The sequence below is a fragment of the Arachis hypogaea genome, chromosome 2 (assembly GCF_003086295.3).
Source record: "Arachis hypogaea cultivar Tifrunner chromosome 2, arahy.Tifrunner.gnm2.J5K5, whole genome shotgun sequence".
Classification (NCBI taxonomy): domain Eukaryota; kingdom Viridiplantae; phylum Streptophyta; class Magnoliopsida; order Fabales; family Fabaceae; genus Arachis; species Arachis hypogaea.
The window spans coordinates 53,589,371-53,650,318 of NC_092037.1; the positions used below are offsets into that span (position 1 = coordinate 53,589,371).

The 60,948-nt window shown below is 38.3% G+C and overlaps 3 protein-coding genes across 3 annotated transcripts; 1 reads left to right on the forward strand and 2 right to left on the reverse strand.

Moving 5' to 3' along the window:
- Positions 1 to 35,257: 35,257 nt before the first annotated feature.
- On the forward strand, positions 35,258 to 38,179 carry LOC112744325 (uncharacterized). The gene is made up of 5 exons (XM_025793913.3): positions 35,258 to 35,689; positions 37,049 to 37,120; positions 37,297 to 37,377; positions 37,580 to 37,660; positions 37,760 to 38,179. Exons 2-5 carry the CDS (start codon positions 37,049 to 37,051, stop codon positions 37,979 to 37,981), a joined length of 456 nt encoding a protein of 151 aa, XP_025649698.1. The 5' UTR covers positions 35,258 to 35,689; the 3' UTR covers positions 37,982 to 38,179.
- Positions 38,180 to 42,961: 4,782 nt separating this feature from the next.
- LOC112725278 (uncharacterized) lies at positions 42,962 to 55,414 on the reverse strand. Its single transcript, XM_025775449.3, has 4 exons — positions 55,233 to 55,414; positions 43,730 to 43,854; positions 43,133 to 43,279; positions 42,962 to 43,012 (listed from the first exon to the last, which is right to left on the reverse strand). The coding sequence occupies exons 1-4, from the start codon at positions 55,243 to 55,245 to the stop codon at positions 42,962 to 42,964; spliced, it is 336 nt and encodes a 111-aa protein (XP_025631234.1). The 5' UTR covers positions 55,246 to 55,414.
- A 3,729-nt stretch (positions 55,415 to 59,143) lies between these two features.
- On the reverse strand, positions 59,144 to 60,725 carry LOC112744331 (uncharacterized). Its single transcript, XM_025793928.3, has 3 exons — positions 59,754 to 60,725; positions 59,601 to 59,682; positions 59,144 to 59,489 (listed from the first exon to the last, which is right to left on the reverse strand). Exon 1 carries the CDS (start codon positions 60,581 to 60,583, stop codon positions 59,786 to 59,788), a length of 798 nt encoding a protein of 265 aa, XP_025649713.1. The 5' UTR covers positions 60,584 to 60,725; the 3' UTR covers positions 59,144 to 59,489; positions 59,601 to 59,682; positions 59,754 to 59,785.
- Between the last annotated feature and the right edge of the window lie 223 nt (positions 60,726 to 60,948).

The following is a 60,948-nucleotide window of genomic DNA, read 5'->3' on the forward strand; positions in this document are numbered from 1 at the left end:
CAAGAGAAAACGGCATTCACATGTCCATCTGGAGTATTTGCATACAGAAGGATGCCATTTGGCTTGTGCAATGCACCTGCAACCTTTCAAAGGTGCATGCTCTCCATCTTCTCTGATATGGTGGAGAAGTTTCTGGAAGTCTTCATGGATGACTTTTCAGTATTTGGAGACTCATTCAGCTCCTGCCTTAACCATTTAGCACTTGTTCTGAAAAGATGCCAAGAGACCAACCTAGTTTTAAACTGGGAAAAATGTCACTTTATGGTGACTGAAGGGATTGTCCTTGGGCACAAAATTTCAAACAAGGGAATAGAGGTGGATCAAGCTAAGGTAGAGGTAATTGAAAAATTACCACCACCTGCCAATGTTAAGGCAATCAGAAGCTTTCTGGGGCATGCAGGATTCTATAGGAGGTTTATAAAGGATTTTTCAAAAATCGCCAAACCTCTGAGCAATCTGCTAGCTGCAGACACGCCATTTGTGTTTGACACAAAGTGTTTGCAGGCGTTTGAGACCCTGAAAGCTAAGCTGGTCACAGCACCAGTTATTTCTGCACCAGACTGGACATTACCCTTTGAACTAATGTGTGATGCTAGTGACCATACCATCGGTGCAGTATTGGGACAGAGGCATAACAAGCTTCTGCATGTCATTTATTATGCTAGCAGTGTTTTAAATGATGCCCAGAAAAATTACACAACCACAGAAAAAGAATTACTTGCAGTGGTTTATGCCATTGACAAGTTTAGATCCTACTTAGTAGGATCAAAAGTGATTGTGTACACTGACCATGCTGCTCTTAAATATCTACTCACAAAGCAGGATTCAAAGCCCAGGCTTATAAGATGGGTGTTGCTTCTGCAAGAGTTTGATATAGAAATAAGAGACAGAAAAGGAACAGAGAATCAAGTAGCTGATCACCTGTCCCGGATAGAACCAATAGCAGGAGCATCCCTCCCTCCTACTGAGATCTCTGAAACCTTTCCGGATGAGCAATTGTTTGCTGTTCAGGAAGCTCTGTGGTTTGCAGACATTGCAAACTATAAGACACAAGGTTCTCCTTTTATAACCATGGAGAGGAAGCATGAAGAGCTTCTCTCAGTTCAGAGTCAAGAAGAGTCCACACAGTCAAACTCTAAGTTTGGTGTTGTGAGGCCACAACCAAACTCTAAGTTTGGTGTTAAGACCCCATATCCAAACTCTAAGTTTGGTGTTGGCAACTATACAACATTGACCTGATCACCTTGTGGCTCCTGAGAGCCACTGTCAAGCTATTGACATTAAAGAAGCGCTTGTTGGGAGGCAACCCAAGTTTATTTATCTAATTTTTATTATATTGTTATTTTGTGTTTTATTAGGTACATGATCATGAGGAGTCACGAAAAAATCAAAAAAATTAAAAACAGAGTCAAAAACAGAAGAAAAAAAAATTTTCACCCTGGAGGATGCACGGGCTGGCGTTCAACGCCAGTAAGGTGCATCTGGCCGGCGTTCAACGCCAGAACAGAGCACCATTCTGGCGCTGAATGCCAGAAACAAGCAACATCCTGGCGCTGAACGCCAGGAATGTGCCCAGAGAGGAAAAAACTGGCGCTGAACGCCAGTAACAAGCATGAAACTGGCGTTCAACGCCAGAAACATGCTTTACATGGGCGTTGAACGCCCAGAACGTGCACCAATGGGCGTTTAAACGCCAGAATGGTGTGCCAAGGCAATTTACATGCCTATTTGGTGCAGGGATGGAATTCCTTGACACCTCAGGACCTGTGGACCCCACAGGATCATCTCAGGATCTGTGGACCTCACAGGATCCCCACCTACCTCGCCCTCTCTCTTTCCATTCATGGTCATTCCTTCTATTTTTCATTCACCACCTACATCTATCCACTCTTCCCCATACACCCTACCTACCTTTACAATTCAACTTCTCTTTCCCACCCAATCCCACCCATATAGCCGAATCCATCTCCCCTCACTCACCTCCATTTTCTTCTTCTTCTTCTTCCTCTCTTCTTTCTTCTCTTGCTCGAGGGCGAGCAATATTTTAAGTTTGGTGTGGTAAAAGCATAGATTTTTTTTTGCTTTTCCATTACCATTAATGGCACCTAAGGCCAGAGAAACCTCAAAGGGAAGACAAAAGCTTCCACCTCTGAGTCTTGGGAGATGGAAAGACTATAAGCCGTCATAGCTCAGTGGTAGAACATGTGGCTGCAAATCAAGAGATCCCTGAGATACCTCAGGGAATAAGTTATCCTCCTCACAAATATTGGAAGCAACTAAGGGTAGAAACACCAAAATTACTAGGAATCATTCAACAGAAGCAAGGAAGAGACATAGAGGAGCTCAAAAAGCACCATTGGACCTTCAAGAAGGCGCCACCCTCACTCAGGTGGATTCATTCCTTGTTCTTTATTTCTTTCTGTTTTCGGTTTTTTTATGTTGTGTTTATCTATGTTTTGTGTCTCTACTTCAAGATCATTAGTATGTAACCATGCCTTAAAGCTATGAATAAAATCCATTAATCCTTCACCTCTCTTAAATGAAAAATGTTTTAATTCAAAAGAACAAGAAGTACATGAATTTCGAATTTATCCTTGAATTTAATTTAATTACATTGATGTGGTGGCAATACTTTTTGTTTTCTGAATGAATGCTTGAACAGTGCATATTTTTGATCTTGTTGTTTATGAGTGTTAAAATTGTTGGCTCTTGAAAGAATGATGAACAAAGAGAAATGTTATTGATGATCTGAAAAATCATGAAATTGATTCTTGAAGCAAGAAAAAGCAGTGAAAAAGGAAGCTTGCGAAAAAAAAAAGTGGCGAAAAAAAAAAATAGAAAGAAAAAGAAGGAGCAGTAGAAAAAGCCAATAGCCCTTAAAACCAAAAGGCAAGGGTAAAAATGATCCAAGGCTTTGAGCATCAATGGATAGGAGGGCCCAAGGAAATAAAATCCAGGCCTAAGCGGCTAAATCAAGCTGTCCCTAACCATGTGCTTGTGTCATGAAGGTCCAAGTGAAAAGCTTAAGACTAAGTGGTTAAAGTCGTGATCCAAGGCAAAAGAGTGTGCTTAAGAGCTCTGGACACCACTAACTGGGGACTCTAGCAAAGCTGAGTCACAATCTGAAAAGGTTCACCCAGTTATGTGTCTGTGGCATTGATGTATCCGGTGGTAATACTGGAAAACAAAGTGCTTAGGGCCACGGCCAAGACTCATAAGTAGCTGTGTTCAAGAATCAACATGCTTAACTAGGAAAGTCAATAACACTATCCGAAATTCTGAGTTCCCAGAGACGCCAATCACTCTGAACTTCAAAGGAAAAAGTGAGATGCCAAAACTATTCAGAAGCAAAAAGCTACAAGTCCCGCTCATCTAATTAAATTAATATTCATTGATATTATGGAATTTATAGTATATTCTCTTCTTTTATCCTATTTGATTTTCAGTTGCTTAGGGACAAGCAACAATTTAAGTTTGGTGTTGTGATGAGCGGATATTTTATACGCTTTTTGGGGGTAATTTCATGTAGATTTTAGCATGTTTTAGTTAGTTTTTAGGAGAATATTATTAGTTTTTAGGCAAAAATCATATTTCTAGACTTTACTATGAGCTTGTGTGTTTTTCTGTGATTTCAGGTATTTTCTGGCTGAAATTGAGGAAGCTGAGCAAAAATCTGAGTTAGGCTGAAAAAGGACTGCTGATGCTGTTGGATCCTGACCTCCCTGCACTCGAAATGGATTTTCTGGAGCTACAGGAGTCCAATTGGCGCGCTCTCAACGGCGTTGGAAAGTAGACATCCAGGGCTTTCCAGCAATATATAATAGCCCATACTTTGCGCGAAGATAGACGACGTAACTTGGCGTTGAACGCCAAGTTCATGCTGCTGTCTGGAGTTAAACGCCAGAAAAAGGTCATGATCCGGAGTTGAACGCCCAAAACACGTCATAACCTGGAGTTTAATGCCAAAAAAGGCCTCTACTCGTGGATAGCTTTAGTCTCAGCCCCAGCACACACCAAGTGGGCCCCAGAAGTGGATTTCTGCGCCAATTATCTTAGTTTATTCATTTTCTGTAAACCTAGGGTACTAGTTTACTATTTAAACAACTTTTAGAGACTTATCTTGTACCTCATGACATTTTCAGATCTGAATTACATACTTTGTGACGGCATGAGTCTCTAAACTCCATTGTTGGGGGTGAGGAGCTCTGCAGCGTCTTGATGAATTAATGCAATTGTTTCTATTTCACTCAAACGTGTGTATGGTCCGATCTAAGATGTTTATTCGCGCTTAATTGTGAAGAAGGTGATGATCCGTGACACTCATCACCTTCCTCAATCCATGAATGTGTGCCTGACAACCACCTCCGTTCTACATCAGATTGAATGAATATATCTTAGATTCCTTAATCAGAATCTTCGCGGTATAAGCCGGATTGATGGCGGCATTCATGAGAATCCGGAAAGTCTAAACCTTGTCTGTGGTATTCCGAGTAGGATTCCGGGATTGAATGACTGTGACGTGCTTCAAACTCCTGAGGGCTGGGCGTTAGTGACAGACGCAAAAGAATCAATGGATTCTATTCCAACCTGATTGAGAACCGACAGATGATTAGCCGTGCTGTGACAGAGCATAGGAACGTTTTCACTGAGAGGATGGGAAGTAGCCACTGACAATGGTGACGCCCTACATGCAGCTTGCCGTAGACGTGCTTTACAAACAATTGAGTTAAATATTACATTGCAGGAATTCCGAGGACAAAGCATCTCCAAAACTCCAACATATTCCCCATTACTGCACAACAAGTAACGCTGTTATTCTCTTTTATTTTTATAATCAAACCTCGTAATTTCATTAAACCCTTATTGGCCTCCTGACTAAGATAAATAAAATAAACATTGATTGCTTCAAACCAATAATCTCCGTGGGATCGACCCTTACTCACGTAAGGTATTACTTGGACGACCCAGTGCACTTGCTGGTTAGTTGTGCGAATCACAAATTCGTGCACCAGTGAGCAAAGGGGGTTCATCCTCCCAAGTCTCATTTCCAAATAACTTGTCATTTAGCTTCATGATTGCTCCAAGGTATTTAGCAACTTGCTCCTCAGTGACATATTCATCCTCTTCAGAGGAAGAATACTCATCAGAGCTCATGAATGGCAGAAGTAAGTCCAATGGAATCTCTATGGTCTCAGTTTGAGCCTCAGATTCCCATGTTTCCTCATTGGGAAACTCATTGGAGGCCAGTGGACGTCCAGTGAGGTCTTCCTCAGTGGCGTTCACTGCCTCTTCTTCCTCCCAGGATTCGGCCAAGTTGATGGCCTTGCACTCTCCTTTTGGATTTTCTTCTGTATTGCTTGGGAGAGTACTAGGAGTGAGTTCAGTAATTTTCTTGCTCAGCTGACCCACTTGTCCTTCCAAATTCCTAATGGAGGATCTAGTTTCAGTCATGAAACTTTGTGTGGTTTTGATCAGATCAGAGACCATGGTTGCTAAGTCAGAGGTATTCTGCTTAGAACTCTCTGTCTGTTGCTGAGAAGATGATGGAAAAGGCTTGCTATTGCTAAACCTGTTTCTTCCACCATTATTATTGTTGAAACCTTGTTGGGGTCTCTGTTGATCCTTCCATGAAAGATTTGGATAATTCCTCCATGAAGGATTATAGGTGTTTCCATAGGATTCTCCCATGTAATTCACCTCTTCTATTGAAGGGTTCTCAGGATCATAAGCTTCTTCCTCAGATGAAGCTTCCTTAGTACTGCTTGGTGCATTTTGCATTCCAGACAGACTTTGAGAAATCATATTGACTTGTTGAGTCAATATTTTGTTCTGAGCCAGTATGGCATTCAGAGTGTCAATCTCAAGAACTCCTTTCTTCTGACTAGTCCCATTGTTCACAGGATTCCTTTCAGAAGTGTACATGAATTGGTTATTTGCAACCATTTCAATCAGTTCTTGAGCTTCAGTAGGCGTCTTCTTTAGATGAAGAGATCCTCCAGAAGAGCTATCCAAGGACATCTTGGACAGTTCAGAGAGACCATCATAGAAAATACCTATGATGCTCCATTCAGAAAGCATGTCTGTGGGACACTTTCTGATTAATTGTTTGTATCTTTCCCAAGCTTCATAGAGGGATTCTCCTTCCTTCTGTCTGAAGGTTTGGACTTCCACTCTAAGCTTACTCAATTTTTGAGGTGGAAAGAACTTTGCCAAGAAGGCATTGACTAGCTTTTCCCAAGAGTCCAGGCTTTCTTTAGGTTGAGAGTCCAACCATGTTCTAGCTCTGTTTCTTACAGCAAAAGGGAATAGCATAAGTCTGTAGACCTCAGGGTCAACCCCATTAGTCTTGACAGTGTCACAGATTTGCAAGAACTCAGCTAAAAACTGATGGGGATCTTCCAATGGAAGTCCATGGAACTTGCAATTCTGTTGCATTAGAGAAACTAATTGAGGCTTAAGCTCAAAGTTGTTTGCTCCAATGGCAGGGATAGAGATGCTTCTCCCATAGAAGTCGGGAGTAGGTGCAGTGAAGTCACCCAGCACCTTCCTTGCATTGTTGGCATTGTTGTTGTTTTCGGCTGCCATTTGTTCTTCCTCCTTGAAGAGTTCGTTCAGGTGCTCTAAAGAGAGTTGTGCTTTGGCTTCTCTTAGCTTTCTCTTCAAGGTCCTTTCAGGTTCAGGATCAGCCTCAACAAGAATGCCTTTGTCTTTGCTCCTGCTCATAAGAAAGAGAAGAGAACAAGAAAATGTGGAATCCTCTATGTCACAGTATAGAGATTCCTTTAGGTGTCAGAGGAAAAGAAGGGTAGAAGACAGAAGTGGAAAATTCGAACTTATCAGAGAGAATGGAGTTCGAATTTTGCATTAAAGGATAGTGTTAGTCCATAAATAGAAGGATGTGAGAAGGAGGGAAGTCATTTTCGAAAATCAAGTGAAAATTTTGAAAACATTTTTGAAAAACATTACTTAATTTTCGAAAATGAAAATGGAAAAGAAATCAAGTGATTTTTGAAAAAGATTTTGAAATTAGAGATCAAAAGGATTTGATTGAAAACTGTTTTGAAAAAGATGTGGTTAAGAAGATATGATTGATTTAAAAAAAGATGTGATTGAGAAGATATGATTTGAAAAACATTTTAAAAAAAAGATTTGATTTGAAAATTAAAAACTTGACTAACAAGAAAAGATATGATTCAAACATTAAACCTTTCTCAACAGAAAAGGCAACATACTTGAAATGTTGAATCAAATCATTAATTGATAGTAAGTATCCTTGAAAAAGGAAAGAAGTTAATTTTGAAAAAGATTTGATTGAAAAATTGATTTGAAAAAGATTTGATTTTGAAAAGATTTTGAAAACTTAGAAAAAATTTGATTTGAAAACAAAATCTTCCCTTCTAGCCATCCTGGCGTTAAACGCCCAGAATGGTATCCATTCTGGCGTTTAACGCCCAAAATGCTACCTTTTTGGGCGTTAAACGCCCAACCAGGTGCCCTGGCTGGCGTTTAAACGCCAGTCTGTCCTTCTTCACTGGGCGTTTTGAACGCCCAGCTTTTTCTGTGCAATTCCTCTGCTGTATGTTCTGAATCTTCAATTCTCTGTATTATTGACTTGAAAAGACACAAATTAAAAATATTTTTGGATTTTTAATAATAAGGACAAACCAAAATGCAACAAGAATCAAATAACAATGCATGCAAGACACCAAACTTAGCAGTTTGCATACCACTGACACTAACAGAATGAAAATGCATATGAGACACACAAAACAATCAAGTCAATAGAATTCAAAGATCAGAACAAGTAAATCATCAAGAACATCTTGAAGATCATTTAGACACATGCATGCAATTGACACCAAACTTATGATGAGACACTAGACTCAAACAAGAAATATTTTTGGATTTTATGATTTTGTAAAATTTTTTTGTGTTTTTCGAAAATTAAGTGGAAAAAGGTATCAAAATTCTTAATGAGAATTCCAGGAATCAGTGCAATGCTAGTCTAAGACTCCGGTCCAGGAATTAGACATGGCTTCACAACCAGCCAAGCTTTCAGAGAAAGCTTCGGTCCAAAACACTAGACATGGCCAGAGGCCAGCCAAGCCTTAGCAGATCACTGCTCCAAAAGCAAGATTGATAAGAAATCAACAAGCTCTTGTGATGATAAGTTGAAACCTCGGTCCAATGAGATTAGACATGGCTTCTCAGCCAGCCAGATTTCAACAAATCATCATGAAACTCTAGAATTCATCTTCAAGAATTTCGAAAAAAATAAATACCTAATCTAAGCAACAAGATGAACCGTCAGTTGTCCAGCCTGAACAATCCCGGGCAATAACACCAAAAACTTGATGTTGCTGCCGGATCTTGGCACTGATGTTACCAAAAGCTTGCTCAAAACTTGAACAATCCCCGGCAACGGCGCCAAAAACTTGGTGCGCGAAATTGTGAACAATACTTTTTCACAACTCTCATAATCCCCGGTAATGGCTCCAAGAACGTGGTAGCTCAATACCATGGCATTACACAACTTTGCACAACTAACCAGCAAGTGCACTGGGTCGTCCAAGTAATAAACCTTACGCGAGTAAGGGTCGATCCCACAGAGATTGTTAATATTGAAGCAAGCTATGGTCATCTTGTAAATCTTAGTCAGGCAAACTCAAATGGTAATGGTGATGAACGAAAATAACATAAAAGATAAAGATAGTGATACTTATGTAATTCATTGGTAGGAACTTCAGATAAGCGCATGAAGATGCCTTCCCTTCCGTCTCTCTGCTTTCCTACTGTCTTCATCCAATCCTTCTTACTCCTTTCCATGGCAAGCTTAAGCAAGGGTTTCACCGTTGTCAGTGGCTACCTCCCATCCTCTCAGTGAAAGCGATTGCATATGCTCTGTCACAGCATAGCGGAATTCATCTGTCGGTTCTCAATCAGGCCGGAATAGAATCCAGTGATTCTTTTGCGTCTGTCACTAACGCCCCGCCCTCAGGAGTTTGAAGCACGTCACAGTCATTCAGTCATTGAATCCTACTCAGAATACCACAGACAAGGTTAGACCTTCCGGATTCTCTTGAATGCCGCCATCAGTTCTCGCCTATACCACGAAGACTCTGATCTCACGGAATGATTGGCTCATTTGTCAGACGAGCACTCGGTTGTCAGGCGATCAACCATGCATCGTGCAATCAGGAATCCAAGAGATATTCACTGGAGCCTTGAACGCTTGTAGAACAAGAATGGTTGTCAGTCACCTTGTTCATGGGTGAGAATGATGATGAGTGTCACGGATCATCACATTCATCAAGTTGAAGAACAAGTGATATCTTGGATAAAGAACAAGCGGAATTGAATGGAAGAACAATAGTAATTGCATTAATACTCGAGGTACAGCAGAGCTCCACACCTTAATCTATGGTGTGTAGAAGCTCCACCGTTGAAAATACATAAGCATAAGGTCTAGGCATGGCCGAATGGCCAGCCTCCCAAAGTGATCAAAAGATCTAAAGAAAAAGGTTCCCAAGATCCAAAGATGATCAAAGGATCTAAAACAATCCAAAGATGAAAATACAATAGTAAAAGGTCCTACTTATAAGAACTAGTAGCCTAAGGTGTACAGAAATGAGTAAATTACATAAAAATCCACTTCCGGGTCCACTTGGTGTGTGCTTGGGCTGAGCAATGAAGCAAATTTCGTGCAGAGACTCCTCTTGGAGTTAAACGCCAGCTTTAGTGCCAGTTTGGGCGTTTAACTCCCATTTGGGTGCCAGTTCCAGCGTTTAACGCTGGGATTTCTTGAGGTGACTTTGAACGCCGGTTTGGGCCATCAAATCTTGGGCAAAGTATGGACTATCATATATTGCTGAAAAGCCCAGGATGTCTACTTTCCAACGCCGTTGAGAGCGCGCCAATTGGGCTTCTGTAGCTCGAGAAAATCCACTTCGAGTGCAGGGAGGTCAGAATCCAACAGCATCTGCAGTCCTTTTTAGTCTCTAAATCAGATTTTTGCTCAGGTCCCTCAATTTCAGCCAGAAAATACCTGAAATCACAGAAAAACACACAAACTCATAGTAAAGTCCAGAAAAGTGAATTTTAACTAAAAACTAATAAAAATATACTAAAAACTAACTGGATCATACTAAAAACATACTAAAAACAATGCCAAAAAGTATACAAATTATCCGCTCATCAAACTCTTGTTGATTTTAATTTTCCTTTAATGAAATTTCATGTTTCTATGTCTTTTTATGTTTACCTTAATTGCTATTGTTGATCTCTTGCTTGTATTAGTTATGGGTTTCATTAATTCTTACATTTTATGATGTTTACGTTTCTTGCACTCTAGGTGTTTGATAGAATGTTTCCTCTAGTTTTTGATTAGTTTTCCTTACTCTTGGCCTAGGCTAAAGGAATTGAGTGACCTTGAGTCATTTGGTCTCAATGAATTGGTGATTTGAGAATTCTTTGGTGATCAATTTGATACTCATTGACACTAACCCACTACTAATCTAATTAGTAGATAGGTTGGGACTTATGGGTTGATGTTGATCAAGCCATTTGACATACTTCAAGCCTAGGAGTAGATATTACATACTTAAGGCTTTTGAAGTAGACTTAATGAGCTTGGTTCCTCATAATTGTCAATATATGGTTTGTAGCTAAGGATGGTGATCTCAATTACCTATGTCTAGCCAAGAGTTCTTTTCTTTTATTTTATTAGTTCTTGTCACTTTACCTTCTTGTCATTTATTTTCCTTGCCAATATAAAACTAACCCCTTAACCCTTTTGTTCTCCATAGCCAATAATTGAGCATTTCATTGCAATTCCTTGTGAGACGATCCGAAGTTTAAATACTTCGGTTAATTCTTATTTGGTGTTTGTTACTTGTGACAACCAAATTTTTGATTGGGAGGATTGTTTGTTGGTTTAGAACTATACTTGCAACGAGGATTCATTTATTGAAAAATTCTATACCATCACAACGAATTCACTCATCTAAATGGCGTCGTTGCCAGGTAGTTGCAATGGTGTTATGTTATTGGCTATGGTGATTATGTGAATATGTTTGCCTTTTATTTGTTTGTTTGTTTTTGTTAGGTTTAGGACTTTGTTGCTTATTTTGTTAGCTTTTGTTTTTCTTTTCCATTATGAATTCTCATTCCTTTGGCTATGAGTTTGGTTCAAACTATGTTGTAGGGAATGAAAACTTCAATGAGGATGTGCATCAAGGGTGGAATAATCAAAGATGGGAGAAGCCTCAAAGGATTGATCAACTTTCTTAGCAACAACAACCTCCGGTTTCTTATAGGTATAATTCCACCCCTAATGCATATCAATCTAATGGATGTGGTGATCCTTATTGTGATTGTCAACAACCACCACCATATGCCTATGAACCACCTCCCCAACATAATTCTAAACCACCTTACTCACAAGCCCCCTACTACCAAACACCTCCATATGACCCTTATCCTTATGCATCATACCAACCACCTTATGAACCATATGAAGAACCACCCTAATTCCACCACAAATACCCTCAAGAACCACCACCTCCATACTATTACCAAGATAAACCACCTCCGATGTATGATAACTTTCAACCATAAGATGAATTTTCCTTTCCATCATAACCCTCCATGGAAGAACACCCAAATTCATTCATCCAAGAGCAATATGATCCTACTTATGTTGGTCAAGCGGAATAAGAGCCAATGGATCGTCTCAAGGAAGCAATGGATCGACTTCAAGCAATCATCCGTCAAAAGGAGCAAGAGGAAGCCCAAAAGAGGCACGAAGCTATCAAGGCTAACCTTGCCAAATTTAAAGCCAACTTGGATGCATGAGATTCATACCGTAGACAAAGCATCTCCATAAATAAATGCAGAGAATCAACCGAAGAGCGGAGCATGGAGTGTGTCGTGCAACAAATGGAAGAGGAAGAGATTGTTAATGAAGAAGAAGTGGTTGAAGAGCTAGGTGAAGTTGAGCAAGAGGTGAATTCCAAGTTTGAGAACACTTCCACACCAAGTGACATTGTTGATGATCTTGTGGAAGTTGTTGAACCTTCTTCCAATAAGCTTGAAATCGGTGTTGAGGAGGATAATGCGCAACCTTCAATACATAGTATGAATGATGAAAGATTGGAAGAGGTTGATCAAGAGGCAAGCTCCACCAATGAAGAATGTGTAGAAGACATTGGTGAGCAAGAAATTGAAATTGAAGAAGCTTGCCAAGAGGTGGAGGTAGTCAATAAAGAGTACGAGGGAGTGAAACTTGCAAGATCATTGGGACCACCCCTTTCTAAGTCACCATCAAACATAACATTCAAGTGGATAAAATTCTTATCTCTAATATTTGCTTTTCCACTTGAATATGGTTTGATTAAAACAGATGGGCAACTTAGATCTTTTTGTGGGGTTAAGAGCAAAGGAGAATTTATTAGTGGGTGGAAATTCCAATCAAGGTTCTTTATGGTTGGAAACTTAAAGTCTAAATGCAATGGTTGGTATAGTTCTCAATCGAAAGGGTCTAGGAAGATGCTTTGGTGCTCACATGAGAATTCGGATCACCTACCACCCAATTGAAATTGTGATGATCAACTTGAAGATGGGTGCAAAAACAAGTTTTGGGATTCGGGTATATACGAGGATCAACTTTAGGAGCCCTTAGCTTGTGAAGGACTCCATCAAGACTTGGTGAAACTTATTGGAAATCTTGGAGCACAATGGAGAACCAAGCATTGGTGGGAGTTCCAAGATGAGTTCAAGCATAAGCCACCATGACAAGGAGCTTCCTAAATGTCCAACTTAAGGACTTAAAATAAAAGTGCTAGGTGGGAGACACACCACCATGGTAAACTCTTTCCATTCTCTTGTAAATATAACCAATAAATGAATTGGGTTGCCATTGTAGGTAGTTTTTCTTATTTTCTATACTCTTATACATTTTGCTTTTATTGATAGGTTGTTTGTTAAATTCATGTTTTGATTAGAATAGTTGTTGTTAAGTTGTATTTTGCTTGAGGTGTAAGTTTTGTTTGTTTTGTATTTGAAAATTTTTCAAAAACTAAAAAGATTTGTTATTAAATTTGATTTTTGATTGTTTTAGAATGCTTGTAGATTAGGAGAGTGCCCTGTTTTTGTTCTAAGCTTTTCAAAAAAAAAAAGAGAAGAGAGGGTGATGCGCACGTGCACATGATGCATACGCGTCGATGCACTGCTGCAGCATCCATGCCAAGGACCCAAGAGTTGTGCCAACTCTGGGCCAACTTTGTGCCTTTGGCCCAGATCTCGACCCACGCAGACGCGTATGTCACGCGTCCGTGCCCCTGCCCACATCTCCATCCACGCGTAGGCGCACCTGGCGCTTCCACGTCCCTCTCTCCTCTGCACACCCACGCGTAAGCGTGCGGTGCACGCGCGCGTCTGTTGCTTGACGCAATTTTTAAACATGCGCGCCCTTCTTTCTTTCTTTACTTCCATTCATTCTTCTATCTTCTTTCTTCCATTACCTTTCTTCTTCTTCTCTTTTCAAAATCCCATTTTTTATTTTCCTTATTTTCATTTTCTTTTATATGTTGCATTTGCATATTATCATTCATTGCATTCTAATTCTGTTTTATATAGCTTGTTCTTGTTTTCCCTTTTTTTCTAAGCTTTTTTTTTTAATAATGGTGTTGAATTCTTTCACTCAATTATTCAGAATTTCTTGGTAAATCTTGGTGTTTCGTGACTTGTTTGGAATTAATTGTAATATTTGCTCTACACACAAGATTAGTGCTTTAGTCCTTCCTAACTCATGATCCCTTGTTTTTGTACATTATTGTCATTGTGTTAGGATAGGGCCAAATACTCTCATGCTTATCCCTAATCTTGTTTGTGTCAATTTCCGTTTGAATTTGATATTCAACATGCTCTTCATGCTTTGACTTTACCTTGCATCAAGTGTAGTGATATGCCTTAGCTTATATTGCTTTCCCACTCACATGCGTAGCTAACATGTAGGGAGAACCTTACTCTTATTTGGCATTAACCCCCGCCTATGTTCTATTACTTTGATATCTTTGTTGTAGGCTTAATTTTCTTTCTTTTTCTTTCCTTTTAGGATGACCACCAAAAAGAAAAGGAAAAGCTTTTAAATGGGGCAACAAACAAGTCACCCGCACAACCTTTTGAAGAAGCTCAACAAGTTGTAGCAACCCGTCCACCTTGCTCTTCTTTGCATGCACCGAGGACGGTGCAAATTTTTAAGTGTGGCGGTCATTCGATCGATCTGCATGGGTAACTGGTGCGCGAAATTGTGAACAATACTTTTCACAACTCTCATAATCCCCGGTCATGAACCCCAAAAACTTGGTGTTCAATACCATGGCATTACACAACTTCGCACAACTAACCAGCAAGTGCACTGGGTCGTCCAAGTAATAAACCTTACGCGAGTAAGGGTCGATCCCACGGAGATTATTAGTATGAAGCAAGCTATGGTCATCTTGTAAATCTTAGTCAGGCAAACTCAAATGGATATGGTGATGAACGCATAAAAACATAAAGATAGAGATAGAGATACTTATGTAATTCATTGGTAGGAACTTCAGATAAGCGCATGAAGATGCCTTCCCTTCCGTCTCTCTGCTTTCCTACTGTCTTCATCCAATCCTTCTTACTCCTTTCCATGGCAAGCTTATGTAGGGTTTCACCGTTGTCAGCGGCTACCTCCCATCCTCTCAGTGAAAATGTTCCTATGCTCTGTCACAGCATGGCTAATCATCTGTCGGTTCTCGGTCAGGCCGGAATAGAATCCAGCGATTCTTTTGCGTCTGTCACTAACACCCCGCCTGCTAGGAGTTTGAAGCACGTCACAGTCATTCAATCATTGAATCCTACTCAGAATACCACAGACAAGGTTAGACCTTCCAGATTCTCTTGAATGCCACCATCAGTTCTAGCCTATACCACGAAGACTCTGATCTCACGGAATGGTTGGCTCGGTTGTCAGGCGAGCACTCGGTTGTCAGGCGATCAACCATGCATCGTGCAATCAGGAATCCAAGAGATATTCACCCAATCGAAGGTAGAACGGAGGTGGTTGTCAGTCACACGTTCATAGGTGAGAATGATGATGAGTGTCACGGATCATCACATTCATCAAGTTGAAGAACAAGTGATATCTTAGAACAAGAACAAGCGGAATTGAATGGAAGAACAATAGTAATTGCATTAATACTCGAGGTACAGCAGAGCTCCACACCTTAATCTATGGTGTGTAGAAACTCCACCGTTGAAAATACATAAGCATAAGGTCTAGGCATGGCCGTGAGGCCAGCCTCCCAATGATCTAAGAACTAGGTGTCCAAAGATGATCTAGAGATCTAGAGTGATCAAAAGATGAAAATACAATAGTAAAAGGTCCTACTTATAGAGAACTAGTAGCCTAGGGTGTACAGAGATGAGTAAATGACATAAAAATCCACTTCCGGGCCCACTTGGTGTGTGCTTGGGCTGAGCAATGAAGCATTTTCGTGTAGATACTCTTCTTGGAGTTAAACGCCAGCTTTAGTGCCAGTTTGGGCGTTTAACTCCCATTTGGGTGCCAGTTCCAGCGTTTAACGCTGGGATTTCTGAGGGTGACTTTGAACGCCGGTTTGGGCCATCAAATCTTGGGCAAAGTATGGACTATCATATATTGCTGGAAAGCCCAGGATGTCTACTTTCCAACGCCGTTGAGAGCGCGCCAATTTTTCTTCCTCAGATGAAGCCTCCTTAGTACTGCTTGGTGCATTTTGCATTCCAGACAGACTTTGAGAAATCATATTGACTTGTTGAGTCAATATTTTGTTCTGAGCCAATATGGCATTCAGAGTGTCAATCTCAAGAACTCCTTTCTTCTGACTAGTCCCATTGTTCACAGGATTTCTTTCAGAAGTGTACATGAATTGGTTATTTGCAACCATTTCAATCAGCTCTTGAGCTTCTGTAGGCGTCTTCTTCAGATGAAGAGATCCTCCAGCAGAGCTATCCAAAGACATCTTGGACAGTTCAGAGAGACCATCATAGAAAATACCTATGATGCTCCATTCAGAAAGCATGTCAGAGGGACACTTTCTGATTAATTGTTTGTATCTTTCCCAAGCTTCATAGAGGGATTCTCCTTCCTTCTGTCTGAAGGTTTGGACTTCCACTCTAAGCTTACTCAATTTTTGAGGTGGAAAGAACTTTGCCAAGAAGGCATTGACTAGCTTTTCCCAAGAGTCCAGGCTTTCTTTAGGTTGAGAGTCCAACCATGTCCTAGCTCTGTCCCTTACAGCAAAAGGGAATAGCATAAGTCTGTAGACCTCAGGGTCAACCCCATTAGTCTTGACAGTGTCACAGATTTGCAAGAATTCAGCTAAAAACTGATGAGGATCTTCCAATGGAAGTCCATGGAACTTGCAATTCTGTTGCATTAGAGAAACTAATTATGGCTTAAGCTCAAAGTTGTTTGCTCTAATGGCAGGGATAGAGATGCTTCTCCCATAGAAGTCGGGAGTAGGTGCAGTAAAGTCACCCAGCACCTTCCTTGCATTGTTGGCATTGTTGTTGTTTTCGGCTGCCATGAGTTCTTCTTCTTTGAAGAATTTGGTCAGATCCTCTAAAGAGAGTTGAGCTTTGGCTTCTCTTAGCTTTCTCTTCAAGGTCTTTTCAGGTTCAGGGTCAGCCTCAACAAGAATGCTTTTGTCTTTGCTCCTGCTCATAAGAAAGAGAAGAAAACAAGAAAATATGGAATCCTCTATGTCACAGTATAGAGATTCCTTGAGGTGTCAGAGGAAAAGGAAAGTAGAAGACAGAAGTAGAAAATTCGAACTTATCAAAGGAGATGGAGTTCGAATTTTGCATTAAGGAATAGTGTTAGTCCATAAATAGAAGGATGTGAGAAGAAGGGAAGCAATTTTCAAAAATTAAGTGAAAGATTTTGAAAACATTTTTGAAAAACACTTATTGATTTTCGAAAATAAGAGTGGGAAAGAAATCAAGTGATTTTTGAAAAAGATTTTGAAATTAGACATCAAAAAGATTTGATTGAAAACTATTTTGAAAAAGATGTGGTTAAGAAGATATGATTAGTTTTAAAAAGATGTGATTGAGAAGATATGATTTGAAAAACATTTTAAAAAGATTTGATTTTGAAAATTAATGACTTGGCTAACAAGAAAAGATATGATTCAAACATTAAACCTTTCTCAACAGAACAGGCAACATTCTTGAAATGTTGAATCAAATCATTAATTGATAGCAAGTATTTTTGAAAATAGAAAGAAATAAATTTTGAAAACATATGATTGAAAATATATGATTTGAAAAAGATTTGATTTTGAAAAACTTGAAAAAAAATTGCATTAAAAACAGAATCTTCCCTCTTGTGCCATCCTGGCGTTAAACGCCCAGAATGGTGCACATTCTGGCGTTTAACGCCCAAAACTATACCCTTTTGGGCGTTAAACGCCCAACCAGGTACCCTGGCTGGCGTTTAAACGCCAGTTTGTCCTTCTTCACTAGGCGTTTTGAACGCCCAGCTTTTTCTGTGCAATTCCTCTGCTGTATGTTCTGAATCTTCAATTCTCTGTATTATTGACTTGAAAAGACACAAATTAAAAATATTTTTGGATTTTTAATAGTGAGGATTAATCAAAATGCAACTAAAATCAAATAATAATGCATGCAAGACACCAAACTTATCAATTTGTATACTACTGACACTAATGAGAATGCATATGAGACACATAAACACTCAAGTCAAGAGGAATTAAAGATCAGAGTGATGAAATCATCAAGAACATCTTGAAGATCACTAAGACACATGAATGAATGCAAGAAAAACAGAAACATGCAATTGACACCAAACTTAAAATGAGACTCTAGACTCAAACAAGAAATATTTTTGGATTTTTTCGAAAATTAAGTGGAAAAAGAGCATAAAGGTATCAAAATTCTTAATGAGAATTCCAGGAATCATGCAATGTTAGTCTAAAGCTTTAGTCTAAAGAAATTAGACATGGCTGAACAAGCTTCAGCAGGACATTGCATTCAAGAGCTAAATTGATGAAAATCAATCAGCTTTGGTGATGATAAGAACATCACCTTGAAACACTAGAATTCATTCTTAAGAACTCTGAAGAAAAAAAAATACCTAATCTAAGCAACAAGATGAACCGTCAGTTGTCCATACTCGAACAATCCCCGGCAACGGCGCCAAAAACTTGGTGCGCGAAATTGTGAACAATACTTTTCACAACTCTCATAATCCCCGGTCATGAACCCCAAAAACTTGGTGTTCAATACCATGGCATTACACAACTTCGCACAACTAACCAGCAAGTGCACTGGGTCGTCCAAGTAATAAACCTTACGCGAGTAAGGGTCGATCCCACGGAGATTGTTAGTATGAAGCAAGCTATGGTCATCTTGTAAATCTTAGTCAGGCAAACTCAAATGGATATGGTGATGAACGCATAAAAACATAAAGATAGAGATAGAGATACTTATGTAATTCATTGGTAGGAACTTCAGATAAGCGCATGAAGATGCCTTCCCTTCCGTCTCTCTGCTTTCCTACTGTCTTCATCCAATCCTTCTTACTCCTTTCCATGGCAAGCTTATGTAGGGTTTCACCGTTGTCAGCGGCTACCTCCCATCCTCTCAGTGAAAATGTTCCTATGCTCTGTCACAGCATGGCTAATCATCTGTCGGTTCTCGGTCAGGCCGGAATAGAATCCAGCGATTCTTTTGCGTCTGTCACTAACGCCCCGCCTGCTAGGAGTTTGAAGCACGTCACAGTCATTCAATCATTGAATCCTACTCAGAATACCACAGACAAGGTTAGACCTTCCGGATTCTCTTGAATGCCGCCATCAGTTCTAGCCTATACCACGAAGACTCTGATCTCACGGAATGGTTGGCTCGGTTGTCAGGCGAGCACTCGGTTGTCAGGCGATCAACCATGCATCGTGCAATCAGGAATCCAAGAGATATTCACCCAATCGAAGGTAGAACGGAGGTGGTTGTCAGTCACACGTTCATAGGTGAGAATGATGATGAGTGTCACGGATCATCACATTCATCAAGTTGAAGAACAAGTGATATCTTAGAACAAGAACAAGCGGAATTGAATGGAAGAACAATAGTAATTGCATTAATACTCGAGGTACAGCAGAGCTCCACACCTTAATCTATGGTGTGTAGAAACTCCACCGTTAAAAATACATAAGCATAAGGTCTAGGCATGGCCGTGAGGCCAGCCTCCCAATGATCTAAGAACTAGGTGTCCAAAGATGATCTAGAGATCTAGAGTGATCAAAAGATGAAAATACAATAGTAAAAGGTCCTACTTATAGAGAACTAGTAGCCTAGGGTGTACAGAGATGAGTAAATGACATAAAAATCCACTTCCGGGCCCACTTGGTGTGTGCTTGGGCTGAGCAATGAAGCATTTTTGTGTAGAGACTCTTCTTGGAGTTAAACGCCAGCTTTAGTGCCAGTTTGGGCGTTTAACTCCCATTTGGGTGCCAGTTCCAGCGTTTAACGCTGGGATTTCTGAGGGTGACTTTGAACGCCGGTTTGGGCCATCAAATCTTGAGCAAAGTATGGACTATCATATATTGCTGGAAAGCCCAGGATGTCTACTTTCCAACGCCATTGAGAGCGCGCCAATTGGGCTTCTGTAGCTCCAGAAAATCCACTTCGAGTGCAGGGAGGTCAGAATCCAACAGCATCTGCAGTCCTTTTTAGTCTCTGAATCAGATTTTTGCTCAGGCCCCTCAATTTCAGCCAGAAAATACCTGAAATCACAGAAAAACACACAAACTCATAGTAAAGTCCAGAAAAGTGAATTTTAACTAACAACTAATAAAAATATACTAAAAACTAACTATATCATACCAAAAACATACTAAAAACAATGCCAAAAAGCGTACAAATTATCCGCTCATCAGTAACAACTTCCTTTTTCAACACCAAATTTTTATTTTCTATGATAGCTAATTGTTGCATTGCATGATAGGTTGCATGTTAGTTAGAAGTTGTACATATTTTACCACTTCTTTTTTTTATATTAGGACTACTTGGTTAGGGTGATGATTTCTTTTCCAAGAAACTATTTTTAGGGCACCCTACCAATTTGGAAATTTTTTTTTTGTGTTGAACTTGCTTGAAGAATGTATTTTAGAACATGGTTTTTGAGCTAAGAATACAAGCATGTGAGTTTTGAGCCCAATTGTATGGTTACATCTTATAACCACATATTTTCTATTCTTGTGTGCATTATTCTCTTTCTATGATTATAATATTTGATTTGTTTGAGTCTATATGTCCATTATTCCATGTATACATGCATTTATATGATTGAGGCCATCATTTCAAAATAACTCACTTACCCAAATAGCCTTACCTTTTTTCTCCTATTGTTAGCCAACTTTGAGCCTATGCTTAACCCATTTGTTCTTAATTTTAGCACATTACAAGCCTTAAGTGAAAAATAATAAATGTCCCTTGTTTGGATCTTTGATTAGCTTAGGCTAATAAGAGTGCTCATCATTCAAGTTTGGGAGAGTTGGGAACATTGGGTTAGAATAAAAGGGTGTGTTTATATTTTCATCAAAATTTTGGGAGTTGGGTACATACTCATGTATTAAATATGTAAAACTATATGCATTGATACGTTTGTATATACCTTAGAAAAAATGATAAAGAAAAAGAAAAAAATATATACATATATAAAGAAAAAGAGAGGGGACAAAAATGCCCCAAAGTAAAGTACAATAAAAATCAATGCATATAGAATGTGAATTAAAGGGAATGCATGAGTATGTGAAAAAGTGAAGAATGGGTAGTTAGGTTAGTACTCAAATTGTATAGGTGGTCATATGTTAGGTGGAAAGTTTAAGTTAATCTAAGATCCAAATTTCAAGCTCATTTGACCATATGCATCCCTACCTTTACCCTAGCCCCATTACAACCTATGAATAAGTCCTCATGATGAATGTATGCATGCATTGAACAATTGTTGATTGTTAGATGAAAGAAAAATCTTAGAAAGCATGAGTAAAAGAGAATTAAGTGATTAACCCTATACACTTGAGCGATTAGAGTGGATACACTTCCGGTGAGGGTTCGATGCTCAATTACTTGTTCCCGGCTTTCATGAGCTTTCTTCTTGCAAGTCTATTTGAACTTCATTTTTACAATTTTGAATTGGTAGGATTTATAAATCATCATACTACTTAGCCCTACATGTGCATATGTGTTCTTGGGGATTGATTGACTTTTAACCAAGTAGGTAGAATCATTTTCCATTTAGTTGCATTCATATAGATAGGTGCATATAGTTTATTTGCATTGAATAAATGTTCATACCCCTTTTCTTGCCCTTCTTTATTCTTAGCATGAGGACATGCTTAGTTTAAGTGTGGGGAGGTTTGACAAACCCCAATTTTGTGGTTTATATTGTGCTTAATTTGGGAGATTTTATTGACTTTTCTCACATTTATTCAATAAAATAGCATGGTTTTGTAATTCTCCCTAGATTTGTGCTTAAGTGTGAAAACATGCTTTTTAGGCTTTAAAATAGCTAAATTTAATTCACTTTGATTCCATTCGATGCCTTGATATGTTTTTTAAGTGATTTCGGGTTTAGAAGGCAAATATTGGATTGAAGGAATGAAGGAAAAGCATGCAAAGTGGGAGAACTCATGAAGAAATGAAGGAACTGCAAAGCTGTCAATCCTGATCTCTTCACACTCAATCGATCATCTTGAGCTACAGATGTCTAAATAAGGCAGTTTCAGTTGCGTTGAAAAGATAACATCTGAGGCTTCAAAATGATATAAAATTTGTTATAGTTTCCTAACGTCTAAGGACGTGTACGCACCATGCACGTGCACGTGTTGCAGGATCAGCGTGGGTCCATTTTGGCAACTCGTTGGGGGTGATTTCTAAAGCATTTTGGGGCTAATCCAACTCATTTCTGATGCTATTGAACCCAAATATTGAAGGGGGGAAGGAACCAAGTAGCGATAGTTTAGTTTTCATCATGATTTAAGGTAGAATTCTAGAGAGAGAAGCTTTCCCTTCTCTCTAGAATTTAGGGTAGTTTAGGTTTAATTCTCTCAAATTCATCTCTCAATTCTTGTTTTGAATTAATTTTCTCTTTGAATTTCTTGTTGTTACACCTTTGTTCTTCTAGTTCTTGTTGTTAATTTCCCTATTTTGCCATTTTTATGGTTATGAACTCTTGTTGATTTTAATTTTCCTTTAATGCAATTTCATGTTTCTATGTCTTTTTATGTTTACCTTAATTGCTATTGTTGATCACTTGCTTGTATTAGTTATGGGTTTCATTAATTCTTGCATTTTGTGATGTTTACTTTTCTTGCACTCTAGGTGTTTGATAGAATATTTCCTCTAGTTTTTGAGTAGTTTTCCTTACTCTTGGCCTAGGCTAAGGGAATTGAGTGACCTTGAGTCATTGGGTCTCAATGAATTGGTGATTTGAAAACTCTTTGGTGATCAATTTGATACTCATTGACACTAACCCACTACTAATCTAATTATTAGATAGGGTGGGACTTATGGGTTGATGTTGATCAAGTCATTTGACGTACTTCAAGCCTAGGAGTAGATATTACGTACTTAAGGGTTTTGGAAGTAGACTTAATGAGCTTGGTTCCTCATAATTGTCAATATATGGTTTGTAGACAAGGATGGTGATCTCAATTACCTATATCTAGCCAAGAGTTCTTTTCCTTTATTTTATTAGTTCTTGTCACTTTACCTTCTTGTCATTTATTTTCCTTGCCAATATAAAACCAAACCCCTTAACCCCTTTGTTCTTCATAGCCAATAATTGAGCATTTCATTGCAATTCCTTGTGAGACGATCCGAAGTTTAAATACTTCGGTTAATTCTTATTTGGGGTTTTTTATTGAGAGGATTGTTTGTTGGTTTAGAACTATACTTGCAATGAGGATTCATTTATTATGAAATTTTATACCATCACAACGAATTCACTCATCGAGTACCGTGTTGTGTGATATGAATTCCTAGGTTAGATGCCCCCATGACTAAGCTTAAATGATATGTTTGGATGGGTTGATGTGTGTAGAGAATGCATAAAGAAAATTGGTGCTGTATTTATGAAATTGATATTGGTGTTGGATAATTATTGTATGTAATTGTGTGCTTATGTGTTGTGTTGAATTGAATGGATATTGGGCCGGAAGCCGTGAAATTTTGGTTCGGAAGCCGGAAAAAAGGTAAGGAAGGTAAGTGATGTTTGTATTGTATGATGATTAATGAGAATATTGAATGTGAATGTTGAGCCATGATGAGTTTTGGTAATAATTATGAATAAAGTTAATACTTGATTGTTGGTTTATGAAATAATGTTGGTCGATTATGAGTTTGATGGAAATAAATTGATAGAATTGGACATTGATATGTTGAGAGAGGGGTGATAAAGGTATGAAAGAATTTTGGTTAGAATTTGGTTTGTTTCGGGTTAAGGAACTTTGGTTTGAATATGAGATTTTGAAGAATGGAGGTTTTTGTGACTTTTGGAAAAAACTTATTTTTAGTGAACTTCGTCAATCCATAACTTGGGCCTTGGATTTTAGAATTGAATGAAATCTATTTCAAATTAAAGATAATATCAAGATCTTTTAAACGGTATAAATTTTGTAGAGGAAGTTATGCTCATCAGAAGTTTGGTGTGTAAAAGTAAAATTCTACAACACTTAGCATTTTTCCCATTCTGCAGAACTCGCGTACACAAGCCTCGCACATGACGCGACCAACCCTTTCGGGTTGGGCATCTCGCCTACGTGAGCAAGATGCAGGCATACACGAGTAAGAAAAACACGCCCACGCGTATGCGTGACCCTATTTTTAGCAAATATGATTTTTTTTTTGTGTTTTTAAACTGAATTTCAAACCTCTAAGCCTCCATTTTCATCCTTTAAGTATTAAATCAAAATGGAATGCCTAGTAATTAAGAAAAAGTTCAGGAAGGGAATAACTTGTGGATGAAGAAAGAAAAAATTATGAGGAATCATGATTAATGATGATTGTATGAGTTGCTGAGGATGATGGTTGAAGTGCTGTATATGCCATGAGTCGAAGGGCTGAGTTTATCAGTGAGTTATGGTTGGTTGTGGATTGTATTATGAGCCAAATGGTTGTATTGATGTTTATTATGACTGAGTATGTATATGTATATGATTAATGATTGAATGATTATGATTAATAGAAAAAGTTTAAACATGCGGCGAGTATGCCAGAGATGCATATATGATTAATGGTTGAATGTGGTAAATGAATCATGATGGAAAATGTCAAATATGAGTATGCTTGTGTTTTCTCTCCTCTTGTAAGGGTGACATGGCACCGATACCCTCTGTTCATACCCTGGGTCAAGCTGTCCGACCCGGGATGCTTAGCGACAAGCTGACCGACCTCTTCAGGTCAGACTATCTGACCTCTTCTCAAAGAGCTCGGCCAAATGCCCGACCTCTTCTCAAAGAGCTCGGCCAACTCGCCAAAGGAGCCCAAAGCAGGCCCAAAACGAAGGAACACAGCCCAATCTAAAGGCAGCTAAAGCCCAGAAAGATAATGGCGGTTCCCTTGAAGATAAGATGACCTCACTTAAAGATAAGGTAAAGATAAGATAAGATAACTAACTTATCTTATCCACAAGAGGCCACATCTCACCATTATAAATACACTGGAGCACCCAGGTATAACTCATACTCTGATTCTACTCAATACCTGTTTAATACCCATGCTAACTTAAGCATCGGAGTCTCTTGCAGGTACCCCCACCCTCCGGTGATGAAGGATCAAACAGTGCAGCCAGTCCAACAAGTCGGACATGACAGCTCCGGCCGTCTCCCACCAGCCGGACACGTTAGCACCAACCAGTACAGAAGATCTCGTCCGAGATCGACCTCCAGTTTTAGGTAACCCTCGGAACACCCTCTAATGGTGACAGGACAAATATACCCTCTAATGGTGACTGCTCATACCCTGGGTCGAGCTATACGATCCAAAATTGCCATAGAGGCCTAAGTTGGCCCCAAATGAAGGAACAAAGCCCACTCTAAAGGTGGCTAGGCCCTAAAAGATTAGGTGATTCCCCTAAAAAGATAAGATAAGATAACTATCTTATCTCAAGGATGGCCACTCAAACACTACTATAAATACACTAGAGCACCCAGGTATAACTCATACTCTGATTCTACACAAAATCCTACCTAAAGCACGTGCTAACTTAAGCATCAGAGTCTCTTGCAGGCACCACCACCCTCCGGTGACGAAGGATCAGTAGCACCGTCAAGTCCAACAAGTTGGACACGACAGCTCCGGCCACCAGATCTAACAAGTTGGACACAATAGCTCCGGCCGCCACCACAGATCTCAACCGAGATCGACCTACAGTTCAGGTAACCCTCAGAACATTGGCGCCGTTGCCGGGGACCTGGAAGTCATTCCATCCTCATGGCGGACAACCTAAAGGAGACAAACAGTCTCCGAACTCAGAAATCCTGGATGCTCTACAAGCTCAGTAGGATCATCTTAAACAGCTCGAAAAAGAGGCCGAACATCATCGGGAGGCCGAGAGAGACCTCCGGAGAGAAACAAGGCGATGTCGAGAACTAGAGGATAAGCTCCTAAAGCTTGAGGTTGATCTCAAAGCTAAAACCATTCGATCCAGTCATGAAGACAGCTCCCACAAAGATCAAGACCCATTCACCAAAGAGATCATGAAAGCTAAAGTCCCAAAGGACTTCAAAGCTCCTGAAATGACCCCATATGACGGTACATGGGATCTAAGCCATCATCTCAGCAATTTCAGAAGTAGAATATATCTCACGGATGTCTCAGATGCAATCCGCTGTAAAGCTTTCCCGACCACCTTAACCAAAATGGCAATAAAGTGGTTCGACAGCTTGCCACCAATGTCAATAGCAAGCTTCGATGACCTCGCCAAGAAGTTCCTAGCCAGATTCTCCATCCAAAAAGACAAAGCCAAACATGCCCCAAGCCTGTTGGGGATTAAGCAAGGAGATCGAGAGAGCTTCGAACTACATGGAAAGATTCAACAAGGCATGTCTAGATATACAAAGTCTACCAACAAAAGCAGCCATCATGGGCTTCATCAGTGGCCTACGAGAAGGACCTTTTAGCCACTCAATATCCAAAAAACACCCAACAACTCTAAACGAGGTTCAAGAAAGGACGGAAAAATATATCAACATGGAGAAGAACTCCCGATTGGGAGCGAAAATCGGATTCTCCTAACCACCTTGGGACAAGGATAAAGAATCCCAGAAAAAAGAAGACCAAACTATTGAGAAACCTAGAAAATACCACAACTACACCCCTCTTCGGGTGTCTCTTGTGGACATCTATAGAGAGATATGTAACACTGAGAAGATCCCACCGCCTCGCTCGATTAAACACAAAAGAGAAGGAAGTTGGACAGAGTATTGAGAATACCACCAAATCTACGGACATTCTACCAACAACTGCTTTGACCTAGAGAATGTCATAGAAAGGTTGGCACGAGAAGGGCGACTAGATCGGTTCTTAGCCAATAAAGTGGATGAGCTGAGAAAGAGAAGAAGGGATGAAGAGGTTGGACGAGTTGAACGTCTACCTCACACCCCCGATCACCAAAGTATTCGACACCATAAGAAAGCATGGGATGCGACTTAACCCCGCAAAGTGCACCTTCGCGGTAGAAGCTGGCAAATTCTTGGGCTTCATGCTCACCCAGAGAAGAATCGAGGTAAACCCAGATAAATGTCAGGCTATACTCAACATGAAAAGTCTGACCTGCGTCAAAGAGGTACAACAGCTCAAACAGAAGACTAGCAGCCCTATCTAGATTTCTACAGATCTGCTATAAGATCTCTCCCCTTCTATGCAACATTAAGGAAAGGGAAAAAGTTCGAATGGACCCTAGAATGTGAACAAGCCTTCCGAATCAAGAAATTTTTGGGACAACCACCCATCCTTACCCGACCACGGAAAGGCAAGGAACTCATATTATATCTCGCCATAGAAAGTCAGATAATAGCCTCAACGCTAGTTAAAGAAGATGAAAGTGGGAAACAACCCATTTACTTCATCAGTAAGGCTCTACAAGGAGCTGAACTAAACTATCAAAAGATAGAAAAGTTCACCTACACCCTCATACTCACTTCTCGACGACTTTGCCCATACTTTCAAGCTCACACTATCAGAGTACGGACTAACCAACCATAAAAGGTATCTTACAGAAAACAGACTTAGTGGGAAGAATCCTACAATGGGCAATCGAGTTATCCAAATTTGACCTCAAATATGAAGCTTGGACAGCTATCAAGTCTCAGAATCTGGCCGACTTCATTGCAGAGTACACCGACACCCCGGCGCCCCTATAGAGTGGAGCCTTTACGTGGATGGCTCCTCGAACAAAACCGGGAGTGGAGCAGGCGTAATACTAGAAAGCGATCAGGGAACCCAAATTGAGCTCTCACTAAAGTTCGAGTTCCCTGCCTCAAATAACCAAGCTGAATACGAAGCTCTACTGGCTGGTTTGAGGCTGGCTAGGGAAGTAAGAGTTTAAAAGCATACCGTCTTCAGTGATTCACAAGTAGTCACCTCACAAATAGAAGGGAGCTACCAAGCTAAAGATCTTACCATGAAAAATACCTAGACAAAATAAGAGAATAGCTCAGATAGTTCGGGGGATATGAGGTCCAACATATACCTAGGGAGCAGAATGCCCGAGCTGATGCACTTTCAAAACTAGCTAGTACCAAACTAGGGGGCAATAATAGAAGCCTCGTCCAAGAAACACTGCAAAGCCCATCAATCTCAGAAGAAAAAAGGTCCTAACCATATCAGGTCAGGATCAAGGATGGATGGCTCCCATAATCAACTACCTCAAGTCTGAAACACTACCCACAGATAAAAAGGAAGCAAAAAGGTTAGTACGTGAAGCACAGTACTACACCATAGTCAACAATGTCTTATATAAGAGAGGGATCTCCACACTCAACCACAGGAGAATCACCCTCCCGACTTGCTTATGGAGTGGAGGCAATGATTCCAATGGAGATAGAAGAAGGATCCCCCAGAATGATCCTCTACAATGAAGAGGCTAACTCCCAAATTCAAAGGGAGGAGCTCGACCTACTTCCAAAAGTCCGAGAAAGAGCTCGAATTAGAGAGGAAGCGCTAAAGCGTCAAATGACCTTAAGGTATAATTAGAAGGTAGTCCAGCGAAGCTTTGCCACCAACAATCTCATCTTAAATTCGAAATGACTTCGGAGCAGGTCGATCAGGAGAAGGAAGCTAGCAGCCAACTGGAAAGGGCCATACCAAGTTGCAGAAGTACTGGGGAAAGGTTACTACAAGGTGTCCAACCTCGAAGGGCGAGAGCTACCAAGGTCATGGCATGCCTGTAACCTAAGAAGGTATTATAGCTAGAAAATAGTAAAAGATCTTAGGTCAAGGTGCACTCTTTTTCCTAGAAAAGGTTTTTTTTAATGAGGCGCCAGGCTGAGATCTAAAAAGCTGTCTGACCTAGAAGGGTAAGCACTAACATATACACATTCTTATCCATATCTTCATTTTTATTATTTGAATAAAATTTTTCAGATTCCCTAAAAAGTTTCCTACCAAGACGCATTAATCTAAGCTCATAAAATGCAAAAATTCATCGTTCGATTACAAAAAGGTTGGTAAGGTGAAAACCAAATTCATCGTCTGATTATGAAGAGGTTGACAAGGTGAAAACCAAATTCGTCATCCGATTACAAAGAGGTCGGCAAGGTGAAAGTGAGAGAAGCGAATTAATGCAAGAAGTTATGAAAGAAATCCATAAAAAGCGACCTGACGCGGTCTGACTAAAAATGGATTATTAAAAATAATTTAAGAAGGTCCGATAGAGAAGTCAGACCAATGAAAGGTCAATAAAAAGGGACCAAGACATCTCGCAAAGGCCACAGAAAGGCCAGGAAGGCTTGGCTGAAAGGTACGAAGTCTTGAAAAAAGACACTACTTAAAAAAGCAAACGCACAAAGCAAAAATGGAGCTAAAAAGTCTTCCAAACAAACTAGAAAGAAAAGGTCCTGGGAACACTACCTAAAAGGTTGTTGGAATATGACTAAAAAGCCCGGACGGTGAAGCCAGATATGTCAACAGCAGCTAAAGGCACAAAGAAACAAACTCGAGAAGAGAACGAGTCAAAAGCCAAAAAGGTTAAAAACAACTTAAGGCTCAAAGGCGCTTAGCTAAAAAGGGAACAACTCCGCTAAAAAAAGGTGCAATCTCAAAATAGGGCTACAAAGAAGTCGTTCAAACTAACTAAAAAGGTTCTACCGAACACTAAAAAGTTGTTGAACGAATCATTAAAAGCTCGGACACCAAGCCGCAAAGGATAATGTTTGCCAAAAGCAAAGGGTTAGCAAGTACCAATTCAAAGCAAGACGAGATCGACCAAAGACAAATGCTTGAGCACGACTTCCTCAAAGGGGTCGAAATCTAAAGACACGATCTCAAGGGAAAGATCAAACTCGAGCAGGGGCACTGTTCATACCCTGGGTCGAGCTATACGATCCGGGTTGACCGAAGACGAAAGTGACCGACCTCTTGTAAAGGTTGGTGATAAACCCCAATTTTGTGGTTTATCTTGTGCTTAATTTGGGGAATTTTACCACCTTTTCCCACATTTACTCAATGAAATAGCATGGTTTTGCAATTCTCCCTTGATTTGTGCTTAAGTGTAAAAACATGATTTTTAGGCCCTTAAATTGGTGATTTTAATTCACTTTAATTCCATTCGATGCCTTGATGTGTTTGTTGAGTGATTTCAGGTTCATAAGGCAAGTATTGAATGGAAGAAATGAGGAGAAAAGTATGCAAAGCGGGAGAACTCACGAAGAAATGAAGGAACTGTAAAGTTGTCAAGCCTGATCTCTTCGCACTCAATCGACCATAACTTGAGCTACAGAGGTCCAAATGAGGCGGTTCCAGTTGCGTTGGAAAGCTAACATCCGGGGCTTCAAAATGATATAAAGTTTACTATAGTTGTCTAACGTCTAGAGATGCGCACGTTCACTCCGCATACGCACCGATGGAGCAGCGTGGGTCCACTTTAAGCAACTCGTTGGGAGCGATTTCTAGCTCATTTTGGGCCCAATCCAACTCATTTCGGATGCTATTGAACCCAAGGATTGAAGAGAGAATGAGCAACTAGCCATAGTTTTAGTTTTCATCATGTTTTAGGGTAGAATTCTAGAGAGAGAAGCTCTCTCCTCTCTCTAGATTTTGGATAGAAATTAGGTTAAAGTTAGGTTGATCTCTCTCAAATTGATCTTTCAATTCTTGTTTTGATTTCAATTCTCTTGATATTTTAGTGATCTATTGTCTTGATCTTCTTAGTTTTACTTGTTAATTTCCCATTTTGCTCTCTTTTATGTTGATGAACCATTGTTAGATCTTGATTTCTTTGAATGCAATCTTATGTTTCCATGTCTCTTTTATGTTTATTTTCATTGCTATTGTTGATTTCTTGCTCATTATGGTTATGGATCTTGTTAATTCTTGCATTTGGTGATGTTTATTTTTCTTGCACTCTAGGTGATGTTTATTTTTCTTGCACTCTAAGCATCGGAGTCTTTTGCAGGTACCACCACCCTCCGGTGACGAAGGATCAGTAGCATCGCCAAGTCCAACAAGTCGGACACGACAGCTCCGGCCACTAGATCCAACAAGTCGGATACGACAGCTCCGACCACCAGATCGAACAAGTTGGACGCAAAAACTCCAGCCGTCACCACAGATCTCGACCGAGATCGACCTACAGTTTCAGGTAACCCTCGAAACAGTGACAGGGCACATATAACCTCTAATGGTGATAGGGCACAGATATCCTCTAATGGTGATAGGGCAGATATACCCTCTAATGGTGACAGGCAATGTTCTAAAAACCAGTTTGAACCGGTAAAATCGTGAACCGGTGAGAATCACGATTCAGTTATATGATAAAATCGGAAAAAATGAAAACCGTTGTTGAACCGCTAAACCGGCCGGTAACCGGTCAGTCGAACCAAACCAGGACCTGGCCAGTTTTTTTACGTTGCACAAAAATGCTCAAAACGCACCATTTAGACATTTAGCATTCAGTAAGTAAGCCCCTACCCTTACCAGTTGCCAACCCTAACTCCAACGGCGCAACATCACACCCTCTCTCGTCCCTCCCATCACCCTCGAGCTAGTCGTTCCTCTCAACACCGGTGAGCTCAGTCCCTCCCTTTCATTCAGCCGTCGGACCTCCTGACACCGTCGCCGGTTGGAGCTTCGAAGCTCACTCGGTCCCTCACTCAGCTAACGTTTCAGACTCTCAGTAGTGGAAGAATAGTTGCCGGGCTCGCCTCCAGCCTCCGTCGCAAAGCTCTGTTCCACCGTTACCGGTGCCATCTCTGTTCCTGCCTCCGTCGCCAGCTCTCCATTTCCAGCGCCGTCATCCTTCCTTGCATTTGAATCTGTAATGGAGCCTCTGTTTGATTTTGATTCTGATTTGTTTTTATTCTGAACTTTTTTATTCTTATTGTTGGTTTGATTCTGATTTAGTTTTATTCTTCCATTATCCTCCCTATGGTTGATTCTAATTTGCTCTTTGGTTGGGTTGTTAATTCTATTTTTTTAGTATTATCATAATTTCTAAGCGTACTTGATTTATAATTCTACTTTTTTTTAATTGTCTCTAAGCATACTTGATTTTCTGGATTTAGAGTTATTTTTTATTGAATTTTGAATTCGTGCTTAATCTGCAATTTCTGTTTGATTCTTCTTTGTGTTCATATAGCAATTTGAGTATGGGCTATAGAATACATTTTTGTAGTTTTTGCGTGATTTAGGCAGGCTTAATGTTTATTCGATCTGTTCTCTGCTCTTATATCCTATCCCCTTGGGGCTGAGCAGAATGAGAAGAGTTAGCAATTAGCTTGACTTTACTGCTTTGTAGAGCCTTGTAGCTGATGCTATGGCATACTCAGTCATACTTCCTGACTCTTAATGTGAGTTTCTGCTGAAGGCTATGCTTTGCACTGCATTTGTAGTGAGTGCCCTAATAAATTTTTGTACTCTCCTTCAGTAGCTAATTAATCTGGACAATTAATCTTGAGTGGGACATAGCTTGATGATTCAAATTATCCATGAATTGAAAGAAATTGGCTTGTTGCAAATAATAGAAAACATTTGTGCTTCCAGAAACAAAGAGGGATTTGGACAGAGCAATATGCACATGTAACTTATTACCAGAAAATTTCTTAAAGTCTTTTAATTCTTTAATTTTAATTCTCTCTTGAACAATTCATTATTGGTGATGGCAATAACATGTATGATTTCACTTATGTTGGAAATGTGACTCATTCCCATTTATGTGCTGACCGAGCTCTAACTTCAGAGGGGGAAGTTTCAAAAAAAGCTGCAGGAGAGGTACCTTTGAAAGATTCTCTCATTACATTTTTTGGTATATAAATATTTGTTTAATTATGTAAATGAAGATTAAACATGGACATCATAGAAGGCGGTGATGATGATCCTGCTCTATTATAGATGGGTTGTTAGTTATTCACAGGTGTACATTCTTTAGAAACCACAGTTGCTAACATGATGATGAGTTGATGATACATTTAAGGGTAGAATTTCTTCTTTTGGGTGAATGACAGGACCTAGAAAATATATGTTTCAGCAAATCCTAATCAAATACTTAAGCTAAAATAAGAAGATATACAACAAAAAACCTTATTCCACTTGGTAGGGTTGATGATTGATGACAAACTTGGATCATTTTGATGCTGCTATGTTATGTTTGATTGGTTGTTTTGTTTTTTGACTTTTGAATTTGTAGTTGAATGAGATTATAACATTCTGGTTTATGTAGTACTTTTAATTTGAATTATATTTTAAAGTTTAGATTAGACTATAATTATATTTTCATGTGTTTATTTATATTTTATTTATTATTTTATTATAACACGGTTTTTTCGGTTCAACTACGGTCAAACCGTTGAACCTATAAACCAGTGAACCAGTAGCTAGAGCGGTTTGATGACCGGTTCGGTTTTCAGAACCTTGGTGACAGGACACATATACACTCTAATGGTGACAGGACACAAATACGCTCTAATGGTGACAGGGTATAGATACCCTCTAATGGTGACAAGGCACATATACCCTCTAATGGTGACAAGGCACGGATTCCCTCTAATGGTATTAATGCACAACAGAGAGGCTGTGTCCGAGTTAGCTACCGGACATGTCGGGTTGGCTTGATAACCGACAGATGAGACTCATCAGGCATAGGGTAGACATACATCATCTACATATGTTTAAATTGTTTGGATTTGTTTAATTGCTTTGGTTTGCCTAATTGTATATGTTTCATGATTATTTGCTAATTGACTTACTTTCCTTACTTGCCTTACTTATGTATTACTTGTTTGTATTGCACTACTAGAAATAGAGTTTTTTCGGATGAAAATTTCAAACAAAATTTATTCCGTCTGAATGACTTTTTCATTTCGGAAAAATTTGAGACAAATGTTGAACAACGTTTAGTTGAGACATTGGAATAATATATTCTGTCCTAAATTTGTCTAAATTTTGTCCCAAATTTTGGCGCCAAATTTTTTTTGGATGGCGCCAAAATTTTCATACAGATTAGCAACATATTTTGGACAAAAACTATAATTCATCTGTATTCCATCTGAATATGCACAATAATTTCAGACGGATTTGGGACACATTTTGAAAAATATTAATTCTATCCCAAATTTGTCTATAATTAGTCTTAAATGCTTTTACTATAGCTTACCCTTTGAAGTAGCTAAAATTTTTTTCCGCAAATTTGGGATGAAAATAACATCATTTGTAAATTCTATTTGAAAGTGCATCAGTTTTCAAACGACTTTCAAATGTTTATTGAAAAATTTTAACTTTTATTATAAAAATATTGTTTATATTTTAAATTAGTCTATTATTTTTTAATTTATTCTTTTAATTATTTACGTTATAATAATTCAAAATTTAAGACAATATGTATCTAAAAGAATCACATATATAAAAACATAAAAATAAATTATATCCAATCTTTTAAAAAAATACTACAAATAATAAATAAAAATAAAAAAATCACGTAAAAAAATCATATACTTTTTTCATATAAGATTAAGATATATTAAAAATTTAAAAAAGAAAATACAAATGAATACATCAAAGGCTTTTCGGCACCCAGCCTTTCTTCTTCATCACTGCTATGAAAACCCTCACACACAGCCCTCTCTCCGAGCCCTTCATCTTCATCACTGTTGAGAACCTTTATTACTGCTGAGAACCCTTGCACCCAGCCCCCTCTCTGATCCCTATCTTGCAGCCCTCCGTCGCACCCTCTCTTTTGCACCCTCCCTGTCGCAACCCTCGCACCCTAACCGCAAGCCTCCTCCTCAGATTTGCAACCTCACATCCTCTCCCGTAACCCTCCATCAGCGCTGCTCCATCATCACTGCTCCGTCGGCACACCCTGCATCGGCGTGCCCTTTTTCAATCGGTGCTATCTGTCGTAAACCCTAAACACCAATGACGTTGTTGCTTATCCCTCAATCAGCGCCCAACCGTCACCGCCTATCCCTCAATCAGCGCTCAACCCTCACCATGAATAGTAAAAGGTAACTATTTCTTCCCTATGTTTCTCTGTTCTCATGATAAGGGCCATTATTTTGGTTTCTTGGCTGTGAATCCATAGTTGTAAGAATCGGACTGGACCGGCCGAGTCGACCGAAAAACCGGTGAACCGGTCAGGTAGCCAGTTCGGTTGAAGTGTTTGACCGAAGAAGGAAAAGAACCGATAATAACTGGTTTGGACCGGACAATTTTGATAAAACTAGTCAGCCGGCAGTTTTAAATAACCGGCCGGTTTGTTTTGCTGATTTATATATAAAAAAACCTAAATCCCTAATTTCTTGTGTCTGACCGATTCAATCACAAACTAGTGATAATAACGGTTTGGTCTGATATCTGAAATCGAAAATTACAAAATCGGCCATAAACCGCTAAATCGGCCGAGAATCGGTTAGTCAAACCAGAACCAGAACCGGCTGGTTTGAGCAAAACGACACAATTTTGCGCTTAAGGGGAAATTAAAGAAGCCAAAACGTGTCTTATCCATCCCTTTCCTTATTCCTTCCAACAAACACACCCAGCCTCAACCAAGGGAAAAACCCTAGCCCCCACCACCGCCGCAAGGAGGAACCGTCTTTGCCGCCGTCCGTCGCAGTCAGGGGCTTGTCTCCTCGAATCTTCGTGCGTCGCAATCAGGGGAGTTTCTTCCAAGTCTTCAATTTGTTCGCAATCACAAGTTGCAGGCACGCCGCTTCTCCCTCGAGCTCGGTGGCCGTCGTCTTGTCCCTGTTGTCTGTCGCCATCTGTCGCAGTCAAGGGTTTGTCTCCTCGAGTCTTCGTGCGTCGCAGTCAGGGGAGTTCTCCAAGTCCTCAATCTGTTCGTAGTCCCCGTCACAGGTGCGCCGCTTCTTCCTCGTGCTCGGCGGCCGTCATCTTGTCGCCGTCTTCTGTCGCCACCTGTCCTCCTCAGCGATCGAAGGTCAGTGACTCAGAGCTCATTTATTCTTCGTCTTTTTAATTTTTTTATGCTTTATTCAGAAATCATTGCATGATTATTGAATATGCTTTGCATTTTTAATAATTTTTAACTATAATTGAATAATTTTTCGTTACTGTGAACTGTGAATTAAACTGTGAACTGTGAACTTTGTTGAATAATTATGAATAATTATTGTTAGTTAAGTTATGAACTTTGTCATTGTTACTTGTTACTGAGTTGAATAATTATTGAATAATTTGCCGTGGGTTCTTGTGAACTTGTGATTGATAATGATTGATGACTCTGTCGTTGCCCATTGCTCACTGCTTCTTGCCGATGGTTTGAAGTTTTGTTCTGAATGTTTGAAGGTTGGTTCTGGATCTGTTGCTATTGCTGATGGTCCTTGAAGTTTGGTTCTAAATGTTTTGTTACTCTGTTTTCTAATTGCTGTGAATGTTTAAAGTTTTGTTACTCTAAAAGTTTGGTTCTGGATCTGTTACTCTGATGGTTTGAAGTTTGCTGTGATGTTTGAAGTTTTGTTACTCTGATGGTCCTTTTAATTTTGTTCTGGCTACTGATGGCTCTGTTTAGTTTCTCAATGCTCGGTTCTTCTTCTTACTTTTAAAGTTTTAATTTCTGAATTTTTTGTTCAAATAGTGTTGCTAATGTTCCTCTTCTTCTTCCTTGCTAATGCTCTGTTTAATGTAGTGTCATCACTGTTGAGTCAGTTTCAGTGTTTTGAATCTGATTTGTGATTTTTGAATCTGAAATTAATTAAATCATTGATTTTGTGTTGTTAAAATTGTTGATTAAAATGGATTTGTTATGCTGCTGTTGCCATTTTTTAATTTTTAAGTATGATGTTTCTGAATTTTTGTTGAAATAGTTATTGATTTCAAGGTTTAGAGTGATTATTTGTTGCTCAATTACAACTGTTCTCATTCATACAACCAATGTAAAAAAGTAGTTTAGTTTTGCTAGGTGACTTTACCTAATTGAATGCATGTCTAAAATTGCTTAACTTGAAAGTGCATTAAAGTTAACTTTATAAATATGTCCTTGTGTGAGAGATTTTACTTCTGGTACTAAAATTTTATGAGAGCAATATTTATACAGTAAGTTCTTTCTGGATCGCATCTGCAATGCCACAAAATAAATTAAGAAGATACAAATGAAGTGAAATGATTGGCTTACTTGTAACAGAATCGATCTTGTGGATTGTAAAGTTATTATTATCTATCTTGTTTCAGATTTTGCTGATTGGACTTGGGAGGAGTTTAATTTGATTTCTTTTCAATTAAGAGGATACAAAACTCTTACCACTAATGCTTTCTTTTATTGTCACAATTTAATTGGAAGATGGCAACAATGATAGCAAAGGGTTGCAGTGAAGGCAAAGCATCTCGAGTTTTATATATGTCTGGTGAAGAGGTTAGCTTTTATTGGGTTTCTTTCTTGCATCCTGGTATTGTAGTTTGGGATAATATTTTATTTTCCTGATGTGGACATTGAAGTTTAACATTTGATTTGTGACTATGCTTTGGGTTTAGAGTCCGTTAACCTTCTCTAATTTGGTTGCATTTATTTTGTTTTGTGTCATGTGACAGAGCCTTGAGCAAATTGGTAATAGAGCAGAACGCCTTAGGATTAAATCAGATATATATTTATATTCAAGTACTGATATTGAGGTGAAAATCTAGATTTCTTCTGATTGGTTTTGTTGCTAGCATTCTTCTTGCTATATTATTTTCTGTTTTATACATGGATTTTTATTGAAGTTATTGTATGGGTCCTATTAAGCGATTATTTCATGTAATAGCCTTAACTTGCGAGAACTGTATGGTGAAGTCTAGATACTTGTATGCTTTTTTATCTTAATTTAGTTTTTAGGACATATTGAAGAAAGCTCAGCTTCTTTCCCCTCGTGCTATGGTTGTTGAATCAATACAAACTCTTGATCCTATTAACACTGTTAGTAATTTTTCTTCAACTCTATTAACACTTTTCTTTTTCTATCATTTGCCAATGTCTTTGAATTTAACATTTTGTTTTGATTTATGTATTCTCCAGTGGTCAGAACAAAATGTTAAGTTGAATGACGTTGAGCACAAGTTAAAAGATCAAGGACGTCAACTAAATGTTCAACATAAAAGAATTGGTTCTACTAAAAAGACAATTCATGCTTTGTATAAAAAGTTGAATCTCCCACTTCCTTCAACCTTGTCTGATCCTGTAAAAGATGAGCTTGGGACAGGCTCTAGTGATGATGTGGATGATAACGTAAGTGATTGATGTCAAGAGTATATGTTTTTCTGATTTAGATTAAGGAATTTTTAGGTTAATTAGTTAGTACATTTTATTTTATTCATAATATTTGACCTTTTTAAAGGTTTTCTTTGTTTTAGTTTAAGTATTTTTTTATTTTAGTTTGATTATATTTATGGATAAAAGTATTTAATAATAATTATTTTTTTAACCTTTTTATGATAATTAACTTTTTCATGACTTTATTATGTGTTTATAATTTCGATGATATAATATGAAAAAAATTATTATGATGGTCTTAATATAGAAAGCAGATCGAATACAATTTATCTTCTAAAATATTAATATATTAAATAGCAAATTATTTGAAATATTATATTAAATTTGTAAAAAATTTGTGCGAAAATAATTTTTTTTGTATGAAATTTATTTCAAATACGTAAATTCTTTTAAATTAAATTTATCTGAAATTTAATTGAAAAGAAATGTTTGATTTGTCTAAAATTTGTTCGAAAAAAATTTGTTATATTTAACTAAATTCGTTAGAAATTTGTCTGAAATAAAATATATTTTGAGAAAATGCCACTCCCTTCCCTTACGAGATGCTAAAATGTCATTCCCCTCCCCTCTATTTTATAAATGTATATTTTTCTCCTTTCTAACTTTTAAAAAACCTCCTCTTTAATCCATTTTAATTTTTTTTTGTTAATAATGTTAACTTTATCCATTTTTTATGAAAAAAATAAATTATTTTTTAAAAAAATATCCATTAACAAAAATTTTATTTTTTATCATTAAATTTTGCTTACCAAAATATCCTTTAATAAAGTATTCTTTTATTAATTAAATTGTATTTTTAACGAAATATTTTCAAAAAAATTAATAATTAAATTATTTTTTTTCTAAGATACCTATTTTTCAATAATTTTTTAATTATTAAATTGTGATTTTACTAAAATTTTTGTTAACAATTATTTTTATATTTACTATTAATTTTTTTTATATTAATATATATTATTTTAATATTAAATAAAAAAATCTTACCATTGGTAATATGTATAACAATTAATATTTATTGATATTGAAAAATAATCTTACTAAAATTTTTTATTTAATGTTAAAATAATATATAGATATCAAAAAATTAATAGTTAAATATAAACAAATTGTTAACAAAAATTTTGGTAAAATTATAATCTAATAATTAAAAATTATTAAAGGGTATTTAAAAAATAACATAATTATTAAATTTTTTAAAAATACAATTTAATCAATAAAAAAAATTTATTAAAGAATATTTTATTAAGCAAAATTTAATAATAAAAAAAATTTTGCTAATGAATATTTTTTTAAAAAATAATTTTTTTCTTAAAAAATGGATAAAGTTAACATTAGTTAACACAAAAAGTTTAAAATGGATTAAAAATGAGGTTTTTTAAAAGTTAGAAGGGAGGAAAATGTATATTTATAAAATAGAGGGGAGGGGAGTGTCATTTTAGCATCTCACAGGAGAGGGGAGTGGAATTTTCTCATATATTTTTTGTTTGAAATTTGTCTAAAATACATTGTCTTTATGTTGGCTAATCTGTCTAAAATTCGTCTAAAATACATTATAATAGTTAGAAATCTAGCAGATAAATACCGATTCAAAATTTGTCACAAAATCGTCTAAAAAAATTTCGGACGAAATTTCAAACAAAATGTAAATTAGCAACAAGGCTTTTTGGGACAAAAAAATTCGTCCCAATTTTGTTTGAAAAAAAAATGTCTCTAACTTGTTCGAAATTTGTTTCAATTTCGTCTCAAAATTCGTCAGAAAAAACCCTATTTCTTGGGTTAGTCGGATTGGGAAGTGGTGTATTATGAAGGGAATTGGATTAGAATAGAATCTCCTATGATAGTTGCCAAGTTATGGATTAGTGAGAACTTAGGATGGAAATGGTGAGATAAGAAGCTTAAGATGCCTAGTGAATTTGTATTATAATACATTGTATTTATTTGGCACTTTTACCGTACTGGGAACCCATGAGTCGGGGGTTCTCATTCCGTATATATATTCTATTTTTTAGATGCAGGTCCTGGTGCTCAACAGTGAGCTAGATTCGTCTGGATGACGGTGGAGTCTATCTGATTCTATTTTGTGCTCTTAGATCTCTCCCTTTATTTTTGTAGAACCAATTATGATGTATGTATGTATTCTTTTAAAACTTGCCTATAGAGGCTTTGATGTATTTTTGGAGAGATAAGAATCTTCTGTTGTCAACTATTTTAACTCTGTAACCCTAGTTGACCTAAACTTTGCGGGTCGCGACTAGTGGCTAGTATACTTATATTTATGTCTATTCTACTTCTTCCTTATATGCCCTAGTTATTTCATCCGTTAGCCGAACGCGTTGAATTTTCTTATGCTTCAATACATGAGTATTACGACTTCGCAATTTTATTTTACTCCTTTTTTAGGTTTCTCGTTTAATATCTCCTTTCAACATATATATAATTACGTATTATAATCCACCTTGAGAGTTGTACCACCTTAATATCATTGACTAGAGTAAATCTCCATAGTGGTCCCCGAGATTGACGCCGTGCACCAAAATCGTCCCTGAGATTCCAATTGCACCAATTACGTCCCCGAGATTGGAAAAATTGCACCATAGTAGTCCCTGACCCATTTTTCGTTAACGACGTGCTGACGTGGACCTTTGGTGACACGTGTCACCTCATGGTTTAGCCACGTGTAACGGTATGATGACGTGTCAGTCAATGACACATGGCATGCTGACGTGGATGAGTATGCCATGTGTCACAATGTTATTTTGCCACGTGTCAGATTATGCCATGTGTTGTAATGCTATTTGTCCACATGTCATCCACTATGTCATTGTTACATGTGCACCAAATTAGTCCCTTACTTTGCATCAAATGACTCATTTTAGTCCCTGAAATTGAATGTCGTGCACCAAATTAGTTCCTTCATCAGTTTTTTCTCATTTTTTTATAAATTTAAAATTCTCAATCTTTTTTTATACACTAATTTTTAATTATATTTTTTATTATACATATTTTATAATAAATGTTTTAATTAATAATGTTAACTTATATCATTAGAATACATGTTAATGAGAACCAAAATTTTATTATTGACTCTAGTGTTTATTTGTATCTGTTTTAATACCGTTCAAGTCATGGTTACAAGAAGCATTTATATTGATTAATAGTGTAATATATGAAAAAGTCGCCTAACTAAGTTATAAATAAAATAAATTATTATAATCGATGGTATAAATTTATCTTATTAAATTAGTAAGAAGTTAATTATATGGGAAATCGGACATTCTTAAAATGGATGGGAATAATGAATTTATATTAGTTAATAAGTGCCTTATCAAGTATTTCTAAAATATTTATTAAAGTGTTAAATATTAAAAAAATTGTATTAAGGAATATTATTATACTCTTAACTTACACTCTTTATTAAATCAATATTAATATGTCACATAATTCTTTTAATAAAATATTGTAGAAAAAAAATTGTATAATTAAAACTAATATTTTAAAAATATTTTATAAAAACACTAGTAATTAAAGAACTTGGGAAAAGATAAAATTAAAATTAGTGTATTCGAAGAATATATAATAAGAATTTTAAATTTATAAAAAAATGAGAAAAAACTGATGAAGGGACTAAATTGGTGCACGACATTCAATTTCAGGGACTAAAATGAGTCATTTGATGCAAAGTAAGGGACCAATTTGGTGCACATGTAACGATGACATAGTGGATGACACGTGGACAAATAGCATTGTGACACGTGGCATAATCTGACACGTCACTATAAAAAAAGGGGTTAAAATGGCGGTTTTTTAAGGTAATTACGGCGGTTATAACCGCCATTATTATCGAAAATGGCGCCCCCCAAGAAACGCCGGAATTCTGGGCGCCATTCTGGTTATTACGGCAGTTTTCTGAAAACCGCCACAATTCCCTGGAGTTAAAACGGCGGTTTTTGAATAGGTTAAAATGGCGATTCAAACCGCCGTTATTTCCAAGGTTAAAATGGCGGTTCTTTGATAGGTTAAAACGGCGGTTTGAACTGCCATTATTATCCTGACCGATTGACGTTTTGGTTGGTTAAAACGGCGGTTCAAACCGCCGTTATTTCCAGGGTTAAAATGGCGGTTTTTGGATAGGTTAAAATGGCAGTTTGAACCGCCATTATTACTCTAACAGAGTGGCATTTTGGTTGGTTAAAACGGCATTTTTGAACCGCCATTTTTACCCTGACAATAGCGTTTTGGTTGGTTAAAATGACATTTTTGAACTGCCGTTTTACCCTAACTGACATTTTCTATTATTTAAAAAAATAATTTTTACCGTCATTTTTATTGCGTTAAATAAATAATTTTGTGATTAAAATTTCACAATAGCAAAAAATCATAATACATAAATGAAATATTATATAACTCATAAACAAAATATTAATATAATATATAATTTTTTATTATTGAAAATGAAAAGTAATAACTCCTGTACAAAACCTTGTCTTACTAAACTTACTAAAATACAAGCATTGCAATAAACACTAATCAGTCAAATCTACCATCCAGTTCTCTAAACTATGTTAATGTCTAATAATGTATTTAGACCATCTAATAAGTGTTGTTTTTACGACTTAAAATATGAATATACAAGACAAGTAACTTAGCTAAGTGTTGATGAATAAGATTTGGAGGCCAAAAATTTCCTCCTTTTGTAATTAACTTTAAAACAAGCCTGCCTTGGTTTCTTGGTCTCTTGTGTGAATTTCATCCTGGGAACTTGCTCCAACATCTTTGTTTCTTACTCCAACACTCCAATTTCATTATCCAAACCCATCTCTTACAAAGATTTATAGGAACCTCTCCTAAAAGCTGGTTCTTATTGAAATGGTTGCATTAGATTAAAAATGCAATTCAAAACAGTTATTATAAGATGAAGATAATATTGCTTCTTAAATCAGAATGATTTTATCCTTTATATTCAAAACAATTCAAATACCTTACTGATATTGTATGAAGCTGCAGTGGTGATAATTAATATAATGTAAGGCCATATCATAAGGACTACTACAACATATGTTTCTTGTACAGAAGCCTTTGTGTAAATGAACAAAACAAAAATAGTATAAGAAAACTTACCCTTACAGCCAAAGCTTTTATGACCTCTTTTGCTGCTTTGGACTTAGCAGCTTCCTCCTTTGCTACAAACCAACTCTCCTCAATTTTCTGTTGGCACTCTTGTATCTTATGGTTTTTGAGTTCACACTGTTCTTCAAGTCTCTTTAACTATCAAAAGAACATGCATAAGAGAACACATTAAATGCACAGTCAGATGTTTTTTAAATACGCAAATGAACAGCACTGGTTAATTTGCTACTCAGATATAGGAAAATCAGAATGAGAGGAATGAAATGAAGCAACCTAAAAGGCTAAATATTGACCAGTTATCCTAACGGAAAATGTGAAAACAAATTTTAAAAATTTGAATTATAGTTGAATGCTGGAGATACATACAGGAATATATTCATTTATAGAAATTTTAGCAAGATAATTAACTGTTTCTTTGTCACAAATGCAGCATGTAGAACATTGAAACAAAAGTTACCTCAGCTCTCAGCCTCTGAACTTCTTCAATGAACATCTTATCAGATTATATTTTATATAAATTATTTAGATTAAAGTTTATAATTTAGAATTTCTAATTAGAATTTAAGATTCAAAATTTTTAATTCATACATGATCCAAAAAGCATAGCCATATCCCAAGAGTCTTTATCATTGATATGCTGCATGTGAGCATGACGAAGATATGTCCATTTGCAAACTGTGGTGGACAAACTGCGAGTATCATCTCCAGTTGCCCTAAAAAGGTACCAGAAATAAATCAAGGCTGAGCAACACTTGACTCCAACATAGAATGACATTGAACATCAAGAATAACAAAATAAATAAATAAATAGATAAATACATAAGTAAGTACTGACGAACGGATTTTTGACGGTTTAGAATTTCTCAAATAAATTCTTGTTGTAAAGTATAGTTTCTAAACCAAACAATAATCCTTTCGTACAAAAAGTTGTTTGTCACTAGTACAAACCCCTAAAATTTATAAACCGAAGTATTGGACCTCGGGTCGTTCTCCCTAGGATTTACAATAAAGTGTCTTGTTATTGGTTGTGAGTTATTTTGGGGTTTTGATATGAAGCATGAAAGATAAATGGCAAGAAAGTAAACTAAGGCCTAAAAAGGTCTTGGCAAGGGTTGGTGGTCAAGGATCTCTATCCTAATCACTAACCACAATATGAGAATTGGCAAGGATTAATCTCATTAAATCATCCTCTAACTAGTAGTAAAGGAAAGTCAAATGAGCTATATCAATCCTAGTCTATAAGTCCTAACTCTCCACTAATTCAATTAGTGAGAACTAGAGTCAATGGCTCCCAATCATCAATCTCTTGGACATTAGTAACTCAAGAGGTCCTAAGTTACCTTTCCAAGCCAAGAGTATAAAATCCTACTCTAAAATCCAACCAAGCATTTCATCAAACACTTGGAAGGCATAAAAGGAAAACATAGTAAATCAACAACAAGAACAAAATCTAACAACAATTATTGAAAGGAATTAACAACACAAATCAAAAGGAACACAATTATTATGATTTACCTTGAATTGAATTGAAAGAGAAAGGAAGGAACAAAAGTGGATCTACAATCAAAGTATAAGAACAACATAAAGGAAATTACAACAAAAGAATAGAGGAAGATGAATGTAACAACAAGGAATTGAAAAGATAGAAGTAGAAGAAGATGAATTAAAATCTAGATCTAAGAACTAAACCTAATCCTAATCCTAATCCTAGAGAGAAGTGAGAGCTTCTCTCTCTAGAAACTAACTAAAAGCTAAACTAAAACTAATTCTAGTGTGTGTATGTGTGTGTATGAACATGTGTTGTCAATCCCCTTCAATCCTTGGCTTTTATGTGCATTTTGGCGCCAAAGTTGGTTGCTGAAACCTCTCCAAAAATCGCTAGGCACGTGTCAAATAAATGAAGTCATGTGCCATCATCGGCGCGTGCACGCATGGTACGCGTGCGCGTCCTTGGCCTGTTTCGCAATGTGCGCGCGAGCGCCTAGTGCGCGTACGCGTACATGGTCTGGATCAGCTCTTTTGGCTTTTAGTGCTTCTCTCCACTTGCGTGCTTCCTTCCTTGCTTCCTTTGATCCATGTCTAGCCTATTTCAACCTGAGATTACTAACAAACACATCAAGGCATCTTATGAAATCAAAGAGAAACTAGAATTCATCAAGATAAGGCTTAAAAAGCATGTTTTTACACTTAAGCACAAATATGGGAGAGATAACAAAACCATGCTAATTCATAGGCTAAATGTGACAAAAGGTTATCAAAATACTCTAAATTCAATACAAGAATAACCCTCAAATTGGGGTTTGTCAACCTCCCCACACTTAAACCTTAGCATGTCCTCATGCTAAAATAAGAAGGAATTAAAGGTGATGACATTTAATGAATGCAACTAAACTATATGAGTCCTATCTAAATGCAACTACCTAGAATAAATGCAAATGCTTAATTCAAACATATCAACTTGCCAAGGACATGTGTAAGCACAAGGGCTAGGCAATAGGAATTAAGTCCAACCACAGTTGTATTGAATCATCAACAAGAATTTAAACTTGCAAGAATATAGATAATATAGGTGAACACATGTGATTGAACTTTTGAACCCTCACCGGATTTGTGTATCCGCTCTATTCACTCAAGTGTTTAAGGGGCAATCACTCAATTCTCTTCTAATCAAGCTTTCCAAAATTTGATTTCCTTCTAACAATCAACATTTATTTAATGCATGCATACATTCATCATGAGGTCTTTCATTTAGGTTGTAATGGGGTTAGGGTCAAGGTAGGATTATTTATGGTTAAGTGGGCTAAGATTGAATCTTTGATTAGCATAGACTTTCCCACCTAACTATATAATGACCTATACAAACTCAAACTATTCTAACTACCCATTCTTCACTTTTTCTTACATATTCATGCATCCTTATTTGATTCATAACACCTATGCATTGATTCCTTTTTATTGACTTCACTTTGGGGCAATTTGTCCCCCTTTTTATTATTTTCTTTCTTTTTCTTCTTTTTCTTTCTTTTTTTTTTTCCTTTTTGTTTTTCTCATTTTCACTTTTATTTCTCTTTTTTTTTTCTTTTCATTTCTTTTTTTCTTTTGTCAAGCTATATACAAAAGCATCAATGCATAAGGTCTATTCATTTGATTAATACATGAGTATGTACCCAATTCCTAAACATGAAAGTGTACTACCCCTTTTATCCCATCCAATGTTCCCAAGCCTCACCAACTTTGAATAGTAATCACTCTCACTGGCCTAGGCTAATCAAAGATCCAAACAAGGACTTTTATTGGTTTTCCGCCTTGGGCTTGTAATGTGCTAAATTGAGAATAAGTTGGTTAAGCATAGGCTCAAAACTGGCTAACAAAGGAAAGTAAAAAGGTTGGCTATTTGGGTAAGTGGCTGATGAAGTAATGGCCTCAATCATACAAATGCATAAACACAAGAAATAAATGGACATATAGAATCAAGCAAATCAAGGATTACAATCATAGAAAGAGAACAATTTCACACAAGAATGGAAAATAAGTGGTTATAAAGTGTACCCACATCAATAAGCTCAAGTCTCACAAGCTTGTGTTCTTAGTTCAATACATGCTTCACAAAGTATGAAATTCAAGCAAGTTCTACCAAAAAATTTTCCTTTCAATCAATTGGGTTAATGCCCTATATTTAAACTCCTTGGAAACTTTCAATATTTGAATAAGCATTGTTGTGATTGAAAAATTCAAAAATTTTCTTAGTTCACCTTTTTCTTTTTCTCATTTAAAATCAATTTTTCATGTAAAAAGGGTAACTAAATATTTGCAATCCAAAATATGATTTCTAATCACAACTACAACTAAAAGTAAAGATAAACAAAATGTATAAAGAAAATCCAACTAAAGTACGAAATCTAAAAGTATCCAAAATATCTAAAAATATCCAAAAGTATCAAAGTCATCAAAGTAACTAAAATCCAAAATAAGCAATAAAAGTATCTAAAGTAAACTAAAAATGCATCCAAATATATACAAAATATGCAAAATAGGATAACTAGGCTGAAAAAGTTCACCGGTTCCCAAATAATGCTACCGGTGCCCTCCCCACACTTAAAATCAAGCATCGTCCTCGATGCTAAACCGGAGGATCAGTGGGAGGTACAACGATAGGTGCAGGCTCTGACTGTGGAACCAGCTCCTCAGGAATCTCTAGTGGCTCTGTAGTGGCAGGGGAATGCTGCTGAACCGGCGCCTCCGCAACCTCCTCCTGATGATCCTGATCATCGGAGGCCGGAGAGTCGGGAAGAGGGGGTAACTCAAGGCCCTGGGCCACAAACATCTGGTCTATCCGATCCAGGCGGCGTCTGATATGGCGCTTCTCCCGCTCTAAGAACCGGAAAAGAAGCTGGACTAGGAGATAAGTAGGCTCGGGTGCTGCTGGTGGATCAGTGGATGATGAAGGAGCTGCAGCTGTAGAGGATGATGGGGCAGCTATAGGGGCCGAAGGTGAAGGTGTCCCCACGGGAGCTCTGGCCCGAGACCGGCGTCTAGCAAGTGGCCTCTCGTGCACCCAACCTCCCCAAGGAATAGTAACCTCCTTGTCATCATCATCAGGGGGCGGGGGTCGCACATCATCATCCAACCATGGCACCTCGGCTAGGGCCGCCATACTCGTGACCAAAGTAGGAAATGGGAGTAGGCCACGAATATGCGCCCGCCACATACACTGTCTGATCAGTCTAGGGAAGGAGACATCCTTCCCCTCCATAACACACCCAATCAGTAGAAGCATCTCCATAGGAATCTCAGAAAAGTGGGTGGTGGGAAGGACATAGCAAGCAAAGATCATCTGCCATGTCTTGGCCTCCCTAGTTAGATGAGTAAACAACATCCCTTTCGGCTTGGTATTGTTGGCATCCATAACCCAAGTAGCCTCTGGTATCCCAATAACAGTCCTGAGTGCCTCATAATCGAAGGTCATGCTGTGTATGGCTAACTCAGCCTGCTGGTGGGCACACAACTCATCAGAGACATGCCTGCACTGTAATGCCTCCTCAATGGCGGTCTCAGTGATCAGAATCTCCCTACCCCTCACCTGAACCGAATCTAATGTGGGACGGAAGAAGTTGCAGTAGAATTCCTTCACCCAGGAAACATTAATATCCCCCAAATCCCGGTCAACAAAGTTAATCCCCAAATCAATGATCCGACCGGAAATGGAACGTCTCACATCCATTGGGAGAAGTAGCTTCTTCTCAATGTTGAGCTTTGTAGTCCGATACTTAGAAAACCGGAGCTCACAGTAGAGATTAGGGAATTTGTCCGGATTGGTAGAAGGTAACTGTTGGTTCTCCTTATCCACATCATTTAAAGGGTTCTTGGCATAATTCTTATATGTGGAAGGGAGAGAAGGGGTAGAGTGTTTTCTTTTTTTGGAGGTAGTGGTGGCTATGGCTTTGCCTTTGTCAGACATCCTGAAAAATATGATATAATATATAAGGCATTTAGCACTTAACAAATAAAGCATGTTCAGGGGACAAATTGACAAAAAGAAACAACCATGATGTTGTAAGGAATATAAGCAAAAGTGAACGAATGAACCAAGAAAGTAAGTTGCATTAAAAGCAACAACCCGTATTCAATATGCAAAAATATCATCATAATTCTGAAAGAATTGTTAAAGAGTAAGCAGAAGTTAGGTGGTTAAAGAAATCAATGAGTTAAAGAAAGTGGATTAGCAATATGATGATATTTATGCACAATGAACAGAAAGGTTGTGGTTCATGTTCACCATGAGTATGCAAATCCGAGAAGTCACAATGGGATAGAAAGTTGCCCAAAATTGGATTAAGAGAAAAATGTAACGAATTTCCATGAAAGTCGGGCAGCATTCCGGCTTAAAACAGGACGTTCCCGGATAGCAAATGATCACAGTAGGCATAGCAAACAACATCAAATAGTACAGCACCACGAAAATGGGATTCAGGCAGCAAGAAATACACAAAAACAGTTCAAAAGCATCATACAACATTCACATAGCAAACAACAAATGAAGCACGAACGGAGCACTTATCAGGCCTAGAATCCTCTATCCAGCCCTAGCTACCTAACCGCAATTATTTCTAACTGGCCTAACATACAAAATTTGAATTCACTAACTAACATGCAATTGAACTAACTAACAGAAATTAAAAGGCTAACAGAAAAACAGAACAAAATCGAGTGGAACCTGGGAGCAAAGGGGTCAGGAATGGAAGGGAGAACGGGGAAGGAATAATGCTAAGCACTGCGCCGCCGTGAATGGTGGCCGGAAAGACGAGCAGCGGCGGTGGTTGGCGGTTCGGCAAGAAGACGGGGAAGAGAGGGAGTGGGTGAGAGTAGATAATGTGCAGAAAAAAATGAGAGAGGGAGAGAGACCGTGAGCAGTGGCGGCCGCGGCGAGAACTGGGCGGCGGAGGGTGCTGCCGGCGTGGTGGTTCGGTGATGAGCGGGGAGACAGAGGGAAGGAGAGAGAGAGAGGTGAGTGGAGGAAGGAGAGAATGAGTGGGGTTGAGGGTGTTTCGTGGATGGCTAGTCGGTGTGGTGGCCGGCGGTGGCTATTGTTGCTGCCGCGGTGGTTGGAAGTTGAGAGGAGGAAGAAGATGATGGGGGTTGAGGGGAGTGAGTGCGCGACTGCGCAGGATGCGTCGCGCATTAGGGTTATACCAAATTTTGAATTGACGCGCGCGCGCACCTTGCGCGTCCGCGTCTATGAAGAAAACTCGGGGCCTACGCGTGCGCGTACGTTGCGCTTACGCGTGGATGAGAAATATAGGAAGGGACGCGTACGCGTACAGTGCGCGCACGCGTGCATGAGGTTGGGCTAGAGGCATAGAGTTGGCCCAAAGCAGGCCTAACTCTCTGGAGAGTGGCCCGGAAGTTGCGCCATCAGATCGGCGCGCACGCGGCATGTGCGCGTCCGCGTACATTGTTGAGGTATGAATCGGCGCGTTCGCGCGATGTGCGCGCTCGCGCAGGTTGAGTCGAGCCTGGGGCCTAAAGCTAGCCCAGAGCCGGCTCAACTCTCTGGAGTTTGGCTCAAAAACCTGCAGCAGCGAATCGGCGCGGACGCGGCATGTGCGCGTCCGCGTGAATGTCCATGTTATGAGAAACGGCGCGCGCGTCCGCGTGGGTCGAGTTGGGCTGGGGGCATGATATTTGCCCAAGGGAGGCCCAACTCTCGGGTGTTTGGCTCGTGGTGCATCCACACAGGGACGCGTGCGCGTACATGGTGCGCTCGCGTCTTCTCCCTTTTTTTTTTTTTTCAGAAACAAATTTCTGGTGCTCCCCTTAGTGTTCACAACTCTTATTCACTCATCCATCATACAATTCACAAAAATGCAATTTTGATATTATTCATCTACTACTAAACACAACATGTATATGACTAAGCTAACAATTAAATTGTACAAACAAATTTGTATGAAACATCTACCTACAATGGTAACTCAAATCACTTATTAAGTAAATGTAAAAGATTGGAAAGAGTTTACCATGGTGGGGTGTCTCCCACCTAGCACTTTTAGTTTAAGTCCTTAAGTTGGACATTTGAGAAGCTCTTTGTCATGGTGGCTTATGTTTGTACTCATCCTTGAATCTCCAAGGATCCATGCTCCTCAATTGGTTGACAGAATTTCCAACCATTGTCATTGAGCTTGGGCAGATTTCTACCCAAAATACGAGTCCCCATATTTGGTCTTCACATATCGAACCGGGATCCCATATCTTATTCTCGCATCCATCCGTTGGTTGAGTTCCATGATTTTGTCGGATGGGTAGTTGACATAAATGTGGTGGACACATGGAATTCTCTTTACTCCAACAGTGCTTCCTTCTAGATTCATACAAGGTGATCCTTTTCCCAACATCATCCCTATACCTTGAGGCCTTGACCTTAATGAACTTAACACCTACTTTCCAACCACTACACAACTCATTCTTACTTTTAATTCCACAAAGATTTCTAAATTGACCATCATTTTCAATCAAACCATATTCAAGTGAGAAATTAAAGCTTAGGGATAGAGATTTTACCCACTTAAATGTTGTGTTTGATGGTAGCTTGGGAAAGAAGATTTCCCCACACTTAGACAATGCAAGATCTACCTCTTTGTGCTCCTCTTTGGTTGTTTCCACCTCTTCACAAGCTTCTTCAAGTTCAACCTTATCCCCTTTTTCACTTGGCGTGGTGTTGACATATTGTGTCATGGGCGGTGATTCAACTTTTGATAGGAATTCATCGATGAATGAATTCATCTCTTGATCAACCTCTTCGTATTCTTCAATTTCAATATACACCATACCATTTTTGTTTTCCGTGGGAGGTTGTACACACTTTTCTATAGCTTCAACTTCATGTCCAATGGGAGAAGATTCGATTGTAGATAGGAATTCATCCATGATTGAATCCATCTCTTGATAAGCTTCTTCCAAGTCTTCAATGATGGTATGCCTTGAAGGTTGCGCACCCTCCTCAACATCAAATTCAAACTTCTTGGAAAAGTGCTCTATGATGCTAAATTCCCATGGACTTTCAACATCTCCTAAATCTTCAACCACTTCTTCCCTTTCTTCAATGATCATTGGCTCCTCCAATTGTTCCAACACAAAATAGCATCCTCCATCCCCCACCGAATCTTCCAATTTCTCCTTCATGCTTTGTTCTTCTTTTGACTTTTCACATGGGATCATGGAGGTACCTTGAGCATTCAAACATCGGTAGGCTAAGGTGGACACTACCTTGGTCAAGTTGGTCACAAACTCAAGTGTATTCCGCTTCATGGCTTCTTGTCCTTGAAGTAACAAAGTGAGTGAGTCGTTTATTGATGCTTGTGGTGGGTAAGAAGGATCATTATTTTGGAGAGAAGGTTCATAATAGGAAGGTGGTTCTTCTTGGTAAGGTTGTGGAGATGGTGTGTATTGAGGTGGTTCTTTGTGGTGATCTTGATATGCTTGTGGTGGTTCTAAAGGTTCTTGCTCAAAATGGTCATAAAAATACGGTATGGATGGTTGGTTATTCGATGGATATGGATCATAGGAAGGTGTTTGGTATGGAGAGGCTTGTGAGTATGGTTGAGGTTCATGTTGAGGATATGGTTCATAGGCATATGGTGGTGGTTCTTGAAAATCACAAGGTGGTTCACCATAGCCATTGGGTTGGTATGCATCATAGGATGGCTCTTCTTCATAGTGCATTGGTGGAGGTTGTTGCCATGAAGATTGATCATATGCATATGGCTCCTCCCACCTTTGGTTGTTCCATCCTTGATACACCTCCTCATTGAAGCTCTCATTGCCTACAACATAATTGGAACCAAACTCATAGCCAAAGTGAGAATTCATGGTGGAAAGGGAAAATAAAATTCTACACTAGCAAATGAAGCAAAAAGCAAGATATCTACACTATTCACATATATACAACAACCAATAACACAACACCATTGCAAGTCCCCGGCAACGGCGCCATTTTGACGAACGGATTTTTGACGGTTTAGAATTTCTCAAATAAATTCTTGTTGTAAAGTATAGTTTCTAAACCAAACAATAATCCTTTCGTACAAAAAGTTGTTTGTCACTAGTACAAACCCCTAAAATTTATAAACCGAAGTATTGGACCTCGGGTCGTTCTCCCTAGGATTTACAATAAAGTGTCTTGTTATTGGTTGTGAGTTATTTTGGGGTTTTGATATGAAGCATGAAAGATAAATGGCAAGAAAGTAAACTAAGGCCTAAAAAGGTCTTGGCAAGGGTTGGTGGTCAAGGATCTCTATCCTAATCACTAACCACAATATGAGAATTGGCAAGGATTAATCTCATTAAATCATCCTCTAACTAGTAGTAAAGGAAAGTCAAATGAGCTATATCAATCCTAGTCTATAAGTCCTAACTCTCCACTAATTCAATTAGTGAGAACTAGAGTCAATGGCTCCCAATCATCAATCTCTTGGACATTAGTAACTCAAGAGGTCCTAAGTTACCTTTCCAAGCCAAGAGTATAAAATCCTACTCTAAAATCCAACCAAGCATTTCATCAAACACTTGGAAGGCATAAAAGGAAAACATAGTAAATCAACAACAAGAACAAAATCTAACAACAATTATTGAAAGGAATTAACAACACAAATCAAAAGGAACACAATTATTATGATTTACCTTGAATTGAATTGAAAGAGAAAGGAAGGAACAAAAGTGGATCTACAATCAAAGTATAAGAACAACATAAAGGAAATTACAACAAAAGAATAGAGGAAGATGAATGTAACAACAAGGAATTGAAAAGATAGAAGTAGAAGAAGATGAATTAAAATCTAGATCTAAGAACTAAACCTAATCCTAATCCTAATCCTAGAGAGAAGTGAGAGCTTCTCTCTCTAGAAACTAACTAAAAGCTAAACTAAAACTAATTCTAGTGTGTGTATGTGTGTGTATGAACATGTGTTGTCAATCCCCTTCAATCCTTGGCTTTTATGTGCATTTTGGCGCCAAAGTTGGTTGCTGAAACCTCTCCAAAAATCGCTAGGCACGTGTCAAATAAATGAAGTCATGTGCCATCATCGGCGCGTGCACGCATGGTACGCGTGCGCGTCCTTGGCCTGTTTCGCAATGTGTGCGCGAGCGCCTAGTGCGCGTACGCGTACATGGTCTGGATCAGCTCTTTTGGCTTTTAGTGCTTCTCTCCACTTGCGTGCTTCCTTCCTTGCTTCCTTTGATCCATGTCTAGCCTATTTCAACCTGAGATTACTAACAAACACATCAAGGCATCTTATGAAATCAAAGAGAAACTATAATTCATCAAGATAAGGCTTAAATAGCATGGTTTTACACTTAAGCACAAATATGGGAGAGATAACAAAACCATGCTAATTCATAGGCTAAATGTGACAAAAGGTTATCAAAATACTCTAAATTCAATACAAGAATAACCCTCAAATTGGGGTTTGTCAAGTACCTATATGACAACCAATCACTCAAGTTCATCCACCTGAAAACCAAAGACCAAGACTCTTGCAAGTTTTCTTTAGCCCATAGAGGCTGAAAGTTTAAAATGCTTTGGAAAATGAGTTCATAAAAGAGAGCATGATTCTTAAAACTATAGATGATGTAAGAATACATCATGCGAACCAACTGCATTGAGCAAAATATAACCAGTTTAGTAGCTTGGATCGGTAAAGACTATGTAACATAGTCATTGTTAGCATAGAATTTCTTCTGACAAGGAAGAAAATAAAAAACCTAGAATTAAAGAAAAAGACATAGTCATTGTTAGCATAGAACATAGCATATTTACCAATCATGAGTAAACAGAAGAAGATAATGCAAATTTGTACACTAATCTAGATGCTCAACGAAGATAATGAATAAATACAAAATTAAACACTTGAATATTTTATCTTCACCTCAGCAAGTATTTTCTGCGATAACCACTTGTCCGTACTTGTTATAAATCCAAATCCAAATTTGTGTCTGTACCTTCGGTTCCATTGATCCAACTCCTAAAATTTTAGATTATTTATTATACAGGAAAATCAAAATATTAGATTATTTATTATGTCATGGCAAGATATATTAGATTATTCAGATTATGCATATAGTCTCTCTAGCTTATATAATATCAATAAATTTAAGATACAAAATAAATCAAAATAGCTCAAAACCATACTTTAGAAATTTTCCTATGGGTTCTTTTCAGAAATCAGGTGAAGTAAGGTTCTTCTTGTCTTCCATCAGTGAAAACAATTGCCTCAAGTAGTGAAATTATTATCTCAACAAAATAGAGTAGCGAGCTAAGTAAAGATCCTACTACCGCAAGCAGTGTAAAAACAAATAAATTTAGGTAACTTTTACAAATAAAGTGAAGGAATCCATAGCATTTCTATAAAGAGACAATCAAATATCCAAAATAAATATGATTAGAATTTTATTTTGGGAGTTGAATCATTCTACTTAATTAGTAACCATCCATGGGGTATATATAAGAGAAACTACAGGGATAGGAACTCCAATATCAAATATTGTTTAACTATTTCAATATCAAATATTGTTAAACTATTCAGGGATAGGAACTCACATTCAGAGGGCATATCTTCAAGTCAAGAAATTCAACATCAATAATGAAGCAACCAATGAATGAAGTATCAACAGGCCAGACAAAGTCATCATATGTCCTAAGTATCCTTTCATGGACTACAGCATCAAAAGCAAAAAGAAATAAGAATAAAGCTGTGTTACAACTTCATTGTACAATCCTAAAACTGCTATTACAATCTCAAAAACACCTTGGTTACCATTTTGAGTTGCAATATGAAATTACCCTATTTCTTCTTGGAAAATAAAGTGGTAGAGAATAAGATTTTCAGGAGAGAAGGAGCAGAAGAATAATAATAGTAAGGAATGAACTAAAATAGTGCACAAGGAACTGATCCACCCTTTCTCCCTTGTTGTTATTATATTATTTATAGCAAGCATGCAAAAAATTAAAGGTGAAATTGAAGTGAAGAAAGAGAAAATAAAGAAATGAAGTAGATTTCCATGGAGGCAAGTACCTGCATATTGTTGTATCTGTTGAAGGTTTTGCAGCAAACAGGGCAAGAAAACTGGGTAAGACCAATCAGAATCTGAGATGGGGTTGGGATCCAGTACTGTCCCTTGGGATTCAGAATCTGTGGAATATTAGAATACAAAAATCAGGAACCTTTTATTTATAACACACAAATAAAGTGATAAAGCAATAGTTGCTTCAAAGGAGGGTGATGATCTGGATTTATTATCTTCCAAGCTCACTACCAAACAAGTCCTGCTCCAAGAACAAAATCAAATTTATACTACTCCCTGGAACCTATAGTTCAATCAATTTGCCCTATCTATATCTCCATTCAAATAACAAAAAAAGTTTAGCCCTTTTTTTCTTTATACCATTTTCACAAAACAAAGCTATCCACTAATTCAACATCATGCATTTTGGTGCAACTTAACACAAGAAAGAAGAAGAATAAGAAAAAAAATCAGCATGGACAATGAAATGAAACAATAGGAGGAAGAATAATAAAAATTGATGCTAGAATCATCCAAGTAAAAGATTCATCAGATATCAATGTTTACAAGACAGTTATTGTTTCATTTGCTTTTCATCCTTTTCACAATGCAGATCAGTATATGACTGTATTAGTGGTTTTATTTAGCATACTCAATTAATTAATGCATTCAATTTATGAATTGAGACTTCTCAATCAGTTTGATCTATAATCTAATCTTCCAAATTTTCTATATTAAAACCAGCTATTTCTTTTGAATGACATCTATAATTCTAACATATTTGAACAGACACTAGAGTAAATTCTCAATACTTACTAGAATAAGCTAATTAGCTAAATACACTAGAGAAAATCATTTTTGTGTAATACCCTAACTACCAAAGCTCACGCTTCCGGCTGCGCAACTCTGATAGCTCGGACATTACGACGACACTTATACTATTTAATACTAAAATATGAGCCTGTTTAAAAAAACTTTAAATCGCAAATACCGTTCCCAAAAATGCTTTTGTTCGATAACGTACATCCATAGAAACCATACAACTTACAAAAACTCATAAAGAGTACATCCATATATATACATACATATATATATAAATAATATTACAGACATTAACCAATACAATCCCTATCCCTCTTATAGAATATATCAAGATAAAGGCGAGGGTACAATAATTAATAGTCCAAAGCAATACAGAACATCACAACAATAACTAAATAAATTCTTCGTAACTTCTGCACCCATATCCTGAAAGGGGAAAAATGTAAGGGGTGAGAACATCATCCTCGAAAGGGTTCTCAGTAGAGGGTTTTTGGGAATTACTGTAATAGGATACATGAAGATAAATCGTACCAGTGATTAATAACTGACTTATGCCTCTTTTCAAAAAACAACAGTTTACAATAAAAGTAAAGTCGGAAATCTTTTCTGAAAGAGGAACCATTCAATTCTCAAAACATCAAAGCCTTTCAAAATGGTTTATCTATACTGAACCAAAGTAGCCTTTCACATTTTATTCCAAACCAGAAACCCAAAACCAAAATCAACCATCGGTTCATCTCATTCCAACCACGGCCCTAGGCCCAATCAATCCAACCACGGCCCTAGGCCCAAACAATCCAACCTTCAACCAAATCACCACAATCCAACAGAGTTCTAGTTGCAAACACAGATAGGAAGATGCAAGCACAAACAAACAGTTATTGCAAGTAGAACAATTAGCAATTAATCACATAGGCAAACCAAGTACAATATGCATACCCAAACAATGTCACATAGATGCATATGATGCATGCCTGTCCCTAATGGCTGATGATATCATCTGTCGGTTACCAAGCCAACCCGACGTGTCCGGTAGCTAACCCGGACACAGTCTCTCTGTTGTGCATTATTATCATTAGAGGGTATCTACGCCCTGTCGCCATTAGAGGGTATATGCGCCCTGTCGCCATTAGAGGGTATATGCGCCCTGTCGCCATTAGAGGGTATCGGTGCCCTGTCACCCTTACAACAGAGAGAAAAACACAAGCATACTCGCTTACAACTTTCATCTCAGCCATTCGGCGTAAATCCACAAATCATTCAATTGCATACATGCATTTATATTCAATCATGGATCACCATCCATCTCAGCCATCCGGCTCACGGTTCAATTCAGAACCAACCAATTTATCAATAAATACAGTCCCTCGGCTTAAATTCATAATTCATAGCCAGCCATACGGCTTATAACTCATTCGGCAATCAGCCATAAGTCAATATCACACACAGCCATTCCGGCCCATAACAAAAACAGTACTTCCATCATTCAACATCATCAAATTCATAAAACCGGCATTTAAGCCATAACTCACTTTTCTCAAGCCATTTCACTTTGAAATCAAATTTTTAACTCTTTTCAGCCTTGGCTTTGAAGATCTCATTTCTCAAATCATCTCAGGCTCATAAGCCAAATTTTACTCAAAGTGAGTTCCCTTTTTAAAACAAAGCCACTCTCGGCATTCTCTTTCCAAAACTTCCAAAACCATGGCAAGTTAAGGATTTATTTCAAAGCATTCAAAATCACCCATCCAACAATGGGATTTTATAACAAAAGTTTCTCGGCAAAGTCCCAAGTCTTTAGGGAAGGTCAACTTATATAAATTCCTTAAAATTCATTGAAACTCTTAAAATCATAGATTTCTCGGTTCAAGTAAATAAAACTGAATTTACTATAAAACCGGCCATACAAAATCACAAGTTCCAACCCGGTCCAAAAATCAACTCATTTGAAACGAAACCGGTTCATTTGAATCAAACCACTTTCAAGTTTCTTTTTAGAACCCATTGTTCTAACTCTTCCAAAATGCCTCAAACTTGATTAATCAATCAAAAGTCTAGGTTCCTTTGAAATCACTAAAAACTCCTTTTTATATTGAAATCAATATTAAAGCATCATTCTTTCCTTCAGTGATTCAAACGGTAAAAATAGTTCAGTTTTAAATAAGCCGAACTCAACGTATAAGGTTCATCAAATAAATTAAGCTTGAAAACATAAATATCCTTTTAATAAATCAATTAATACAATTTCTCAAATCCAACCCTTTTTAAATAACCTTACAAACAAGTGTAGGATTTTATAGAAATTTCGGCAGCACCTCCCCTAAAACTTAGACTTTTGCCACCCGGTTCGGGTCCCAACTAAACCATTTCTCATTCCTTTTCAACAGCTCAAAACCAGAAATCAATTTAAAGCAAGCTAAATCCAACAATCGCCTCAGTGGCGTATCTCAAGGATACCATTTCAAATCAACTCAATATCAATCGATATAACTCATTTCCAAAGCTTTAAAGGAACGGCTCAATAACAAATCATTTGTCCAAAACCAAATCAATTAAAATAAACCGTGCTGAATTCAAAAGTGCATTCGACTTTTCACATCATTAAAATAATTGGCTCAAATCAAATCAATCCTCAACGGATTAAACTCAGATTCAAATCTTTAAAGAATCAACTTCAAACATTACATTTCACAAGCCACACAACAAATTCAGCCAAACCAACATCCATAATCGTTCGAGTCAATCAAATAATACATAAGGCAGATACAATCACTAAATACACAATATCTCACATCAGTATCCATATGTAATAATTCCAATACACAAAACATAGTTTTTTGGAAAGCGCCCCTACCTCAAAACGCAAAATTCCATAACCCAAACGTATCATCAAGTCCTTTCCGCCTCAACTCAAAATCAAAGGCAGCTTCAAAGCACAGCCCCACACATTTTCGCAGCAGCATAAACAACTCTAAATTACAACAAGCAACCTCAGTTACTAACTCTAGGAACATTAATACCATAAAGGCTTTAATACACGTACGGGACACTAACGTAGGGCTTTCGAAACATAATTTCTTACCGGAATAACAACACGAAGCAGCTGCGGATTCGAACCGGCCCCGGCACAGCTCCGGCGGCGGCCAGAAGCTCCGGTGGATCAACTATAAAAACCACACAGCATCAAACCTTCTCGAAATTCCAAAAGAACTGAAATCAAACTTAAAACGCTTACCGGCAAAATTTTCCGGCGACAACAGCAAGGTCTCAAGCGGCAGAAACTCTGCCTGGAGCTTCAGCGGTGATCCCGAAAGTCACAGAGTCGTCCCCGGTGATCAGAATCACAGCGGTGGTTTCTGGTGGAGGTAACTCGCGATGAAATCCAAATGACACAGGCTCCAGTAACGGTTTCCCGGCGGTTGAGGCTCGGCCAGAAGCTCCGGCGACCGTGGCGGCAGCTCCGACGGAGACGGTAGTGAGAGACAGAACTGGCGAGCTCTCCTCTTCCAGCAGCGGCGCTGCGGCAAGGAGCACAACGGCGGCGTGTGAATCGGCGACGGCAGAAACGTGACGGATCTCCCTCACGGCGCGTCTCCCCCTCGCGCGACTAGCAACGGCGCAGGCTAGAGATGACGGCGCGGCGAACAGTGGCGGCGGCGGTGCCAGGCTCTCCTTCGGCGACGCCCTTCCCTCACTGCGCTCTCGGATCAAACTCCCTCTTCTGTCAACGGCGGCGGCGACGAAGGAACGCGATGGCGTGAAGAACGGCACAGGGAGGATGCAACGGGTGGCTAGGGAACGCAGCTCGTTGTGGGGTGCGGTGAGGACGATTGGCGGCGCGGCGACACGACGCGGTGAGGGCAACGCGACTGCACGGCGTGAAACGCGACCCTCTTCACTTCCGATTCTGATCTCCTTCTTCTTCGACGTTGGTGGCGAACGGCGAGCAGAAGGGCGGCGACGGCGAGGCCCACCGCTGCTGGCTCGCCTCTCCCTCTTCTCTTCCCCTGACGCGCGACTCTGACTCCCTCTCCATCCTCTGCTTCTAATTTCGGTTTCTTTCATGGCAATGGGAAGCCATGAGTGTTGCAAGCTGTTGGGGAAAGGGGAAAATCTGCTACTGTTGAGTGTGTTGGTTTGAGGAAGGAGAAGTGTTGCTGCTGCTGTTAGAAGAGAGGGGCGGCAGCAGTTGGGGGAAACCGGGTCGGGTTAGGGTTTCCAAGGTTAGGGTTTCATTTTTGAAAATTAGGGTTAAGGGCATTATGGTAATTTCACATAAAATTAGGAATAATATAGTAATTGAAACTCAGATTAAATCCAACACTATTTGTACATAGAAAATACTATTTGCTCATCAATTTCACAAATTATTTTCAATAAAATGCCCAAATCTAAAAATTAGAAATGGTATACTTAATTTCTTCATTTTC

What these genes read in the sequence shown, in the direction of transcription:
- LOC112744325 (XM_025793913.3), top strand. Translation starts at nt 37,049, where the DNA reads ATGGCAACAATGATAGCAAAGGGTTGCAGTGAAGGCAAAGCATCTCGA. An exon ending in TATATATGTCTGGTGAAGAG is followed by an intron (nt 37,121 to 37,296) that starts GTTAGCTTTTAT and finishes GTCATGTGACAG; the next exon opens with AGCCTTGAGCAAATTGGTAA. An exon ending in CTCTTGATCCTATTAACACT is followed by an intron (nt 37,661 to 37,759) that starts GTTAGTAATTTT and finishes TGTATTCTCCAG; the next exon opens with TGGTCAGAACAAAATGTTAA.
- LOC112725278 (XM_025775449.3), bottom strand. An exon ending in GGCTATGCTTTTTGGATCAT is followed by an intron (nt 43,280 to 43,729) that starts GTATGAATTAAA and finishes TTCTTTTGATAG; the next exon opens with TTAAAGAGACTTGAAGAACA. An exon ending in TAAAAGCTTTGGCTGTAAGG is followed by an intron (nt 43,013 to 43,132) that starts GTAAGTTTTCTT and finishes TCACCACTGCAG; the next exon opens with CTTCATACAATATCAGTAAG.
- LOC112744331 (XM_025793928.3), bottom strand. Translation starts at nt 60,583, where the DNA reads ATGAAAGAAACCGAAATTAGAAGCAGAGGATGGAGAGGGAGTCAGAGT.